The sequence below is a fragment of the Helianthus annuus genome, chromosome 4 (assembly GCF_002127325.2).
Source record: "Helianthus annuus cultivar XRQ/B chromosome 4, HanXRQr2.0-SUNRISE, whole genome shotgun sequence".
Lineage (NCBI taxonomy): Eukaryota > Viridiplantae > Streptophyta > Magnoliopsida > Asterales > Asteraceae > Helianthus > Helianthus annuus.
Genome location: NC_035436.2, coordinates 88,811,961 through 88,884,049, shown reverse-complemented (window position 1 = coordinate 88,884,049; position 72,089 = coordinate 88,811,961). Strand labels below are relative to the sequence as shown.

General features: G+C 39.3%; 4 protein-coding genes across 14 annotated transcripts; 2 read left to right on the top strand and 2 right to left on the bottom strand.

Annotated features, from left to right (window-relative positions):
- The first annotated feature begins 9,886 nt into the window (after positions 1 to 9,886).
- LOC110912684 (AT-rich interactive domain-containing protein 1) lies at positions 9,887 to 13,521 on the top strand. 3 transcript variants are annotated; one of them, XM_022157469.2, is made up of 3 exons: positions 9,887 to 9,911; positions 10,571 to 10,624; positions 12,382 to 13,521. In XM_022157469.2, the coding sequence occupies exon 3, from the start codon at positions 12,521 to 12,523 to the stop codon at positions 13,232 to 13,234; it is 714 nt and encodes a 237-aa protein (XP_022013161.1). In that variant the 5' UTR covers positions 9,887 to 9,911; positions 10,571 to 10,624; positions 12,382 to 12,520; the 3' UTR covers positions 13,235 to 13,521. The 3 variants fall into 3 exon arrangements, with proteins under 3 accessions (XP_022013161.1, XP_022013159.1, XP_022013158.1); XM_022157467.2 differs by lacking the exon at positions 9,887 to 9,911 and adding an exon at positions 10,263 to 10,477; XM_022157466.2 differs by lacking the exon at positions 9,887 to 9,911 and having other exon boundaries at positions 10,263 to 10,624.
- Positions 13,522 to 19,630: 6,109 nt separating this feature from the next.
- On the bottom strand, positions 19,631 to 55,396 carry LOC110912681. Of its 8 annotated transcripts, XR_004890312.1 has the most exons (4): positions 54,988 to 55,396; positions 52,711 to 52,879; positions 34,480 to 34,539; positions 19,966 to 20,073 (listed from the first exon to the last, which is right to left on the bottom strand). XR_004890312.1 is itself a non-coding variant. In XM_035988544.1 (3 exons), exons 2-3 carry the CDS (start codon positions 22,525 to 22,527, stop codon positions 19,981 to 19,983), a joined length of 693 nt encoding a protein of 230 aa, XP_035844437.1. In that variant the 5' UTR covers positions 22,528 to 22,818; positions 52,711 to 52,822; the 3' UTR covers positions 19,631 to 19,980. The 8 variants fall into 8 exon arrangements, 2 of the variants coding, with proteins under 2 accessions (XP_035844437.1, XP_035844436.1); XM_035988544.1 differs by lacking the exons at positions 34,480 to 34,539; positions 54,988 to 55,396 and adding an exon at positions 21,928 to 22,818 and having other exon boundaries at positions 19,631 to 20,073; positions 52,711 to 52,822; XR_002578109.2 differs by lacking the exon at positions 34,480 to 34,539 and having other exon boundaries at positions 19,968 to 20,073; positions 54,988 to 55,395.
- Positions 52,606 to 60,667, top strand: LOC110912682 (acyl-coenzyme A thioesterase 13). Of its 2 annotated transcripts, none has more exons than XM_022157465.2 (3): positions 52,606 to 52,881; positions 52,986 to 53,126; positions 60,615 to 60,667. In XM_022157465.2, the coding sequence occupies exons 1-3, from the start codon at positions 52,687 to 52,689 to the stop codon at positions 60,636 to 60,638; spliced, it is 360 nt and encodes a 119-aa protein (XP_022013157.1). In that variant the 5' UTR covers positions 52,606 to 52,686; the 3' UTR covers positions 60,639 to 60,667. The 2 variants fall into 2 exon arrangements, with proteins under 2 accessions (XP_022013157.1, XP_022013155.1); XM_022157463.2 differs by lacking the exon at positions 60,615 to 60,667 and adding an exon at positions 56,211 to 56,523 and having other exon boundaries at positions 52,609 to 52,881.
- A 6,119-nt stretch (positions 60,668 to 66,786) lies between these two features.
- Positions 66,787 to 68,442, bottom strand: LOC110914358 (DNA ligase 1-like). The gene is made up of 3 exons (XM_022159154.1): positions 68,374 to 68,442; positions 68,022 to 68,307; positions 66,787 to 67,931 (listed from the first exon to the last, which is right to left on the bottom strand). Exons 1-3 carry the CDS (start codon positions 68,440 to 68,442, stop codon positions 66,787 to 66,789), a joined length of 1,500 nt encoding a protein of 499 aa, XP_022014846.1.
- Between the last annotated feature and the right edge of the window lie 3,647 nt (positions 68,443 to 72,089).

The window sequence follows — 72,089 nt, the reverse complement described above, 5'->3', positions numbered from 1 at the left end:
TTGCTTCGTTGTGAAGATCATGAACGGACGCGGAGGACGTATCTACCTAACTCAAGCCCAGTTGATGGCTCTGATCAATGAACGAGTTGCTGAGGCACTCGCAGCAGCTCCAGCAGGAGGTCAACCTGCACAGCCTCTTGTGTGCACGTTCAAAACATTCATGGATTGCCGACCTAGGACTTTCAGCGGCACAGAAGGAGCTGTAGGTCTTCTTCACTGGTTCGAGAAGCTTGAGTCTGTTTTTGAGATGTGTGAATGCCCTGAAGATCGTAGGGTGAAATTTGCTACTGGAACACTCAAAGGTGTTGCGTTAACTTGGTGGAAAGCACAAGTTCAATTGCTAGGGCTGGCGGTTGCTAATGCCACCCCATGGAACGACTTCAAAGAATTGATCAAAGAGGAGTACTGTAGCCGTGACGACATCCACAAGCTATAGGTGGAATTTTTCAATTTGAAGATGACGGGGTCTGAGATCGAGGCATACACAAAGAGGTCGAACGAACTGGCTATCTTGTGTCCCACCATGGTGGATCCTCCTATCAAGCGTATCGAGCTGTACCTTAAGGGCTTGGTGCCAGAAATTCAGAGCCACGTAACCTCAGCTAATCTTGGCACCATTCAGCAAATCATCCGGTTGGCTCATCGTCTCACTGATCAGGCAGTTGAGCAGAACAGGCTGCCCAAGCGTATTAGCGCTACTACTACCTCTAATGCTCCCAGTGATAACAAGCGCAAGTGGGATGGAAATTCGGGCAAGGGTTCTACTTCAGTTCAATCTCAGTCGAGCAGTGAAAGATTGATGACCACCAGAGTCCTGGTCAGCAATCTTCTGGTAGTTAAGGACAGGGTGGATATCGAGGGAACCACCCCAAGTGCAACCGGTGCAACAAGCATCATAGCGGGCAGTGCCACAAGGGTCGTTGTCTGAGGTGTAACAAGCTGGGTCATGAAGCCAAGGATTGCAGGAGCCCACGTCCTGTGAATCAGAATCGCCAACAACAACAACCAGCTCCACAAAACCAGCAGCAACAGCAGGGCAATAAAGGATGCTTTTAGTGTGGCGCTGAAGGCCACTTTAAGAGGAACTCCCCCCAGCTGAACCAGAATCAGAACAACAGCAACCAGGGAAACGGGAACAACAATGGAGGCAACAATGGAGGCAACAACGGGGGTAACAATAATGGTAATGGCGCCCGAGGTCGTGCCTTCGTGATTGCTCAGGGTGATGCAAGGAACGATCCCAACGTTGTGATGGGTAAGTTTCTTCTGGATGACTTCTTTGTTACTGTTTTATTTGATTCGGGTGCCGATACTAGTTATGTGTCCTTAAAAGTTAGCCAAATGCTTAAGCACACACCAACACTCCTGAACACCAAACACATAGTAGAACTAGCAAACGGTAAGAGTCTCGAGGCCACACACATAGTTAAGGGTTATAACCTCGTCCTAGCTGGTCAGACCTTCACTATCGATCTTATTCCTATCGTTCTGGGTAGTTTCGACATTGTTATTGGGATGGATTGGTTATCTCATCAGCAAGCGGAAATTCTCTCCAACGAGAAGATTGTCCGCATCCCTCGTTCTGGTAAAGAACCCCTCATAATTCGTGGCGACGAGAGTGGTGCTGTTGTGGGCATCATCTCTTTCCTTAAGGCCCAGAAGTGTTTGCGAAAGGGCCACACTGCTATTCTAGCCCTCGTTTCTGATACATCCTCGGAAGAAAGGAAGATAGAAGACATTCCTATTGTGCGTGACTTTCCTGAGGTATCTCCTGAGGAATTACCTGGTCTTCTACCTCATCGTCAAGTTGAATTTCAAATCGAGCTAGCTCCTAGGGCAGCGCCCATAGCTCGAGCACCTTATCGTCTAGCTCCATCAGAACTTGAAGAACTGTCCACGCAACTACAAGAACTCTTGGAAAAGGGTTTCATACGTCCTAGCTCTTCGCCTTGGGGAGCTCCAGTGTTATTCGTAAGGAAGACGGTACCTTCAGAATGTGTTTTGACTATCGCGAACTCAACAAGGTGACCATGAAGAATCGTTATCCTCTCCCACGCATTGATGACTTGTTCGACCAGTTGCAAGGGTCGAGCTTCTATTCCAAGATTGACCTAAGGTCAGGCTACCATCAACTGAGAGTCCGAGAAGAGGATGTCCCTAAAACAGCATTCAGGACTCGGTATGGACATTACGAGTTTCGAGTTATGCCTTTTGGATTAACGAATGCACCTGCGGTCTTCATTGATCTCATGAACCGAGTGTGCAAACCTTACCTGGATAAGTTTGTCATAGTTTTCATCGATGATATTCTGATCTATTCTAAGAGTCAGAAGGAACACGAGCAGCATCTACGACTTATTCTGGAACTTCTTCGAGCAGAGCAGTTGTATGCCAAATTCTCGAAATGTGACTTCTGGCTTCGCGAAGTCCACTTTCCAGGACATGTGGTAAACAAGGATGGAATTCATGTGGATCCATCTAAGGTTGAATCGATCAAGAACTGGCCTGCACCCCGTACACCAACAAAAATCCGCCAATTCTTGGGCTTGGCAGGATATTACATAAGATTTATCAAGGATTTCTCAAAGATTGTGCAACCTCTCACTTCACTGACTCAGAAGGGTGTCACCTACCGTTGGGGTGATGCACAGGAATCTGCTTTTCAGCACTTAAAAGATAGACTTTGTAGCGCACCTATCCTTTCATTGCCTGAAGGCATAGATGATTTTGTGGTTTATTGCGACGCTTCCATCCAAGGACTTGGTTGCGTGTTGATGCAACGTGACAAGGTCATTGCCTATGCATCGCGCCAACTTAAGGTTCACGAAAGGAACTACACTACACACGACCTGGAATTGGGAGTAGTAGCTTTCGCACTTAAGATATGGAGACATTACCTGTACGGTACCAAGTGCACCATTTACACCGATCACAGGAGTCTCGAGCATATCTTCAAGCAAAAGGAGTTAAACATGCGACAACGCCGATGGGTCGAGCTCTTGAACGATTACGAATGCGCTATCAAATACCATCCGGGCAAAGCCAATGTTGTGGCCGACGCCCTCAGTCGAAAGGATACTATACCTAAGCATGTACGTGCGTTACAGCTTACCATTCACTCTAGCCTTCCCGCTCAGATACGAGATGCTCAGGTTGAAGCGTTGAAAGCAGAGAACATCAGGGCTGAGTCCTTACGAGGATCGAGGCAGCGGCTAGAACAAAAGGAACACGGCGCTTACTACGTAACAGGTCGCATCTGGGTTCCACTCTATGGAAGCTTACGCGAGCTTGTGATGGATGAAGCACATAAGTCTCGTTACTCAGTACATCCGAGTTCAGATAAGATATACCACAACCTAAAGATTACATACTGGTGGCCTGGTATGAAAGCCCATATAGCAACCTACGTCAGTAAATGTTTGACTTGTGCGAGAGTCAAGCCCGAATATCAGAAACCATCAGGCCTACTTCAACAACCAGAGATACCTAAATGGAAATGGGAGCAAATTTCCATGGATTTCGTTACTGGCCTGCCTAGATCTCAATGCGGAAATGATACCATCTGGGTGATCGTGGATCGACTGACCAAGTCTGCACATTTTCTGGCTATCAAAGAAACGGATAAGTTTTCGAGTCTAGCAGACATCTACCTAAAGGAAGTGGTATCAAGGCATGGAGTGCCAACCTCCATCATTTCTGATCGTGGCTCGCGTTTTACATTTGATTTGTGGCAAGCTATGCACAAGTCCTTTGGTTCTCGATTAGACATGAGCACGGCATATCATCCACAGACGGATGGGCAATCTAAACGCACCATCCAAACCCTTGAAGACATGCTTAGGGCATGTGTAATTGATTTTGGCAATGGCTGGGAAAAACACCTCCCGTTAGTGGAGTTTTCGTATAACAACAGTTACCACACCAGTATCCAGGCCGCTCCGTTCGAGGCATTGTATGGACGGAAGAGCCGATCACCTCTCTGTTGGGCAGAAGTTGGTGACAGCCAAATCACTGGCCCAGAACTTGTAGTAGATACGACCGAGAGAATTGCCCAGATACGACAGCGAATGGCGGCAGCTCGCAACCGTCAGAAAAGCTATGCGGATAAGCGAAGGAAACCACTTGAGTTCCAGGTTGGGGATCGGGTGCTACTCAAAGTCTCACCTTGGAAAAGTGCAGTTCGTTTTGGCAAATGAGGCAAGCTCAATCCACGTTATGTCGGACCATTCGAAATCATTGAGAAAATTGGCAAAGTCGCTTACAAGTTGAATCTACCTGAAGAACTCAGCGGGGTTCACAACATATTCCACGTGTCAAATCTGAAAAAGTGTCTGTCGGATGAGACACTCATAGTCCCCTTAAAGGAGCTCACTATCGACGACCAGCGGCGATTCGTCGAGGAACCAGTAGAGATTACTGATCGAGTTGTTAAGATTCTCAAGCGTACCAGAATACCTCTTGTCCGAGTTCGTTGGAATTCCCGTCGTGGCCCGGAACATACCTGGGAACGAGAAGACCAAAGAAAACTCAAGTATCCCCAGTTGTTTAAGAAAAGTGCAACCACTACTGAGGCTGAAGATACTGCAAAATTTCGCGACGAAATTCCAAACCAACGGGGGGATGATGTGACACCCCAGGAAAACCAGGAAACCACGCAACTTAACTAGCTTCCTTAGTAACCACGTGCTAAATTTCGGGACGAAATTTTCTTAACAGGGGAAGGATGTGACAACCCTCATAATTTTATGTATCTGTACGATTCATGTTAATTAAAGTGCTTGATGACTGTGCTGAATTACTTAACTGTTCTATGATTACTGCATCATACTTACATGTGCTTGTTAACGTACTAGTCTTGTGCAGAAAATTGACTAAATGGTCATGTATGCTTTCCGAAATGTTGGGAATTAAAAGTGTTACAAAAATATATATAAAAGACACTTTACGGAATAATTAAACACTTTAACGGAACGTATCCAACCAAACAACCGGGCATTACCCGGGACACCAAAATTTTTGCCAAACACACTGTTTTATTATTTCTTGGCTAGTTATGACTTATGATCCCCGTTCACCCTAACACCCACTAAATATCAAGTAACTAATATATGTAAACCTATACTTGGTCACAAGGACCACCCCACCATACTTCACAATCTTGTTCCTAGATTATATCCTAATTTTATATTGGATTGGTTGCTTGCTAGCTTGAACAAAATATTAGAAACATCTTATAAGTATGGTCTTAAAGATCACCATCATCACACCAAATATTCACACCATTCCCTCACTCTCTTCTCCCTCCTCTCGGCCCACCCTTAACCGCCACCATCACCACCATAACTCAACCTCATTCTTCCATTTTAAAGCTTCATCTAAGTGCTAGAAGGTGAATCAAAGGTGCTTGAAGTTGTGGATCATTAAGGAGCTTCATGCATTGCTTTTTTCACCATCATTTTCTTCATCTTTTCACGAAAGATTCACCCCTAGCCTTTGTGCTAGTAGTAAGTTCTTGTTTAATTCTTGTTCACCTTACTTTTATGGTTAAATGTTGTAGTAAGACTAGTATGTCAAAACACTAAAGAACAAGAACACTAAAAGGGTTAAACAAGGAACATGAACATAAAAGTTTACATGAAGATGAAATGTTGTAGTAGGGTGTTGATATGAATATGTTATTGATTGCATGATGATTCTTGGATTGTGTGATGTTAATCACCATATGGATCTTGTTAAATAATGTTTAGAAATATGATTTAACAAGATTAGAAAGTGGTTATGTGCTACATAAAATAACCACCTTCTAGTTAAATATGAACTTGCTGAAAATAATTTTTCTTGAAATAGAAGTAAACAAAATAAGTTGGTGATCATGTAGATCTGGGTTCTACGAAAGACTTTTCTAAATAAACAAAGTTCAAGAATCGACTTTTGGAAAAATCATGACTTGTACATACACTTACACCATTTTTGGAAATGAAATAAGTGTAGGAACATTTTATTTACAAGAAGAGTTCAAAAGATAATTTTTTGTAAAAATTGTTTACAAGTTGTAAACACTAAACACTTTCAAGAAAATGATTTTTAAAGAAATAAATAAGCTTTGGAAGGTAACTAAGTCCATTAAGAGCTTTACCAAGTTACTACGCGTTTTCGGGATATATCAAGTTCATGATTGGTGTGTAACGTATATATTTTTGCTCTTGGTAACGCAAAAATTGTGTAAAGATTAATTGTTGATGATTGTTGATTGATTTTTAAAAGAAAATGATATGCTTAATAGCATGGACGCCTCCGTTTTTAGGGGAAACTCTGGCGAAATTTCCTAAAAATCCCAAGTCTTAGAAATTATTTTTCTAACAAGTGTTCACATATACGTTTTAACCTTGCTTTTCAAAATAAACTTCTCCATGAGTTTTGTTACAAAAATACAAAGTATCGGAGGTTGATTTTTTTACAAGTAAAATGGATAAATATATACGTTTAGAATATATATCTTATACTAGAACACTTGTGTGGATACTTGTTTATTTTGTGAGATAGTTATATTATTTTAGGGTAAAATAATATAACCTAGCAAAGTACCGTGACACTAGAATTATGTGGTATGTGATAGAAGTAGTGAGTAGATAAACCGTACGTAGGATACGTGTTATGCATGAGAAACTGATTGTTATCTGTACCTTATTAGGACGTGCTTGATTTCCTGATTATTTGAGTAATTAATCTAACCGAGCAAACCGAGGTGAGTTCACACTTTCTACAAGGCATGGGATTCCTGGTGGTTTGGGAATGAGTTAAAGAATTAAAATGGAACCTACATATCCTCCTTGGGTAGGATATGTACCGCCATCCTCCATAGGTAGGATGCCGATAATAATCCTGCGTATTCTCCTTGGGTAGAATACGTACGTTCGTCCTCCTTGGGTAGGACAACAACCTTAAAACTTACTAGACAAAAACTCTATCATGAAGTCCCTCATTTTATATCGACTTAATCGCTGAGGCCAATGGTGAGCGGGTCATTAGTTAATAACGCTATTAGGTTTAACAAACCTCACACCGTGCCAGTCGGACGGGCGTGTACTAATGGACTATGGCAAACTGTCAATGATGATAGACATTGGCGTAGGGCACAACTGTTGTTCATCAGTTGTCGATATGGTAACGGTCTAGTAGTTCACATGGGGAAGCCCCCACTGATTATGGATATGGCTTGAGTAATAAAGAAGGAACTGGTTAATCATATACTTTCAACATTGGGGTAACCCCCACGGCAAATAAGCCAACGAAAGACAAACCACATTTTCGAAAACAACTTAAAACTAAACAACCAACCATGAACTCACTCAACTTTGTTGTTGACTCGTTGTTACATGCCTTACAGGTCGTTAGGCGCTTATGGAGCTTGCACAAGGTGGAGGTCGTTGTGGGATATGGACCATTATGTCCCGTGTTTAATAAATAAACTTCATGAACTTATGAAACTCATGTTTTGGTCTTTAAACTTATGAATTATGAACTGATGTTTTGGACTCACGTTTTATGCTTCCGCTGTTAACTTAAAGTCGGTTACCTTCTATAGGTCACCAATTATATTGTGGTTGGTTTTATTTACTTAATTACGTTGTTCAATATGATTGTGGCTCGATCCTGGTCACGTCACGCCTCCAAGCGGTGGTACTCCGCGTGTGGATTTTGGGGGTGTGACAGATTTCATTTGTAACTTTGGATTCTGGTAGCGAAGCTCTGCCGAAGTGTCTCCAAGTTTGTAAAACGTTGGGAAATCAATACTAGAGACATTTAAAGTGAATCTACATGCAAATCAAGCTGATTCAACATCAAAATGTCTGTTTCCGCCTCTCGTTTTGATCAAAAACTCTTCTGATTGACTCGTTCAGGTCTAACAACGATCCTACAGTTTACTTACATCATATGCAATGAAATTACACCTTGCGCTTCCGCCTATGAGCGGGCGTGACACTTTTATGGTTATATTTGAAGATTTTTAAAACATTTTCTTATGTTTTTCAATTTTAGAAAATATCAAAAAAGATTTTCAGTGTATTTTAACATACATTTTCAAAAATTCAAAAAGATTTTATTTTTCAATTTGTATTTGATAGTCTTTCATATTGAGCTGATAAATTTTAATTTTACAAATGCGCAAATGCATTATCCGATAAACACAGGCTTGTAGGTGTTGTGAACAAGTCTAACGAGACTTTCAACACATTTTTTTGTGATAGTGAATAGATTGTTGTTAATGAATGCATGAGGTGCATAATTCAAGAAACTCGCCGGAGTGAAGAATTCACGAAGATCACGGGACACTTTAAAACCTCACAACAACTTACAACATGCAAAGGAAACTTGTTCCTCAATGTTCATGAGATACTGAGTTAGGATCCTCCTCCTAAATCTTCTAAAGCACTCAAAATAGAGAGATTTGAAAAATGAATTTTGGAAGCATCAACCTAGGGGGAGTCTGTCAATACAACTTAAGGGCAACGTTCCAAAATGATGAAATAATGTTTGGGATTAAAAAAGACTGGTCATCAAAGATATCCAGTTAATGCAAAGAGGGAGTCTGTTGGTGCAAAATTGGTGTCAATAGATGAGATATTGTTTAAATGTCATTTGATTAAGTTTCGGTCTTGTTTAGATTATGTCAGTTATGATAGTTTGTTTAGTTAACTCAGTTAGTGAAGCCCACTTCGCTACATGTAAAGTAGTGTACACGCGTAACCTATAAATATGGTTTCAGTTTAGACAATTCACAATAACTTGTTCACATTCCCTTGTTTTGTAATAGAATTCTTGTAGTTTGGAATCGTAAACAAGATTAATTACATTGTGTTCATCGGTTGAATTGATTAGAGGTTCCGCATCTAATCAATTTGTGTGTGCTTGAATCCTCTATTCTTCATAATCTTGAAGAACATGATTAGAACTAGAATTACACGGAGTACACGCACAAGGTAAGCAATCAGTGTGTTTGCAAACACGTGAAGTGTTCAGACAATATTGATGTTTACGTGTAATGCTTTTCAAGGTGGTGGCTTATGAAGAACATAACCTCTGACTATAAATAAGCAATTAGTTTATCATTTGTAGTATGTGTTTATAAGGTCACCAGCTCTAGGAGAGCTAACCTAGGGTTGACATGAGCTTAATTGAGTGTATGTATGAATCATAAATCTGTGATGATAGATTATCAACGAGTTCATACTTCGACAACTATCTTGTTATCAATTTGTTTGATGGTTGATTTCACAGACATCCGTCTCTACATGTATGATTGTTTAAGGGCGATGCATGGGATTCAAGGACTTGCAATATTAATGCTTGATAGAATACTCTCGACATGTAATTGAAGGCTACCTTATCTAAGACTGACATCTTATCGACCTTAAATGACAAGTTATGTTTATTGATTGTTTTGTTTGAGTTTGATGACTTGACTATTGATATTTCCGCAACTATTTTATGACAACTCATAGTTTAAGAACTATGTTTGATGCTTGAACCTAGCTGTGTAGCCTCCCGGGTTTGGGGCTTACACACACATACATATATAAATAAATGGTTTGATTTATCTATTAACTTAACTAAATATATTGGATAAATATAACTTGGTGAGGAGGTTATTTAAATCTTTAATAAAAGGAGTTTTAATGGGTTTAGAATAACTTGGGCCCAAAGTTATAGGATTAGGGTTGTTACAACAAGGGTTATAAATGTAAGGCCTAGGGAACAATTTTGAGACAATTAACAAACCAGTTAAAAAAGAAACCCTAGCCACCACTTTGTAGCCGCCACCCTTCTTCCCTCTCTCCCTCTAGAAAACTCTCCGCAAAGGAAGATAACTAACGTTTGGATAATCTGATCGACATACAAAACCGAACGAGGTACGAATTTTGGTGTTTTTCGCATGTGGACTAACATTCTTTAATCGCTTAACCACTATGGATTATCATTAGTCGAGAACTGACATCATAACTCTTAAGGTATCAAGTTCTTAACTTTACTTGTGTGTTGTTTTCGGGTTCAAAATTTTGGAAGTAAACTCACAACGAGCGTTGTTGATGCAAATCAAGAATAGTTCGTTTATCTATTTCATCGTTACAAACACACAAAACCCAACACTTTTAACAAATAAAAGGATAAAATAGTCATTTCGTACCTTACTCCAATGAATCTATATGTAGTTACATTTACATTTTCTTGAAATCTCTCATTTACATACCAATAAAAAAAAAAAAAAATTTGTAACCCTAACATTTGTCATCCTCCTCCTCCCCAAATTTTCATTCCAACCCTTGAAGAAAACAAAAAAGTTGACTCCGTCGCTAATAGTTCCCACCGTCGCTACCACCGGGCGGAATTCCCCATCCTCTTCATCGATTGCTGTTCCTCAAATTTTCTGCAATCATCCACAGATAAATCAAATCCAAACTTAAATAATCCAAAATCTGTATCAAATACCTAAAATTTACTTTCTAGATCTGCGATAAATAACATTTTTGAAGATGAAAGTGTAATCGCAATCTATACAATCAATTTGCAGGCGAACAGAGTTGACTGAGTTGGAGATTTCGCGGCGAATTTGGTTGTCATTAAGGTGATTTAGATCTGTTATATTAATTAAATTTATCATTTGCGAAATGTTCGGTGCTAATTATAATTTGATTATTATTTTTCATGTTAATTGGTTTTGTACTTGTAAATGCTAAGGTGATAGTTTATAGTTTAGATGGTTGTGATTTTTTATATACTTTAAGTTAATTTATTGACCTTTGTTTGAAAGTACATGTTCTCACACATAACATGCTGCTTCTTTTTTTTGTTTAGGGGAATAAGCTGATTTACATAGCTCAGAATCAATTTTAATTAGAGAACTGCGAGAATAGCATAAATTGGTTATGTACCTAATATATTAATGTACTATATTTAGGTTAGTTGTCCTGTCGCCTAGGCGCTTAAAAAGCGCACGCTTAAGACAAGCAAGGCGCACATCCGGTCCAAGCCATTTTTAGCTGTTTTAGACTGGTTTATGGGTTGGTCAGACCGTTTGAAACGACCTTTGGCCGGTTTAGATGTGTTTTTTTTTGCCGATTCAGACTGTTTTTTTTTTTTTTTTTTTTTTTTCTGTTCAGTGTGCTTTTGGACGTTGCTGCACAAAACTGCGCCTCGCCTTGCTAGGCGCACGCACCTTTAACTACATCGGGTTAGGTTAAAGGGTGGTTTTTAATATATTTTGGCTAAATTGTATTTATCAGTATGATATTTTTTTGTCTTTAGCTTATTGTCTAGTTTATAGGTTCCTGCTGGCTTAAACCACCATCTGTTTTTTCAGTTAATGTATGTCTGTAAATGTATCTACAGCTAGAAAGGCATTTTGCCTTCCTCTGCACTGTTGATTTTAATCGGATCCTTTGCGATCACCATTGAACTGCAAGTTGGTTTTTCACTAAAAACAGCAAAAAAAAAAAAAAAAAAAAAATACTATGGCATGAGTTAAATTATCTGAAAAAATGAACCCCTAAACGTATTGAAGGAAAATCAGTGAATTAATTTATTATGTGAAAAGAGAAAACAAATATATAGCAAGTTCTTATTCGGGGTCAACTTCTTTGTTAGACTCTCTTTAAAATGGCAATTCCAAATGCTTATTGCAATTCCACGCTTTTGGTCCCTCATTAGGATATTCTCAATGAAATATAGTCATTGTAGCTAAACATCCCAAAATTAGTTTACATGTTTAGTGCAGTTTATAGTTTTCTTGTGCAGAAGCATCTAAGACAGTTGAACCTTCCGGTTACACTTGATATTTCTTAATTTGATCTTGTTGTGAGGTATCTGCTTATGTCATTGCTTGCTTGATGCCACACATCACAAACTATTGCATACGTTTACGCTTCCTGCAATTAAGGATAAAATAGGGGTTCTGCCTTTCCATGCATGTATGATACGATATTGTTATAACTGTAAGACAATCTGTATGCCAGCTTTGTTCAATAAACGAGCTCGAGCCCGATACATGCCGAGTTTGAGTAGGCTTGCAGACTTAAATTTATATTAATATAATAAATTTTCATTTATATAATTACATGATAATCGTTATTATGATAAATGTTGATAATAACTAAATAGTATATATTTTCTTATACATAACATTATAATTATAAATAGTTAGTATGAATATGAATAAACTAGTTGAATATCTATTCATAATTAACGAGCTGAACCTGAGTCGAGCTCGAGCTCATTAACACCTCTTGATTTGGTTAAATGATTGTATAAAGATGTATTTATGCATGGTGTTTAACCGAAATATATTGCATGCATTCTGATATCATTCATTATTTATTCTCATAGGTGGAGCTGCTAAGTAGTGGGGAAAATACTTGTCAACCTTTTATATAGAACCAAGTTCACGTAATTAAAGGGAGATATCATCATTCACTGATCCAAGATTATCGCGCTCTTTTATGCCAAATTTCTGAACTTCTCAACCATGAAGAAACAAAAGCAGGTTAAGAAGACAGACTGGTTCAATGACATGCTTAATGACGATAAAAAATACGCAATCCCTGTCGGACCGCGGTTTCAGGCTGAAGTGCCAGAGTGGAAAGGGCCACCTCAACGAAAATACCCTCACAAATCTGTCGACCCGTCAAAATGGTTAGGCACTGTAATTTGGTCAAACAAAGATACGACAACCAGAGAAACCGAAAAGGATTTAATTGGTAAAGGGAGACCTTCCCGTTGTGATTGTCACAACCCGGGGTCTATACTGTGCGTTAAGCGCCACATCACTGAGAAAACAGCCTGTCTTCAGAAAGAACTGGGGCCCGCTTTTCAAATTTGGAAGTTTGATGAGATGGGAGAAGTTGTCGCAAAGCGATGGAAACAGTCCGAGCAGCAGAAGTTTATGCGCATTGTCAAAACGGATATGATTTCAGGAGGTAACAACTTGATAAGACTTGCATTGGAATCTTTTCCAGCAAAGTCATATAATATGATAGTCAACTATTACTTCAATGTATACGTTCCTAGAAATATAAGCATCAAAATGAGGTCAGGCTGTAAATCCGTAGACACAGACGATGAAGAAGAAGAAGAGAAAACGACTCCTTGTTCCAAAGGGTCACGAAAGAAGGCTCGTGTTGATGGTGGCGGGCCCACTTGTAGAAAATCGAAGGTCGGTTACTTAACTGGACGAAGATAACTTTTAGTTCAGCTCTCATGGCCAGTAATGTTTTTCTTCCTTCTGTTTCTTTTATATATTTCCCTACCAAAATCATATTTGGGAATTCATATAGAAGCAGTTTTCCCTAAGGTTCACAAATTCCGCTTCATAGTCTTGCTTGTTACAAACCCGATGATTATGGTAATAGATGTGTTTCTCAGCTCGTAGGTAAGATTGGTCATGAATCGGCCGCGAACTATGCCTCATAATGCGAGATGTAGGGTGTGTGCCATGGATATATTATGATTTTATGCCTTTTTCAACTATGCAAATTGAGTTCATGACACTCTTGGCTAGATGAGTCAAATGACCAGAAGTCATGGTTCAAACATAAGTGCTAAAATAGGCGATCAAGAAAAGATGTGATCGGGTAAGACTTGTTGTCTTTGGGCAACTATGACTTGTTTTCAATGATCTTTGTTAGATGTAGAGCTAACTTAGGTTTTGCATCAAGAGCTACTCCTCATAGGTTTCTTGAGAAAAGTGCCATTGATTAAGGAGAGACGACGTCGTGGGTCGCGAAATAGATGTTTGAAACCTAGTGACTACTTTAGCTCTATTTCTAGCAATTTTGGTGAGAGATGCTAAACTTACTTGTGTAGGACTTGTTAGGGCTCAGGGCAGTCGTTTATGATTGACCTTTACATCAACTTGAAATAGCAAGTCATCTGTACGTACTGTGTATGATGTGTATGCACGTCAACCTCTCACTTTCGTGTTTAAGGGGGTCATTAATAAGGATTTTACTATCTTAGGTGTTTAGTTCTCTTACTTCCCTTGGGCACAAGAAACTTATGGCATTATTGGATGCTGCTAGCTTGTTTAGTATTTCTTTAAAAGCAAACCAAGAGAAGCATGCTAGTCTTTTTATGTGAATGAAGTTAGTGCCAAAGATGATGTTAAGATTGCAACATTGATTTCTCCCCTTTATTTTTATTTTTTTGAACGGCCGACAGAAATAGTTTTATTAATTGTAGCAAGACGCCACACACCATAATTACAAAAGTCATTCACCAAATCAGATACAAAATTACATAACTATTAGCCAAAAAAACTAAACCGACACCAATCTTCCCATGTTAATGTCATCTCCTTTGACCGATTTTTGACCCACAAGTATGCCATTAATTTCACCTCATCCAGAACTTTTGTGGTGCTTGGTAAGCCTTGCCCAAATGTGACTTCATTTCTCATCCTCCAAATACACCAAAATACAACCAATACTATAGCGTATATTGTTTTTTTCTTTTTACTCGAACCCAGGCGAAATCCATGCAAGACTACCAAAATGTGACTTCTTTTCACTTTCGGTACCGGAATTGTAATTTTTCGCGACCTTTGATTCTCAGGTTGGCCATAGTTTTCGACTCCAACCATGTTTGGCCCGAATTCTCCCTCAGTTTCATCCACCATATCTTCCATCTCTTCATCCGATTCAGATCCCACCGATTCAGACGACTTATCGATATCAAAATTCGGTGACCATAATCCCGGAGTTTCTGAGGCCCAGGCCACAAAGCTTTTATTTTTCCAATAGATCACCACTGCTTCGTCAATTCAGGACTTCTAAGATGTTAGTATCTTAACCGATCCCATCGAATTATCTTCAACTTGCCACAAGAAGGTCGACGGTTGGTCAATTTCCCCAAATAAACCCCTATCTGGTCGTACAGAGTATTTTCCCGGATTAGAAACGACACACCAAAAATATTTAGAGTTGCTATCCGGTTGAATGGGATATCTTCCCCATTCCATAACCTGAAATTAGAAAACAACGTAGAGAAACTTTCCGAATGAGATTCCATAGAGGCCATAGCAACTTCCTTATTACTTAAGGTAATAATGGAAGTCAGTCCGCCTACGTAAGACAAGCCAAAATCATTCAACCCATTTTCTTCCATCACCTGTTTGATGTTACATAAGGACCAAACATCTTTAACTTGTCCAATTATGGATCTGCCGATGCAATGTAGGGGATATAAAGAACCTTTTCCTTCCACTCTAACTGTTTTGGTTCCTTGACTGTTATCTTCCTTCCTACCATTAAGCTTATCAGCATAGCTCACCCCATCCCGGACATGAGATGAATCCGCCGGAGCCGATCCAGGTAGCTGATTCATCATAGGTGATTTCCCATTGTTATTCTTCGGACCGGCATTGCTATTCCAGTTTAACAGATTAACTTCCTTTGGTCTCCATTCATTTCTGCCTAAGCCTTCCGATGTATAGTTAAGTCTCCTATGATTTTTATCATATTTAGCCACGGATACACTGTATTCATGACCACCAATGTTGCTTTCATATCTTCCACCCCAACATATCGAACGAAGCCAAAACACCTTCCCCTTGCATCACTTTTTCCGAGCTACATAAGCGTCTGAAATAAAACCATATGGTTGAAAAGCCCGCCATAGTATGTTTCTTGTTACTCTGTCAGGCATGTTCTGCACTAGAAACGTCCGTTCCACTCCATCACCTTTTCTTTTTTGATTTTTACGGTTCTGTACATCCGTCCACGGACCTCCGTTGTCTCCCTCACACTCCTTTTCGTTCATTCTTTGTTCAGATGACCAACCAAGAAACCCAAGAGGCGAATGGATGAAGCAAAGATCTAGATAGAATGAAAGGTCAAGTCAAGATTTACTACCAATAAGCAAATCGATATAACCTCGCACGCTAAACAGATTTAAGCTGTCATTGTCGAGCACACTTAGCGTCTTTGATCAGTCCATGGATGTTCGACGGAAAGATCACCTCTGAAAATGAAGAAGAAAAGGTTGTAACGTATGGTCACTCACTTGAGTTGAGAATCTTTTTCTCCCTTTATGAAGAGGGAGTTCCAAACAAAGGTTTGGTATGTCTCAAGAATTTGGTATGTGTGTATTGAGAACTTCAAAGGGGTGGATAGGTTGATTTGAGCACTTATTGAGCAAATTGATGTGCTAACACAAAAAAGCCTATGTAAGCATAAATAAGTGGGAAAAGAAGTACAAACACATTGGATTAGACTAGGGGTGATAATTTCTGACACTATTTGATATGATTGTCATGCAAAAGAAACAAGTTTTGGTTTTCTTGTTCACCTTGTTTAAAAAAGATGTTTAACAAATTCAATATTTGATTAATTGGCTATTGGTGGATCACTGGATTGTATTGGGTATGGTTGATTGAATTAATTGGGACATGTTTGGGTTGATATGTTCTCGTTTAAGTAAAAAGCTCATCAGTGTGTTTAATAGTTGAATAAAAAAAATCCAAGGAAAATAGCTGGACCCCATTATTACAGCCCACCAACCCGTTTTGTAGTTCGTTAACCCATTTGACTTGTTTAGATTAGTTGATTACATTGATTATCTTTAGGTTTTAATCATCAGGATATTGGTTTCTTAGTGAATTCCATGGATGATGTCATCATGAACATAGCAACTCCTTATAATAAATAATTCCAAAAAATGTCACGTAACTCTACTAGAATTAGGGGTTATTTGGCAACTTCTGAATGGTTAAGTGTTGAACCAGTAAGAGGTCTGAATAATTAAGTGCTGAACCAGTAAGATGTCTGAACCATTAAGAGCCAGTATAATGCATAACCGTTCAAAGGCAAATATCTGACCAATTCAGATTAGAGGTCTTAACCATTCAGACTCTGTATAAATCTTAACCATTCAGAGGCAAATGTCTGAACCATTCAGACATTTGCTCGCGAAACAAACAGTCTGAACCATTAAGTGCTGAACCAGTAAGAGGTCTGAACCATTAAGAGCCTCATTAAGAGGTAAACAAACAGCCCCTTACTCTCCCACATTTAGCTTTTACACTAATTTTAATTTAAATTTACATATTAAATTCCTACAATATAGAATTATACATGTTAAATCTTTGTATAATCTTTATCTCTCTATCGCATATTTACCCAATTTCATTATTACATTTAATACATGCCTTATTTGGTTTTCATCGGCCTCACATGTTTTTCATTATTTAAACTTTACAATTTTTATAATAAATTTTTAATTCACCTTTATTTTATTTTTAGTTTTCTAAATTTAATAGTTGTGATTCAGATTTTCCTCTTTTGCCTTTTATGATCCCACATGTTTAAAATTACACAAATAAAACCAGGTTTACTATTTGAAGCCGTCTATACATGAAACTCTAACCTAGTAAATATGTAACACCTCAATCGCGAAATACAACAACACGCGACGGAAATAACGGGGAGTCACGTTACAAATTGCTCACAACTACTGGTACTAAATTGTTTAAATATTATTAACATCGTTTTACAAACAAAGAATACATGTAATTGTCTTTTGATTAAAGAAGTCTAAGGTCCGGATGCAGTCCTATGCGTTGCATGCTTGAACAGTCAAAAGTGAAGGACCGGTTTTGACTCCGAAACGATTGCGTAACCGAACGTGTGACGTGCGGAATCCGTACATGTACGCGACCGAACACACGAGACGTAATATAATCTGTGATTCTATTGATCAAATCTGCAAAAACGTACAAGAACCTGAATCACGATGTCACTTTCTCTCTCTAGTTTCTCTCTATAGCTCTAGAAAGCTCCAAATAACAAAATGTAGCAAAAGTCCTAATCTAAACATAAAGTCTCCTATTTATAGGCCTTAGCTTTTAATGAGATTTCTAATTAATTACAATTATGCCACCTTGCCTTTTTGACTAAGTATTACTAATATAACAATATAAATCTCGTTTTCTTCGGTTTCTGCTACGGACTAGATTGACGGAGGCAATAGACAGATAATGCACTAACAGACTCCCCCTTGGATATTGCCGCAGTCAATCCATAGTGTCTCGTCTTTCTCTCTCTCTTTGAGTCTTCTTGAAGCTTAACACGTCTTCATCAACGTAGACTCTCTTTTGTTTGAACAGAATCCCCGTGGATCTGTTTTCAGCTTCAGCTCCCCCTTTCGGTAAACTCTTCTCTTCATCAGGCTCCCCCTTTCGTCAAGCTTTCGTGCTTTTGGGATCGACACCTAGCTTTCTGGTTAGAAGCTCTTCCAGGAACGATACCTGGCTGTTTGCACGATTTCGTTTGCGTTGAGCTCGTCTTTAGACTCCCCCTTAGACTCGGCTTTCGGGATCGTAGTCTGGAATAACATCTGCAATTCTCAAACATTTATAAGTAACAACGTTTTGAAATTATCAATCAAATTCTCTAATCCACTCCCCCTATCAACAAACTTTACAGATTTGGCAGTGTTAAAGAATCCAACACCCTCACAGTTAATCGTCCAAGTCCAAACTAATGACCTTGGAGATATCACAAACTGTTTTTGAAATTTTTGATTTTAATTCAAGTATCAAATTAATGAACTTGTTTTATTTTCAGAAACACAATCAGCTTACTTAGATTTTGAAACTCAGCAACTCAGACATCGGTTTATCGAAAATAAAGCAGAAATCAAAATCTTTTTGTATTTTCTGAAAATATAAAGCAGTAAAGAAATATATACAAACATATTTACAGACAATATTTTTGTTTGAGTACGCGTCAGAGGATCATATCAGTTTTTGACAAGTCACAAGTACCGTTGAGCTTAATTACACATTAAGAATTAAACAATTCACTTAGATTGTCGATATACTGACCCACTTAAATTTTCATACAAATTTCAACTGATTCAGGATACTAATTAGATGTTTTAAGAACTTAAACTCATTCATGTGTCCCACCTCTTGAATATACTCCCGTATCAAGAATCCCAATATTCAGTCTTACAGGTGAGAATACTACAATGATATCTGTACATAAATTAGGAAATGCGAGAACTGAGGGATCTCAAGTCGATACTTCCATATGCGCAGAGAGATATCAGTTTCGACTTTTTGGTATGTCCCCTTTAGAGGATCTTTTAGTTACAACAACAGTGACTATCAATTTTATTGTTTCATCAGCTTGCTGAGGGCGATGCTATGTTTCAAGCAATTGCAGAAAGTATTATTCGGGGACTAGGTCAGAACTTCCATTCAGCAGAAGTCCCGGAATAATACCCCAGATATCACTGAGCATAAAGACCTAGTATCTCAGAATAAGGGACCTTTCAAACGAGATTTCAGGGGTTACCTATATATCCAAGTAGTGTTCCCCACGAAAGAAGCAAGTGTTTGAATTTAGGTTTATATCCCGAAAAAGTTTACTAAGTGTATAAAAACCTATCGACATATCATCAGTGAGACTGTTTAACGCTATTTAATCATTACATTTCTTTAGCATACCGTAACTGTCTACTGATGTACTATCATTTCCTCTTTTTACACAACAACTCAAATTTTTGAATTTTATCATGTTTTTGGATTTTTCAAATTTTCTAATGTTTTTTGTATTTTCTGACAATTTTTCTCCCCCTAAAATGCAAAACCATTAAAAGAAATTTGACAAACCGATACTGATAGCTTTGTCTCGCCATCCATGTTCTACTAACTGTGCACTGAATTACACTAAAAATCAGTAATTACCCCCATGATTTACAACACATTGATTTTTACAGTTTGAAAACCGTTTTTCAGTCTGGTGAAAGTAATCATGTTTGTTCAGCCGTGAGGGTTTCGGCGTATTCAATCAACACATATTTTTGAAATTTTCTATTTTTGACAAAAATTAAAAACAAACATATTTTTGGTTTTTAATTTTTCAAATTTTTAGGGTTTTAAAAATATTGTTTATTTATGTACAAAAAACACATAAACTCCATGTTTCAACCAACACAAGGTCCAGCAGCCTTTGCTTCCTCTTCATGTGCCAGACTGTTCCAACTTTCAATCTCACAATCTTCAGTATTCTTGAGCACCTGCACATTCAACTAATTGAATTACTTGAACAATTTAGCCCAGGTCTGTTGAACCTTAGGCATTTCAACACAATAATTTTCATTCAATGCTGGAAATTCATTGTCATTTTTCACAAAAACTTTCTCAATTTTAACTTCAGCTTTCTCATCTTTTACCGAATCAACATGTTTCTTAACACTCCATGTTTGACCTTTCGATGTACCACGTTTGTAAAAATGTGAATCTTTTTGAACACTTTGGTTTTGAACAACATTTTTTGGTTTCCAAAACTCTTGGGGTTTTGTCATATCAACTGATGTTTTCCATCTTTGTGTTGTTCTGAATCTGGGTGTGTGAGAATTCCAGGTCTGTCTTGAATCGAACCTGTTCTGGTTTGATTTCCAATTTTGATTCGAAGCAAACTTGTTTGTGTTGTACCTCCATGTTTGTTTTGAATCAAATCTGGTTGACCTTTGTCTCACATACTCAGATTTTTGTTTCTCAGAATCAATCTTCTTGTGGTCAACATCCACAGGTTTTAGATTTGGACACTTGCGTGCAAGATGTCCTTTTTGATCACATTTGAAACATGTTCTCATGGACACATCTTTAACCTGTGGTTGTTGCTTTCTCTTTTGTGCCTCAAACTCAGCATTAGACTGTCTCATTTTGAGTTCTTTTTCTTCAGCTAAACTGTTTCCTTGAACAAAACTCATTTTAGCCTGATAATTTGGCGTTTCATTTTTGCTTCGATTCTGTTTCTTCTTATAACCCAACCCAGCCTTCATGTTTTTCTTCTTGAAACCAGGTTTGTTATACAAACCTTTATGAATCTTACCAACAAACTTTGAAATCTCAGACTTCTCAATCTCAACCATTTTGAAAACTTTGTCAACTTTTTCTGAAATCACATTCTGAATCGGGAATACAACATCTAAGAACAATTTGTCTGATCCAATCATGGTATAAACCAATCCCTTTGAATCATCATTCAAATTTTTCTCGGATTTGATGTTCTTCAGATAACCATCATGAAGATTTCCTTCATCTTCATCCTGTGATTCAGATTTACCTGTATCAACCGACTCTTCTTTCAACACACTTTCAACGACTTTACCTACCACCTCTGAATCATGAGAATCATCAGATTTGGAATAGGTTATGTCAATGTTGTCTGGCAATTGGTCTACCATGTTGAAAGCTTTTTCGACCTTTTCCTCATCATAAAATGTAAACTTTTCCGGTGGTGGAACTTGATGAAACTCCTGCTCAGATTCACCATCTCCCGGTTTTATATTGAAAATTCGTTCAAGCACATATGACGGCACGTGGTAACTTTTTAACTTGTTGTTATCCTGTTCTAAATCAGCAATCCGTCGCTTTAACTTAGCAACATCTTCGATATAGGAATTAACAACATCTTGTTTTATAGCATACATTCGTTTAAGCTCTTTGGTTGTTTCAGAAAGATAATTCATTCTAGATTGAGCAGATTTCATTTCATCTTTTACTTTATCATATGACTCTTTTGTAACATGATATGATAATTTCATTGAGTCATATTCCTTTTTCATTTCTTGACAAGCAATTTCTTTTTGTTCGCATTCATTTTTCATTTTCAAAACATCTTCTTTCAAAACTTCATTTTCTTTTTCTAACTTTGTACATTTTCCTGAAAGTTTTTCATCATTTTCGTTAAAAACCTTTTCTTTTTCTAACATCTCTTTGCATTTTTTTTTGAAAATGTTTTCGATTTTTGTGAATTCAAGTTCTCTTGTTCTGAATTGCTCATCTTTTTCAGTACAAGCTCTGCACGGTTCCATGCATTTCTTGCACTGTTCAATTGGTTTTAAGACTTCAGAATCAGAATGTACCTCAGTGATTGGCACTTCGGTGTCTTCAGCTGCTTTTGTCTGCATCTGATCAGCATCATCTTGCTTCTCTTCAATACTGACTTCCTCACCATCATTACCAGCATCCAAATTCTCATTCTTTTCTTCTTTCTTCACCTCTTCTTCAAACTGCTGTTCTTCAGTAACAGCTTCTTTCACAACTTCAACTTTAACAGTTTCTGTTTCAACCTCTTCAGCAACCTTCTTCAAATTATCCACCATCTCTTCAACATTTTTCTTCATTCTTTCCTCATCCCTTTTTCTCAAACATGACAGCATAGCATATCTGATATCTTTTTCATACTGTTTAACATATGCATCATCTTTCATCACCCTTCTGTAGTATTCGGCTCTCAACGGGACAACAAGAAGAACATCATCAAAGATTATGTCTTTCTTTGGAACAACCGGTTCACCTTCTTTGTTGTAGTAACATTCTCTCTTTTTATCCCATCTTCTGTTGCTGACAGCACTCTCATATTCTTCCTGCATGTCATCCATTCTGTTGTGGATCACGTTCCATTCTTTGTAAGTCTTCTCGTTCAAAATCTCTTCTCGAGTTTTCTCTTTAATTTCAGCCATGATGTTTTCTTGAATCACTGGTGAATTTTCTGTGCGGACAGAACTTGATGCGAACTGAGATTTAATTTGTCAAACCGTACTAAGTGCTATGACCCGGATCAAATTTAAACAACTTTGACAAAACCACACGACCTGAGACTGAACCACCTCTTGTAAACTGGGATCAAATTCAAACCGTGTGACACAGAATTCACTTTCAAACTAGCTTGAACCTTTCAAATGACTTCACATTCTGAAACTTGAATCATATCAAATGGGCCTCAAACTTCGATATCCCGTCAACACTTTGAGCTTTAAAAAAGATGAAATAACATGGGCTGTGACTTGAGCTGCCTATTTCCACTAACAACCGACAAACTGATCTATTGGGCCACCAATTTATGTTGTAAAAATATGATAGGGCCGTTCACTTTTTCACATGCAACTAAAAATTGTGGCCGACAACAGTTTAAATGTCCAACATATGATTGGGCCGCTAATTTTGATTTTAATGAAATGGTTGGGCTTCACAATGTTATTTTTGTTGCTTTAGTATGATTGGACCTTCATTAAATGTGTGGCACGTTTATATCATTTATACAATCTCATTGATTGGACCGATGTATACTTAATTGGGCGGCACACTCTTAATATTCAACTCAAACCATTTTTAACCTATTTACAAATGGGCGGCACACTTAAGTGGCTGTCTATTAAATGGTCTTTTAAACGTGTCAACTCTAATTGGACCGTTATACTATTTAACACATGGGCTGGCAAAAGTATATCTTAACAAATCATTCATTGGGCCGCAAAACAAGTAGTTTTATTAAAAGTCAAACGTAACCGACAATTAATTGATTAACAATATGTTCAGATTGGGCCGCACATTTTACTTGATCTGACAACTTTAGATTATTTGTAATTGGGCCGCAACTGTTACTATGTGACCGTTAAAAAGTGCCGACAACTCTTAAGGATAACAGTTGATTGGGCCATTCAACTTAATGGATCAATACTCGGCACATGACACAAGTTTATTGGGCCGTTGTTTTTTTTTTAATCACATGAGTTCTGTCAGATTTGATTCACTGAAATCACAATGATGACGATGACTTATAAGCGAATCTAACGTGCTTTGTCACTAAAAGCGGACCACAGTGATGACTAAAAAGCGAACCTGATGAGCGGACCCATGTTGTGACCAATATGAGCAAACCTGTTTGACAATATAAGCGAACCTACTGAACTGACTAATAAGCGAACCTCATACTATCACATAAGCGGACCTCATAAAATGTTCGAATAAACGGACCTTTGGAGCGAACCTCAAATTAATGTCACTATGAGCGGACCTGATTGATCACATAAGCGGATCTAGCTTGTTCGTAAAAGCGAACCTGCAAATTTGACACGAATTCGAACAGAAAAACTTAGATTTCTCCTAAACGGTTACGAATTTGGATCTGAAACTTGGTAGGGTTATAGATCAGGTGTTTACGCCCAACATATCAAAAAATCAGACGATTTGGACCGTGAAAACCTGTTCAATTTGACGATTTTCAGTCAAAAACGTGAAAAATATGAAAAAGATGAAGAAGTAGATGAAATCCGGATCTGAAATCGATGAAATCACGAGCGGAAATGTGTGTTGGATCAGTGCAATCGAGCTCCTGCTCTGATACCACTTGTAGGACCGGTTTTGACTCCGAAACGATTGCGTAACCGAACGTGTGACGTGCGGAATCCGTACACGTACGCGACCGAACACACGAGACGTAATATAATCTGTGATTCTATTGATCAAATCCGAAAACGTACAAGAACCTGAATCACGATGTCACTTTCTCTCTCTAGTTTCTCTCTCTAGCTCTAGAAAGCTCCAAATAACAAAATGTAGCAAAAGTCCTAATCTAAACATAAAATCTCCTATTTATAGGCCTTGGCTTTTAATGAGATTTCGTAGGACCGGTTTTGACTCCGAAACGATTGCGTAACCGAACGTGTGACGTGCGGAATCCGTACACGTACGCGACCGAACACACGAGACGTAATATAATCTGTGATTCTATTGATCAAATCCGAAAACGTACAAGAACCTGAATCACGATGTCACTTTCTCTCTCTAGCTCTAGAAAGCTCCAAATAACAAAATGTAGCAAAAGTCCTAATCTAAACATAAAATCTCCTATTTATAGGCCTTGGCTTTTAATGAGATTTCTCATTAATTACAATTATGCCACCTTGCCTTTTTGACTAAGTATCACTAATATAACAATATAAATCTCGTTTTCTTCGGTTTCTGCTACGGACTAGATTGACGGAGGCGATAGACAGATAATGCACTAACAAAAAGTCCTGAAACATATGTGAAAATAAAGTCAGCATAAAAATGCCGGCGAATACATAGGTTTTGTTAGCCAAATAAATGGCAAAAGTTGATATTGTAATACTTTGACAACTACAAGAGTTGTCGATTGAAAATGAATCTTGAAGCCAAAGAATGGCAAAAGTTTAGTATTGCAATACGTAATCTTTATTATGAAAACTCGTGGCAAAAAGTATTGTATATGGCAATATGATTATTGCTAAGTAATTTTCATGCCATTTGAAATTGTATATTGTAACATCGTTGAAATCATTGTAAAACTCGTTAATGTATTATTAGAAAACCAATCAAGGATTAATAATAACAGTTTTAAAATTAATCAAAACTTGTGTGAGTATTATATAAATCAAGTCAATGATTTATAATAATACTTTAGACATCCTTCAAAGAATTTAACATATAAAGATATGGGAGATTCTTCAAGGATTTGGATAATCGAATATTAGATCAATTGTACACAAAATCCTAAAGTGATTCGGATAACGCTACAAGAGTAATAAAATAAGAACACTTATATATAGGAAATACCAGCGGCGTATCCACCATGTTCTTATTTTATTATACTTGTTTCGTTATCTAAATCACAACTATCACATAAACACATAAGTCATTCCCTTATGACTTATTTGCTTTTCAAATAAGCAAATAAGTAAATAAGTCATTCCAATAAGCTTAGCCAAACAGCCCCCTAGTTTCATTATCTAAATCACCAACAATCTACACGTAAACCAACCTTCGTCTGTAAAGTACTTCTTAAAAATCTCACTATTAAGATAGGAAGATCTAAGATTGTACTTCAATATCCTATAATATGAAGATAGGTAGATCTTTTAAGGATTTGGATAAACATTGTATTTGAATAATCGGAATAATACACATAAAAGCACTTAGTAAACACATATATGTCATACATTTGGCAAATAAATCGGTTACACATATGAATCACCCCAAAACATTTGAAAACGGCAAAAGAGGGGAACTATGTACTCTCCTGGGATTGCGTGTAGGTCTTGTTCAATTGATATAACAAAGCTCAAAGGATCAAATGGTCAAGTGTCGAAGTGGTTCCTAGTGTAACAAATACTATGTTAGTGAATCGACACCTAAATCGGAAGATCGGGTAGAATGAGGTATCGTAAACCAAATGAGTATTGGAACTCATGTGATATGGTTCAACAAAGCCTACATTCTAAATCGGAACCTATCCTAAGTGCTTACGACCCATTACGACCCGTTATGATAGTCTACGCTACTTTAAAGCGTCGTTCGCGCAAATGCGCGTTCGAACCGCCTAACTAGTCCTATGACAAGTATTATATGCCTTAACATATTAATTATGTTATATAATCAGTTTAGATGTCAAAATATCGGTTACATATGCTTAAAATGAAATTATGTGCATAAAGGACATTTTGGTCATTTTCCTAAGGCATATAAACTACTTATCATACAACTAACTAAACGATGTGACCATAAGGTATAACCTCGGAAGTTTATTCCCTATACAACTATGGTTACAAAATATGTTTGGTCGGATCCTAACGATCGACCAAACAGGTCGAGTTCGAAAGTCTAAGTGGTTGTTTAGACCGCTTATCTTACGACCCTATATAAGCACTAAACTAAAAGTGACGAGTTAAACATGTTAAAACATGTTTAACTTAGTTAGAAAACAAGTTTGATATCAAAACAAAGTGTTTTGATACCCAAAAATAGCTTCGTTGCAAAATACGCATAAACACGTATTTTGACCGAAACTATGACTCGTCACTACGCCTAACCAACGTGGTAATCAGTAGGTATAGTCACAGGGGACTATAACCATCGTGGTTACGCTCACGTTGCAAAGTTCAAACGAACTTTGTGTTGACCAAGACTGGTCAAAGCAGAAAGTCAAACACTGTTTGACTTTAATGCTTGAAATGTATAAAAGCATGAAAGAAGCTTACAAAAGGTCAAAGCTAGGAAGATTTGATCCAAAACAACTCAGGTATGAAGCCTTCATAAGTGAGAGCTTCAACTTAGAGCTGAATTTGAATCAAATGTGTGAGGAAGCAAATGAATCAAGTGGGTTTATATAGATATTTCAAAACCGTTAGGATCGTTTCTTAGGTTTTGAGCTTTGATCTGGACCGTACAAGTAAGGCACACTGATTTGGGATACTAGGGGTGTCCAAAACCAGCATACAGTATTGAGAAAGTTACACAAAAGACCGTGGAAATCAAGCTGGTAGTCAAAAATTGAGTTTCTGCTCGTCGCGTGCCGCCACAGCACAACCCTTAGGCTATGGCGCGACGCCACACCTTCGCAGTTCTAGAAACTTTCAATTGTTGGCAATTTTGGTCCCTGCAGCATGTTTAAGCCGTTTTCGACGCGTTTAAACCCCGTAACCCATTTTCAAGGCTCAATAATGAATTTTAAGTATAGGGAACTTGAAATATGCTTGAAAGCATCTCGGATGTGTGTTCGTTTGGTCGTACAGTTGCGTTGTTCGGTTAATTACGACGAAACTCGAACGGACGCGAAAAACGATCCAAATTACATGAAGAATGGAATTTTAGCATTCCATACACTAAAATAAAATATTTTAATGATTACAAAAATTTTCGGATGTACGGATATGTTCAAAACGTGAGATATGAGCGAAAATGCAAACTTATGCATTTTTTGACGCTTTTAGTCCCTGTTTGATCAAAAAGTTTATTTTCGCATACCGAACCCCTCAAAGCCTATTTCTAAGCTATGTAAAGGATATTTAGGGTATGTTTAGCTTACGATGAAGTTCCGGAATGTTCGTTGCTATACGGATCAGTAGACTTTCGCAGTTTGACGCAAATAGTCCCTGTGATCAAATAAACTCGTTTTTGACACACCAAAGCCTTCAAAACTTATTTCTAAGGTATATAAAAGTTATTTAAGGTATGTTAAGCCTATGTCACTGTTCCGGATTGTTTGTCGTATTAAACTGATTACGTTTACGTATAAGTTCGCGTATAACTTTGTAGAAAGCGATTTAAAGCTTGCAAGTGAATTTAAAATCAAAACGTGAAATTATCAAACGCAAATAAACAAATTTTGAGACCAAAACGCATTGTTTCTTTGATAAAATATATTGTCCTACATCGTGCGGTGTTTACGGAGCATAAGTGTCACAGTCTCCCCTACTTTAGGAAATTTCGTCCCGAAATTTATTTGAAGGAGACCGTAGAGTGTAATTGAAACAACGGATGGATAAGCAAATTGCTAGATCCCAAAGATGCGGAGCATCATTTGGTGTTGGAAATTTTAGGGGATTCAAAATGTGATTTGGGATATTCAAAGTATCTCAAGGTATTCAACCCTTCGAAACTTGTGAATTTAAAGAAAAAGTCGACCAATGTTCAAAAATCGTTCGAGTATGGCACTATGTTATACAAAGCTCTTAGTGTAATTCCTAGCAAACAAAGGGGTGTACATTCAAGCCTTACACGTACACGGTTTCTAACGTCCCACGAGGTACATCCAATGCACCATGAGCATCTCATGCATAGGAGACGGGTCAACATACCTTATGGCATCAAGATCGTCATCTTTAACACCATAATATACTCCCGGTCGGCTCGATTTGAGTTAATGAATGTACTTGTTTTTGTTTATTGTAAATAACCACACAAATAACAAATAAGCACATAATCACATAATGGTCCAAGATAACATAAAATCACCAAGTGATCTCAGCAACGTTCTGAAGGATAACACAATAAGAACACTTATATATAGGAAGTACCATCGGCGTATCCACCATGTTCTTATCGCATCATACTCCTCCCGTTACCTTAATCACTCTAGATCTTATGCCACCATACTTAACAAGGCTTACTATGATTCTCATGCGTCGAATCTCATAATTAAGTGTGCACCCATAATTACTCGTTTCATCGCATGGTCCACATAGCTCCTCTTGTTAAGCGAGGGTAAACAAATAATAAGGTCGAACTATCGTCTAAATCAAATAAACATCGTCACAACATAACATATGTCAAATCGAATCATGTTTCATACTAGCAATGATAGCACTACTTGTTTTGCATACAACAAATTTAGTAGTAGGTATTTTATTCTAGTACAAATGTTTATATATGCTTCATACTAACCAAACAGGTAGAAAGCAACATATACTAATCGTGCATTGTCATTATAATGTAAGCATATCAAGAAAATGTTTTCAAGTCAAATGCTAGGTATGCTAAGTTAACACACTAAGCAGAATGTATTTGAAAATTAGTGTACTAAGTACGTTAAGCCAACATACGAAGAAAATTGTATTTGTAATCACGCATTATACATATTAAATAAACAAATCATGTATGTAATGCTATGATCACAAAATAGTATTAACTTGTTCATAGTGTTTGTATCGATCGTGTTGCCAAGTTCGTATGAATGCATTAGAATGCAATCATGGTATGCTAATTTACAAGATTTAGTTCCTAAAGAACGGAATCCTCAAAGTCAGCATGTAGTTGTAATCACACATAGTGTAATCACATTAGAGTTTGTAATTGGAAAATGAATAAAAAGGATAAAGATAAACTTCTTGAAATTTATATTGTCATTACAAACATAGTTGAAATATGTACATTGTTTTCGAAAATAAACAGAAAATATAGAGGTTCAAATGATCATAAGTGCTTGATCATTAGCTTGAGCCTCATGGACATTGAACACTCGTCCATTAGCATTAGCAAGCTTGGGGCAGTTTCGTTTGAAATGATTTAGATCACCACAATTGAAACATGTTCGAGGGCGAGTCTGAGTAGGGGCTGCTCGGTTCTGGATACGACAGGTCACAACTAGATGTCCAAATAGACCACTGATTGTACACTGGCGACAAGGAGAATTTGTTGCGTGATGATAGTTGCAATGATTGCATCGAGGTTGCTTTCCACGATAAAATCCTTTAAAGGGTATTGAGTTTAGTGGAACTGGTGCAGGAATTGCAAAACTCTTTGAAGTCTTGCGCTTCCTAGAATTTTTAGAAGATTCAGCCTTTGTTCGTTTCGAATTTTCATTAATAGTTTCAGCTTTTCGAAATAGTTTACCTTTTCTAACATGGGAGTCGGTTAAGATAGCGGCTAATTCCTTAGCCTCCCTAAGCGTTGCAGGTTGGCTGCCAGTGACAATGTCTTGGACAAGATCAGGTAGGCCATCAATATATTTCTCAATGTCCCGATCCAAAGGTGTGACCACAGTGGGGCAAAGTAGGCTTAACTGTTCAAATCGGTCAGTGTAGGCACAGTTTTCCCCACTATCTGGTTTTAGATAATAGAACTCGTTTTCAAGCGCCCTTATTTCGCTTCGTGGGCATAATTCTTTCTTCATAAGATCCTTAAATTCTTCCCACGTCAGTGCCATTGCCATATCGGCACCTCGGTCTCTCATAATACCATTCCACCAAGTGAGTGCTCTCCTTTGAAAGACACTCGAGGCGAAATCTACCTTGCGCTCATTGGGACACTGAACATGGCGGAATGTGCTTTCTATACTTTCAAACCATTGTAGGACTTCAGACCCAGAAAATTTCGATGGCTTAGCTGAATTGAACATTTTGAAGTCACACTGAGCATTGTTATTATTGTTATTGTTATTTGCCTGGTTTATCTGAGTAATGAGGTTCGGAATCACAGCAATCATCTGCTAAACGATTGTGGCTGCGAGAGCAACATTCTCAGTTTGATCGCGTCTAGCAGGAATCTTGAAAGTATACGATGAAACGCAGGTTAACATTGGGGTTAATCTGTGGGATTGTCTCTTCTATGGGTTCAATCTCCTTCTCTGCTCGTGAAATGACTAAGATCCTGCAAAACAGCAACACCGTTAGTCTCGTTAAGTGGGGAATATGGGGGTTTCCCTCTTAACCAGGCTCCGGCGTGAGAATAAGTACTGTTCTGAGGGGGATAAACAGTGTGTGTTGAGGGTGAGAGAATAGAGGGTAGAATAATCCTAACCTGAATGATGAAGGGTCCTATTTATAGCCGGAGAGTGAAAGAGTGAGGAGCAACCTTGCAAGCTGCTATAGGGCGTCAGCTGTCCGACCAAGGGGAATATCCTGTTGGTCTCCTCTGCTGTGGTCAGGGTAGTGGTACACGTGGCGCGCCTATATTTGCTCATGCTGAAGACGTCGTACCACTGATGTCGGTCTGCTCCTTGATTAGCTACAGGCCTACATGGCGCTTGATGAATGGCGACAGGTGTTGTCCTTTTTGTCAGAATGAGCATCTTTGGTGCCACCTTGTCATATTCCAGAAGCTTCTAGAAGCTTCTGGATTCGCTTGCTGATGTATACACCATGTAGCATGGAAAGGTGGTGTGGTCCTTGTCATGTAGGCAAGGAATTGGGACCATACCTCTTCAAGTCCCCTCAGTCCAGTGTGCCTTCTAGTTGAGTTGATCGTCTAGGAGGGATTCTGGACTTTTAAGTAAGTGGTTTCTGTTTAATGCATTTTGCTTATCTTGCTCTGCTGATCTTAGTGGATGTGTGGCGCATGACGTGTTGGTAATTTGAAAAAGTTGAGCCAACTGGACGCATGGCGCAAGGTGTGTTGGTAACTTTTCATAGTTGAGCCAACTGGACGCATGGCGCATGGTGAATTGGTGACTTTTCAAAGTTGAGCCAACTGGACGCATGGCGCATGGTGAGTTGGTGACTTTTCAAAGTTGAGCCAACTGGACGTATGGCGCATGGCGTGTTGGTGACTTTTCAAAGTTTAGCCAACTGGACACATGACGCATGGTGAGTTGGTGACTTTTCAAAGTTGAGCCAACTGGACGCATGGCGCATGGCGTGTTGGTAACTTTTCAAAGTTGAGCCAACTGGACGCATGGCGCATGGCGTGTTGGTAACTTTTCAAAGTTGAGCCAACTGGACGCATGACGCATGGTGAGTTGGTGACTTTTCAAAGTTGAGCCAACTGAACGCATGGCGCATGGCGTGTTGGTAACTTTTCAAAGTTGAGCCAACTGAATGCATGGCGCATGGTGAGTTGGTGACTTTTCAAAGTTGAGCCAACTGGACGCATGGCGCATGGCATGATGGTAGGCTTTGGTTGTGTTTATGCGGGCACAAAGTTTTGGCGTTTTGTAGGCTTTGGTTGTGTTTTTGGCCCGGCTGTGCACTTGATTGTGACGAGCCTTGGAGGCCTACAACGTTTCCTAAGGTCGAGCCATTGATGTTTTCGTGTATGCCCAGAGTAATATATGCAGTTGTGACAAAAAATTCACATGAGGGGTATGTTTGGCAAAAGTAGCTGGTGGCTGGTAGCTGAAAGCTGGAAGCTGGTAGCTGGTGGCTGGAAGCTGGTAGCTGTAGCTGGTAACTAGTAGCTGTAGCTTTTTAGATATATTTGGTGTTTGGTAGAGTAGCTGCAGCTTTTAATAAAATGTATAAAATTACCAAAATGGGCATAACTAAAAATTTAGAAAGTTGGTGCATTAAAAAATTTCTTATTTTTAGAGGTTAAAATAGTCATTTTTCCCTAAAAGCTTGTAGCTCCTTCTAAACGCTACTAGTAGTAGCGTTCAACCAAAAGCTTCAAGCTCCTAACCTAAAAGCTTAAAGCTCCTTCAACCAAACAAGACTTTTTATTGAATATGAGCTTTTTCTTAAAAGGTTAAAGCTAGAAGCTCCTAAAAGCTCCTAAAAGCTTCATGCCAAACATACCCGAGATAAAGATAGCCAAACACTTCTTGTATTACTATTAAATGTGTTGGCAATGCGGTCATTGCAAGTACATGTGGGACTTCGATTGTTTACATATAGCACTTCCTTAATTGCTGGTCGTTCCAGGTTCGTGGAACCTCCTTGTTTTCCAACGTGCGTAGCTTATACGCTCCTTTTACCAAAACCTCGTCTACAACATAGGGTCCTTCCCACTTGGGGGCTAATTTGCCCGGTTTCTCGGCGTTAGACGCTTCATTGTCCCTTAGGACATAATCGCCGGGGTAAAACATGCAGATGCGGACCTTGCTGTTGTAATATTTTTCCAGCTTTGTCTTGTACTTCGCTTCATTGATTGCTGCCATTTCTCTCCTTTCTTCTAGGAGGTCAAGGTCTAACCTCCTTTCTTCTTCATTGTTGATCATGTTCATGGAGAGCATTCTTGGTGATGGTAGTCCGATCTTCGCTGGTATCATGGCCTCGGACCCATAGACTAAGCTGAACGGTGTCTCCCCGTTGCTTGTTTTGGGCATCGTCCTATGGGCCCATAATATGCTTGGCAATTCGTCAACCCAGCCTCTTCTTTGCTCTCCCAGTCGTGCCTTGATGCCGTCGACAATGCTTTTTTAATGGCTTCTACTTAACCATTCCCCTGCGGATGCGCAACCGAGGAGAACGTATGCTCTATGTGTAACTCTTTGAACCATCGTTGGAGATCTTCTGCAGCAAAATTCGTCCCGTTATTGGTGATGATTCTCAGGGGGAGCCCGAATCTGCAGATTATCTTTTCCCAGATGAAACGTCGTACCACGGTAGATGTGGTTGACGCCAGTGCCTTTGCCTCTACCCATTTTGTGAAATAGTCCACCGCGACTATGATGAATTTCACTGCACCTGGGGCATCTGGAAAGGGGCCAACCATATCTGTCACACCCCCAAAATCCACCATGCGGAGTATCACCGCTTGGAGGGGTGACATGACCAGGATCGAGCCACCAATCATACTAAACAACGTATTTAAGTAAATAAAGCCAACCACAATACGATTGGTGACCAAAAGCTAGTTAACCGAGTTTTAAATTAAACAGCGGAAGCATAAACGTAAAGTCCAAAACATAAGTCCATAGTTTATAAGTTAAAGTTCAAACGCAAGTTTTATAAGTTCATAAGGATTTAAATATTAAGCACGGAACATAATAGTCCGTATCCCACAACGACTCCTTCCTAGTGCAAGCTCCAAGCATTTAACGATCTGTAAGGCATGTAACAACGAGTCAACAACAAAGTTGAGTGAGTTCACGTTTAGTTGTTTAGTTTTGAGTTGTTTCTGAAAACGTGGTTTGTCTTTCGTTGGCGTAATTGCCGTGGGGGTTACCCCGTAGTTGAAAGTAAGATTAACCAGTTCATTCTTTATTACCCAAACCATTTCCATGATTAGTGGGGGCTTCCCTATGTGAACTACTAGACCGTATGGTATCGACTACTACGCAAGTAAGTTGTGCCCTACATCAGTGTCTATCATCACTGATGGTTTGCCATAGTCCATTAGTACACGCCCGTCCGACTGGCACGGTGTGAGGTTTGTTAAACCTAATAGCGCTATTAACTAATGACCCGCTCGCCATTGGCCTCGGCGATTAAGTCGATATAAAATGAGGGACTTATGATAGAGTTTTGTCTAGTAAGTTTAAGGTTGTTGTCCTACACAAGGAGGACGAACGTACGTAGTTCTCCTAAAGAGAATACGCAGGATTAATACTGGCATCCTACCCGAGGAGGATGGCCGTACATATGCTACCTAAGTAGGATATGTAGATCCCGTTTTAATTCTTTAACCCATTCCCAAACCACCGGGAATCCCATGCCTTAGAAAGTGTGTGAACTCACCTTGGTTTGCTCGGTTAGATTCTCAAGTATAGCTAACAGTCGAGGTCGGTCAATCACGTCCTAATATAATTACCAGTTAGTCATTTAGTGGCTTTCAAATAGAACACAAAGTTCCTACACGTATCTATCACACAACATGCATCGTTTTAACGGTTTATGCCCATCTAAGTTTCCCATCCATTCCCCACTCAAAATCAAACATACGATAATGCACATAACATATATACATGTTAGATCATTCACGGATAGCATACTCGACATTTAGACACGCAAGTCACAACTTATCTCAATTCAGCATTTATATTCAAAACCGGCTGTTTTCGGACATTTTAATAAAATAGTTAAATTATTCAAAAATTCCCATATTTTTACAGGATGTCTTAAACGTTCCATATTTTATTGTGTAAAAATATCGGGGTCCGGTTAATTACCAATATTTTATAAAAATTCATGTTCCGGACTGAATTCAGATTTGTGTATTTCTGACCACAGTCCATGGAACAATTTATTAAAAATTCATCGAGTGTCCGATTTACGAAATTCCAGTGGGGTAATTACATATGCATCGGTTTTCATCTACTGTACAAATTTCATGGTCCGATTCATCACAAAACTCAGGTTATGACTGAAAGTATGAAACCCATTTATTGCTGTCAAAATTCAGCTTAAGTTGCTGTTACAAATTAACACTTTAAAAATAGTAAACGGAGTCCAAAAATTACGATTCCGGTGCCATTAGAACCGTATTTCATAATAACATATTTTAGATTCAAAATATCGGTTTTTCGTTAAGTTTATGACCTGTTTACAGCCAACTGAAGTTGGCTGTAAAGTATGGACAGATTGCTGTTTTTAGTCTCTAGCTTACTAGTTTGTGTTCCGTTGATCCCGTTAATCATATTTAGTGATTGTAACAACATCCCACATCAATATCAACAAGTAAATCAGCAAATACTCAGTACATATCAAAACAACTTCATACTAACACAAGTACATCATGTTTCATCTTCTTGGTTAAACCCTTTTTAGTGTTCTTGTGAAATAAACATCATTCTACAAATATTAGCCATAAAAGTAAGATAATCAAGGGTTAAACGAGAGCTTACTACTAGCTTATAGCTAGGGTAGAATCTATTGAGAATATGATGGTGAAAAAGACTAGAACAAGCTCCTTAGAACGTCCTTCAAGTTGCCACCTCCATAGATTCACCTTGTAAGCTTTGAATGGATTTGTAATGGAAGAAGATGAAGATGAAAAGGGTGGGGAGTGGATTCGGTTGTGGTGGAACCGAAATGAGAGAGAGAGAGAGAGTGAGGTGAGGGTTGAGTGTTGTAAGAGATGAAATGAATGATCTTGTAAATATAATCCTCTTTCAAATAATATGCCTAGTTCAACAAGTAACCAATCCCACAATATCTATCCAAATAATATGCCCAGTTCAACAAGTAACCAATCCCACAATATCTATCCAAATAATATGCCTAGTTCAACAAGTAATCAATCCCACAATATCTATCCAAAATATATGAGGTAATGGTGGATGATTGTGTGGGTCCATGGAGACCAACAAAATTCGGTTAAATGGGGGGGGGGGTGTTTATTTGCAAAATTTGTGACTAGAATGCAATGATAAGTTAGAAGTATGTAACTTGATGTAATATATTAATTATAAGGTTTTAGTGGGTGTTATGACCAACGGGGATCATGACTAGCCAACAATAATTAAATAATGTGTTTGACAAATATTTTGTGTCCCGGGTAATGTCCAGTAGTTCGGTTGGATACTGTTCCGTTAAGTGTTTAATTATTTCGTAAGGCGTCTTATACATATATTTTTGTAACCCAATTAATTCCTAACACATAGGAAAATATTCAGGACCATTTAGTCAGGTTTTCTGCATACTACTAGTATGTTAACATGCACATGTGAATATAACACAGAAATCAGAGAGCAGTTAAATGTTTCCACACAGTCGTCAAGCACTTTAATTATCATTAATGAATTGTACGGAATACATGTAAATTGAGGGTTGTCACATTCTCCCCCTGTTAAGAGAATTTCGTCCCGAAATTTAGCGTGTGGTTACTGAGGAAGCTAGTTAAGTTGCGGTGTTTACTGGCTTTTCCTGGGGTGTCACATCATCCCCCCGTTGATTTGGAATTTCGTCCCGAAATTCTGCAGTAGCTTCAGCCTCAGTAGTGGTTGCGTTTTTCTTAAACAGTTGGGGATACTTAAGTTTCATTTGGTCTTCTCGTTCCCAGGTATACTCTGGGCCACGACGGGCATTCCAACGAACTCGGGCGAGGGGTATTCTGGTGTGCTTGAGAATCTTAACGTCTTGATCTGTAATCTCTACTGGTTCCTCAACGAATCGCAGCTTGTCGTCGATTGTGAGCTCTTTGAGAGGAACTACGAGGGTCTCATCTGACAGACACTTCTTCAGATTCGACACATGGAATACGTTGTGAACTCCACTGAGTTCTTCAGGTAGGTTCAGCCTATAAGTGACTTTGCCAATTCTCTCAATGATCTGGAACGGTCCGACATAACGCGGGTTGAGCTTGCCCCGCTTGCCAAATCGGACTACACCTTTCCAAGGTGAGACTTTGAGCAGCACTCGATCCCTAACCTAGAACTCGAGTGGTTTTCTTCGCTTATCGGCATAGCTTTTCTGACGGTCACGAGCTGCCGCCATTCGCTGTCGTATCTGAGCAATCTTCTCGGTTGTATCTACTACAAGTTCTGGACCAGTGATTTGACTGTCACCAACTTCTGCCCAACAAAGAGGTGATCGGCACTTACGTCCGTACAATGCCTCAAACGGAGCGGCCTGGATGCTGGTGTGGTAGCTGTTGTTATATGAAAATTCCACTAACGGGAGATGCTTTTCCCAGCCGTTGCCGAAGTCGATCACGCATGCCCTAAGCATGTCTTCGAGAGTCTGAATGGTGCGTTCAGATTGCCCATCCGTTTGTGGATGATAAGAGGAGCTCATATCTAAACGTGAGCCAAAAGACTTATGCATAGCTTGCCATAGTTCAGAGGTAAAACGAGCGTCACGATCAGAAATGATGGAGGTTGGCACTCCGTGCCTTGATACCACTTCTTTTAGGTAGATGTCTGCTAGAGTAGAAAACTTATCCGTTTCTTTGATAGGCAGAAAATGTGCAGACTTGGTCAGTCGATCCACGATCACCCAAATGGTATCAATTCCGCGTTGAGATCTGGGCAGGCCAGTAACGAAATCCATGGATATTTGCTCCCATTTCCATTTCGGGATCTTTGGTTGTTGAAGTGGGCCTGATGGTTTCTGGTATTCGACCTTGACTCTAGCACAAGTCAAGCATTTACTGACGTAGGTCGCTATGCTGGCTTTCATACCAGGCCACCAGTATGTAGTTTTTAGGTCGTGGTACATCTTATCCGAACCAGGATGTACTGAATAACGAGACTTATGTGCTTCATCCATCAGAAGCTCGCGTAAGTCTCCATACAGCGGAACCCAGATGCGTCCGTTAACATAGTAGGCACCGTTTTCCTTTTGTTCTAGCCGTTGCCTCGATCCTCGTAGGGACTCGGCCCTGATGTTCTCTACTTTCAATGCTTCAACCTGAGCATCACGAATCTGAGTGGGAAGGTTAGATTGGATGGTAAGCTGTAACGCACGTACCCGCCTAGGTATAGTATCCTTTCGACTGAGGGCGTCGGCCACAACATTGGGTTTGCCCGGATGATACTTGATCGCGCATTCATAATCATTCAAGAGTTCTACCCATCAGCGTTGACGCATGTTTAACCCCTTTTGCTTGAAGATATGCTCGAGACTCCTGTGATTGGTGTAAATGGTGCACTTGGTACCGTACAGGTAATGTCTCCATATCTTAAGCGCAAAAACAACTGCTCCCAGCTCCAGATCATGAGTAGTGTAATTTCTTTCGTGAACCTTGAGTTGGCGTGATGCGTAGGCAATGACCTTGTCACATTGCCTAAACACGCAACCAAGTCCTTAGATGGAAGCGTCGCAATAAACCACAAAATCGTTTGTGCCTTCAGGCAATGAGAGGATAGGCGCGCTACAAAGTCTATCCTTCAAGTGCTGAAATGCGGACTCCTATGCATCACCCCAACGATAGGTGACAACCTTCTGAGTCAGTGAAGTGAGAGGTTGCGCAATCTTGGAGAAATCTTTGATAAACCTTCTGTAATATCCTGCCACACCCAAGAATTGCCGGATTTCTGTTGGTGTACGGGGTGCAGGCCAGTTCTTGATCGATTCAACCTTAGATGGATCCACATGAATTCCATCCTTGTTTACCACATGGCCCAGAAAATGGACTTCGCGAAGCCAGAAGTCACATTTCGAAAACTTGGCATACAGCTGCTCTTAACGAAGTAGTTCCAGAATAAGCCTCAGGTGTTGCTCGTGTTCCTCCTGACTCTTAGAATAGATTAGGATGTCGTCGATGAAGACTATGACAAATTTATCCAGGTAAGGCTTGCACACTCGGTTCATGAGGTCCAGGAAGACTACAGGTGCATTGGTTAATCCGAAAGGCATAACCAGAAACTCATAATGGCCGTAACGAGTTCTGAATGCTGTTTTGGGGACATCCTCCTCCCGGACTCTCAGTTGATGGTAGCCTGTCCTCAGGTCAATCTTGGAGTAGAAACTCGACCCTTGCAACTGGTCGAATAGGTCATCAATGCGTGGGAGAGGATAACGGTTCTTCATGGTCAACTTGTTAAGTTCGCGATAGTCAATACACATTCTGAAGGTACCGTCTTTCTTCTTCATGAATAACACTGGAGCTCCCCAAGGCGAAGAGCTAGGATGTATGAATCCCTTTTCCAAGAGTTCTTGTAGTTGCGTAAATAGTTCTTCGAGTTCTGATGGAGCTAGATGATGTGGTGCTCGAGCTACTGGTGCTGCTCTAGGAGCTAGCTCAATTTGAAACTCGACTTGGTGATGAGGCGGAAGACCAGGTAATTCATCAGGAAATACCTCTGGAAAGTCGCGTACAATAGGAATGTCTTCAATCTTCTTTTCTCCCACGGATGTATCAGAGACGAGGGTTAAAATAGCGGTGTGCCCCTTTTGCAAACACTTCTGGGCCTGAAGGAAAGAGATGATGCCTACAACAGCACCACTCTTGTCGCCACAAATCACGAGGGGTTCTTTATCAGAACGAGGGATACGGACGGTTTTCTCCTTGCAAATAATCTCCGCTTGGTGTCGAGATAACCAATCCATCCCAATGACAACGTCAAAACTACCCAGAACCATAGGAATGAGGTCGATAAAGAGGGTCTGACCAGCTAAGACGGGGTTACACCCCTTAACTACGTGTGTGCCCTTAAGACTTTCACCATTAGCTAGTTCTATAACATGTTTGATGTTTTAAGGGTAATGGGGTACGCTTAAGCACCTGACTAACTCTTAGGGACACATATCTGTACCCGAATTAACTAAAATAGAACTTACCCGCCACAACGTTGAGGTTGTTTCCTTCTTCCTCTTGTCCATTCAGAAGCTCATGCCTACCAGTCCTGCGGTTATCCTTATTGTCTCCTGTTATTGTTCCCGTTGCCCTGGTTGCCGCTGTTGTCACGATTCTGTCTCATCTGCGGACAGTTCCTCTTGAAGTGACTCTCAGCACCGCACTGGTAACATCTCTCATTACCCTGCTGGTGTTGCCGTTGGTTCCGGTTTGCAGGATATGGGCTCCTACAGTCTCTAGCCATATGTCCCAACTTCTTGCACCGATGACAACACGATTCCGCACATGACCCGCTGTGGTGCCGTTGGCACTTGCGGCATCCCGGTTTATTCCCTAGGTATCCCCCCTGATTTTGGTAGTTCAGCCTGAGTTTCCTGTGCGGTTCCCGTCGTATAGAGCTACCTTGGTGCTCACCCCAAATATACTTGTTACTAATAAGAGTATTTGCATTGAAGAGCTACGCTTGGGCAACTTGCCCTCTTCCACCGCCTGATCGGTGTGTTGGTGCGCCAAACGAACGACTTGCTGGATTGTGGGAAGGTTGGCCGCAGTCACAGACCCTTGGATTTCTGGGACTAAGCCTCTGAGGTATAGCTTGATTCGCCTAGATATGGGTTGCGACATGTTAGGACATAAGGCAGCCAAGTCGTTGGACCTCTTTGTGTACGCCTCAATCTCTGATCCTTCCATCTTCAAACCATAATACTCTATTTCAAGTTTCAGAATGTCGTCCAGGTGGCAGAATTCTTCCTTAATCAAATCCTTGAAGTCGCTCCAGAGGGTGGCATTCGCGTCTGCCAAACCGAGCATCTGAACTTGTGCGTTCCACCAAGAATACGCTTTCCCTTGCAACATGACAGTAGCGTACTCTACTCGTTTGCCAGCAGGACTTTCACTTTCTTCGAACGTATATTCGATTCTTCGGATCCAGTGTAGAAGGTCGATTGTCCCTCCAGTGCCATCGAAAGTGGTAGGTTTACACTCCAAGAACGCCCTGAAGGTGACCATGCGGGATTGGGTGTGCATGGGTTGACTCCCTGATTGGGTTGCTAAGGCTTCAGCAATCCGTTCGTTAATCAAGGTCGTCAGTTGACCCTGGGTCATGTTGAGATGGCCACTCATGATCTTCACATCGAGGGGAACACAGGTAAGAAAGGTATCGCAATGTGCGTAAGTGTGGGGCGACAGAAGAGAGTAAGCACACAAGGTTCAAATAACAATTATCACGTTAACTAATGCACAGTGTAAACTATCTAACCGACAATATAACATAAATCATACCACCTATGGTGTCGAGTCTTGCACGTGGAGCGAAGCGTCGTTGTGGATCGTTGAGCACTGTACCGGTTATAGTCTGGTTTTATCAAAAACTTTTCCCTTTTTAAAACCAAGTTCACTATAACCAATGGCTCTGATACCAATCTGTCACACCCCCAAAATCCACCATGCGAAGTATCACCGCTTGGAGGGGTGACATGACCAGGATCGAGCCACCAATCATACTGAACAACGTATTTAAGTAAATAAAGCCAACCACAATACGATTGGTGACCAAAAGCTAGTTAACCGAGTTTTAAATTAAACAGCGGAAGCATAAACGTAAAGTCCAAAACATAAGTCCATAGTTTATAAGTTAAAGTTCAAACGCAAGTTTTATAAGTTCATAAGGATTTAAATATTAAGCACGGAACATAAAAGTCCGTGTCCCACAACGACTCCTTCCTCGTGCAAGCTCCAAGCATTTAACGACCTGTAAGGCATGTAACAACGAGTCAACAACAAAGTTGAGTGAGTTCACGTTTAGTTGTTTAGTTTTGAGTTGTTTCTGAAAACGTGGTTTGTCTTTCGTTGGCGTAATTGCCGTGGGGTTACCCCGTAGTTGAAAGTAAAATTAACCAGTTCATTCTTTATTACCCAAACCATTTCCATGATTAGTGGGGGCTTCCCCATGTAAACTACTAGACCGTATGGTATCGACTACTACGCAAGTAAGTTGTGCCCTACATCAGTGTCTATCATCACTGATGGTTTGCCATAGTCCATTAGTACACGCCCGTCCGACTGGCACGGTGTGAGGTTTGTTAAACCTAATAGCGCTATTAACTAATGACCCGCTCGCCATTGGCCTCGGCGATTAAGTCGATATAAAATGAGGGACTTATGATAGAGTTTTGTCTAGTAAGTTTAAGCTTGTTGTCCTACACAAGGAGGACGAACGTACGTAGTTCTCCCAAAGAGAATACGCAGGATTAATACTGGCATCCTACCCGAGGAGGATGGCCGTACATATGCTACCTAAGTAAGATATGTAGATTCCGTTTTAATTCTTTAACCCATTCCCAAACCACCGGGAATCCCATGCCTTAGAAAGTGTGTGAACTCACCTTGTTTTGCTCGGTTAAATTCTCAAATATAGCTAACAGTCGAGGTCGGTCAATCACGTCCTAATATAATTACAGGTTAGTCATTTAGTGGCTTTCAAATAGAACACAAAGTTCCTACACGTATCTATCACACAACATGCATCGTTTTAACGGTTTATGCCCATCTAAGTTTCCTATCCATTCCCCACTCAAAATCAAACATACGGTAATGCACATAACATATATAACATGTTAGATCATTCACGGATAGCATACTCGACATTTAGACACGCAAGTCACAACTTATCTCAATTCAGCATTTATATTCAAAACCGGCTGTTTTCGGACATTTTAATAAAATAGTTAAATTATTCCAAAAATTCCCATATTTTTACAGGATGTCTTAAACGTTCCATATTTTATTGTGTAAAAATATCGGGGTCCGGTTAATTACCAGTATTTTATAAAAATTCATGTTCCGGACTGAACTCAGATTTGTGTATTTCTGACCACAGTCCATGGAACAATTTATTAAAAATTCATCGAGTGTCCGATTTACGAAATTCCAGTGGGGTAATTACATATGCATCGGTTGTCATCTACTGTACAAATTTCATGGTCCGATTCATCACAAAACTCAGGTTATGACTGAAAGTATGACACCCATTTATTGCTGTCAAAATTCAGCTTAAGTTGCTGTTACAAATTAACACTTTAAAAATAGTAAACGGAGTCCAAAAATTACGATTCCGGTGCCATTAGAACCGTATTTCATAATAACATATTTTAGATTCAAAATCTAAGCAGTCAATAGCGGTGCTATAGCGGTGTTATAGCGGTGCTATAGCGGTTAGCGGACCTCAGGGTGTGTAGCGGTCCAAATAGCGGTGGCCTATAGCGGTTCCGCTATTAGCGGCGCTAAATACCGCTATAGCGGTGCTATAGCGGTACTATAGTGGTGCTATAGCGGTGGCCTATAGCGGTTATAGCAGTAACGGTGTTTAATTGTGTTAATTCTTAAATTAAATACTTCAAAGTTACTATTAGTATTTGATTTGCGACAGATTTTTGATAATGGAATAATATTACTATGAATTTTGATATTACTATTAATATTTTTCAAAGATATATTTATATTTATATATAAATACATAAATTATGCATGGTATAAAAATTACCGCTATATCACCGCTATACCACCGCTGTAACCTATATATCATATAGCGGACCTTGACCGCTATTCGATTTTGGACCGCTTTAACTGCATAGTTCAAAATATCGGTTTTTCGTTAAGTTTATGACCTGTTTACAGCCAACTGAAGCTGGCTGTAAAGTTTGGACAGATTGCTGTTTTTAGTCTCTAGCTTACTAGTTTGTGTTCGGTTGATCCCGTTAATCATATTTAGTGATTGTAACAACATCCCACATCAATATCAACAAGTAAATCAGCAAATACTCAGTACATATCAAAACAACTTCATACTAACACAAGTACATCATGTTTCATCTTCTTGGTTAAACCCTTTTTAGTGTTCTTGTGAAATAAACATCATTCTACAAATATTAGCCATAAAAGTAAGATAATCAAGGGTTAAACGAGAGCTTACTACTAGCTTATAGCTAGGGTAGAATCTATTGAGAATATGATGGTGAAAAAGACTAGAACAAGCTCCTTAGAACGTCCTTCAAGTTGCCACCTCCATAGATTCACCTTGTAAGCTTTGAATGGATTTGTAATGGAAGAAGATGAAGATGAAAAGGGTGGGGGAGTGGATTCGGTTGTGGTGGAACCGAAATGAGAGAGAGAGAGAGAGTGAGGTGAGGGTTGAGTGTTGTAAGAGATGAAATGAATGATCTTGTAAATATAATCCTCTTTCAAATAATATCTATCCAAATAATATGCCTAGTTCAACAAGTAACCAATCCCACAATATCTATCCAAATAATATGCCTAGTTCAACAAGTAACCAATCCCACAATATCTATCCAAATAATATGCCTAGTTTAACAAGTAATCAATCCCACAATATCTATCCAAAATATATGAGGTAATGGTGGATGATTGTGTGGGTCCATGGAGACCAACAAAATTCGGTTAAATGGGGGGGGGGGGGGGGGGTTTATTTGCAAAATTTGTGACTAGAATGCAATGATAAGTTAGAAGTAAGTAACTTGATGTAATATATTAGTTATAAGGTTTTAGTGGGTGTTATGACCAACGGGGATCATGACTAGCCAACAATAATTAAATAATGTGTTTGACAAGTATTTGGTGTCCCGGGTAATGTCCAGTAGTTTGGTCGGATACTGTTCCGTTAAATGTTTAATTATTCCGTAAGGCGTCTTATACATATATTTTTGTAACCCAATTAATTCCTAACACATAGGAAAATATTCAGGACCATTTAGTCAGGTTTTCTGCATACTACTAGTATGTTAACACGCACATATGAATATAACACAGAAATCAGAGAGCAGTTAAATATTTCCACACAGTCGTCAAGCACTTTAATTATCATTAATGAATTGTACGGAATACATGTAAATTAAGGGTTGTTACATTCTCCCCCTGTTAAGAGAATTTCGTCCCGAAATTTAGCGCGTGGTTACTGAGGAAGCTAGTTAAGTTGCGGTGTTTACTGGCTTTTCCTGGGGTGTCACAATATCTATTCCCCATTGTTGGAACGGCCACGCCGTTGTTACAGAACTAGTTCGTTCTTGGGGCGCATCGTCTTCGGAGCATGTCTCTGGCACCCGCTGCATTTTCTTAAGATCTTCACTGCGTCTAGATACATTCCGGGCCAGTAATACCCGGCATTTATGACTTTGGCTACTACCATCCTTGGGCCGGCATGGATGCCGCAAATGCCCACGTGTACTTCCCGGATCAGGTAGTTTGCATCTTCTGGGTCAACGCATCTTAATAATGGTCCTAAATAGGATTTCCGATACAATATTCCGTCGACCATCTGGTAGTGTTCGGATTTGTATTGCACTTTTCTTGCCTCGGCTTTGTTCTCCATAAGTATACCCGATTGGGATACATAATTATCGGAGTCATCCACGACGTTGCTCCCACTTGAATAACACTTACTTCTCTTAGTGGTACCGACGGGTTGCTCAAAACTTCTATGTGCACATCCTTGGCTAGGTGTTGTAAACTTGTGGATGCGAGTTTACTTAACGCGTCTGCTGGTTTATTCTCGCTCCTGTTGATGTGGTGCACCTTGTAGGAATAGAAGTTTTGCAACAATGTCTTTGCTTGATTCAAGTATAGTGCCATCACGTCTCCTTTGGCGTCGTACTGGCCATTGATTTGCCTGGCTACTAACATGGAGTCTATGTGCGCCTCAATGTGTTTGACTCCCATCTTGATTGCCAATCTCAAACCGGCAAGAAAAGCTTCGTATTCGGCTTCGTTATTAGTGCTTTTGAAATCTAGCCTGATGGCGTACGTGAATTCGTGTTTATCTGGACTTATCAGCCTAAGTCCTGCGCCTGCGCCATCTTCATTGGACGCGCCGTCTGTGTACAGTAGCCATGGCTCTTCTGTATGTTGCCTTTCAGCTTTTTCCATTGCCTTGCACTCTCTCTCTTTGTCGTCGGGTACTTCTGTCATGAAATCGGCCAACACCTGGCCTTTGATTGCTGGTCTTGGTCTGAAAACCACGTTGTGGCCTCCCAGCTCTATGGCCCATTTTACTAACCTTCCAGATATCTCGGGCCTCGCGGGGATGTTGCCGATGTTGTAGTTTGTTAGCACATGAATGACGTGGTTAGCGAAGTATATGCGCAAACGCCTTGACGCATGGATCAGTGCCAGGACTAGTTTTTCCATTATGGCGTACCGTGTTTCTGGATCGTTTAGGGTGCGTGACACATAATAAACTGGTGTTTGAACACCTTGGCGGTCTACGAGCAGAACTGCTCCAACTGCCTTATCAGATGCTAACAGATATAATACTAGGGGTTCCCCTTTTACTGGCGCCGTTAGTGTTGGTAGTCTTATGAGACAATCTTTCATCTCTCGGAATGTGCTCTCGGCTTCCGGAGTCCACTGAAATTGACTTTTCTTCATGCAATTGCGGAGTGTTTTGATGAACGGAAATGACTTTGCTGTGTGATTGGCTAGGAAACGGTTTAGTGCTGCTAACCATCCAGCCAATTTTTGCATTTCCTTGATTGTTGATGGTGAAGGCATTCGCTCGATCGCTTGTACCTTATCAGGATTGACTTTGAACCCGTCTTTTGTTACGATGAACCCCAGAAACTTTCCTTCTTCCATGCCAAAAGAGCATTTTGCTGGGTTTAATTTGATACTTACTCCGCGCAGCGTGTCGAACGTCTTTTAGATGTTGACCAGCATCATACTTTCTTCCTTACTCATGATGACCAGGTCATCCATGTATACTTCGATGTATTTGCCAATAGCATTGCTGAAAGTTTCATTCATCAGCCTATGATATGTCGCGCCTGCGTTTTTTAAGCCAAATGGCATTTTCGTATAGCAGTATAGCCCTGTAGGTGTGCGAAACGCAGTCTTGTCTTCATCTTGAATGGCCATCTGCACATGGTGGTATCCTTTATAACAGTCAAGGAAACATTTCCATCTGAACGTTGCTAGCGAATCAATCTTTTCATCAATATCTGGTAAGGCGTAGCAATCGCGCGAGCATGCCTTGTTCAGATCCTTGTAATCTACACACATTCTCCAACTGCCATTTGGTTTTTGTACCATTACGGGGCTCGCCACCCAAGTTTGGTATCGGACTTCTCTAATAATACCAGCATTCAACAGTTCCATCACTTGTTCTTGCATAGCATCATGCTTTATATCTCCTAAGTGACGTTTGGCATGTACCACAGGTTTTGCGTTTTCTGAAACATTTAATCTGTTTCTGCTATGTGTCGTGGAACACCCACCATGTCGGCTGGTGTCCAGGCAAACACGTCCGTGTTTGCAAACAATAACTTTTTAAGTGCCGCGCGCGTGAGATCTGACATTACAGGGCCCAATGTAACTGTTTGTTCCGGGTATGCGCTGTTTAATACCCATTTTTCTGTTTCTGCGCGTGGTGCTGGTTTGCTTGCTTTCGCTAGTCGGATTTCATCTGTTGCTAAGACTTCTTTGCTTGCATAGATTATCGCTACCCCTGTTTCTGTTGCGAATCCGACAGCTGAATGTGGTCCAGAGCAAATCATGCTAAAATCCCCTTGGGATTCTCTTCCCAGGAGGATGTCGTGTCTTGAATGTGCTGGCAGCACCATGAACGTGACTTCTTCTGTTCTTGAATTTCTTCCGTCTGAGAGTAGCACCGGGAATGATATCTGGCCGAGAGGAAAGATGGCTTCGTTGCAGAAACCCGTTAGTGGGTAGTCAACTGGTTCCAAGCGCGCCTTGTCCTCTTGGTCGAATTGATTGAAACATTATTCGTATATGATGTCCGTGGTGCTCCCTGAGTCGATAAAAATGTAGTTGGTTTGATAATTACCGATCACCCCAGAGATAACTATGGGTCTTCTTTCTCTTGGGCCTCCTCTTACAACAGGGAAAATAACTTGTCTTTCGCGCCATGAGTCATCTTGTGTGCGCTTGTTGTAATTCTTTCTTGGCCTTCGTGAACTCGCTTGAACCATGTGGGTTTCTAATTTCCGGAGTTTTTTGTTGTCTGGCCCTTATTCTCTTCTTTGAACCTGGCAGTAGTCGCGCTTTCCACCTTTTACCAGATGAGTGAGATTTCCGTCTCTTAAGGCCCTTTCGATCTCCTGCTTCAGGCTGAAGCAGTCGTCAGTTAAGTGGCCTATGTCTTTATGAAATTCACAGAAAAGATTTGGGTCTTGACCCCTCTTGTTTCGCATCTGTAGAGGTGGTTTGAACTGGTGGTTCTCAGTTGACAAGACCTCTGAAGGGGTTTTTGTTAGGGGTGTCCACTTTTTTTCTCGGTTTTCTCTTTTGACCTCTTTTCGATGGGCGATCTGATTGATTGTATGGCGCTCGTCTTCTTTTACTGGGCTTTTTTCTCTGTAACCGGATGTTTTCCATGATTGGCCTTTGCCCTTCTTGTTGTGCCGGTCATTATGGTTGTACCCTCGGTGACGGTTGTCATCACCGGTCAACTGTTTGTCAGTTTGCGCAATGGTCTTTGCTGCCTCAATGAAGGTTTCCCAATCTTTGGGTCCTCCGTCCCTTCCTTTTAATTGCTTGATTAGATCATCACATTTTACTGCCCTCATGAAATGCGCGCACATCATCTTCTCACCTACATCTCCAATTTCCAGACATTCTTTGTTGTATATGGTGATGAAGTCTTCCACGCTTTCGTGGTCCTTTCTCCATATGTTCAAGCAATCAGTTGGATCTCTGGTGTGCCTGCGCTGCTGGGAGAAGTGTGCGAGGAACTTGTCTCGAAAGTCGATCCATGATTTGATCCTTCCTGCTGGTAGGCTGTCAAACCAAACGCGCGCTGCATTGAAGAAGGTTTGAGCGAAGAGATGACACCAAGTTGGTAAATTCCATCCACTCGTTGCTCCTGCGCCATTAAAAACTTGGAGGTGATCGTCGGGATCTGTCAAGCCGTTGTATTTGCCCATGTTATGTGGCAGTTTCGTTTTGTCGATAGCGGCTGTGGCAATCTCTTTGATGAATTTTGAATTTTCGGCCATGTCTTATGGACGATAGCTCAAGGTGTAATCATGCTCTGCTTTTGGGTTGTAACCTGCGCGCTTGTGAGGTTTGTATGCCTCATGCTCTGGTGGCAATCTGCTGAACACTATGCTTTCTTTGTATGTCTCGTCGTCTTCTTCTTTATAACTATCGAACTCGTCGTTTATGTTGCGCGTACCTAAACGACTTTGTACTGGTTTTCTCGGTGGATGGGAACACTGCACGTAGTTGCTTTCAGTTTTGCCGTATGTGTCGCGTGTGTCGTGCGCGCTTGGCCTTCGGATGCTTGGTACTGGTGCTTTATCTGGACGTAAATTCCATGCATTGGCCTGCTGCGGTATGTGAGTGCTCAGAGACCTTTGCGGTGGAGTAACAAATGTGGATTGGTTGGCTTGTGCTTGGAGCAAAGCCTGTTGCGCGCTGAGTTGTGTATAAACAAGGTTTATAGACGCCATTTGTTCAGCATACCAGGAAGCCAGAGTTTTTCCTTCGGGTAACCCCAAGAGTGCAGAGAAATTTAATTGTGTTTGTTCTGATGGAGCTGAAGGGCCGGCTCCATGGTTTGGTGTTTGCACTTGTGGGGGTGTTTGTTGAACTGCTCCGGACGGGGGTTGGAACGTGGCTCCATTAGTGACTTGGGTGATGAGCCTGGATGGTGGTTGGAAAGTGGCTCCAGTTGTGTTTTGACTGACAACTCTGGAGGCACTTCCAAAGATGTCCGGGAACTCATTATTCATCTGCCCTTCTTGGATTGTTTCGTTCCTTTGGCTTCTTTGGACATGTGCGGTGTCCGAAATGAGCTCAAAAGAAGAAACTTCTCCGTCCACCTGGTGGGAAGGGTTTGTTTCTGCCATTTCAAAGAGTTCTTCAAAGAGAAAAGAGATGAGGGTGGTTTTGCAAAAATGCGGATGGCGCCAATGATGAAACGCAGGTTAACACTGGGGTTAATCTGTGGGATTGTCTCTTCTGTGGGTTCAATCTCTTTCTCTGCTCGTGAAATGACTAAGATCCTACAAAACAGCAACACCGTTAGTCTCGTTAAGAGGGGAATATGGGGGTTTCCCTCTTAACCAGGCTCCGGCGTGAGAATAAGTACTGTTCTGAGGGGGATAAACAGTGTGTGTTGAGGGTGAGAGAATAGAGGGTAGAATAATCCTAACCTGAATGATGAAGGGTCCTATTTATAGCCGGAGAGTGAAAGAGCTGCTATAGGGCACCAGCTGTCCGACCAAGGGGAATATCCTGTTGGTCTCCTCTGCTGTGGTCAAGGTAGTGGTACACGTGGCGCGCCTATATTTGCTCATGCTGAAGACGTCGTACCACTGATGTCGGTCTGCTCCTTGATTTGCTACAGGCCTACATGGCGCTTGATGAATGGTGACAGGTGTTGTCCTTTTTGTCGGAAGGAGCATCTTTGGTGCCACCTTGTCATATTCCAGAAGCTTCTAGAAGCTTCTGGATTCGCTTGCTGATGTATACACCATGTAGGATGGAAAGGTGGTGTGGTCCTTGCCATGTAGGCAAGGAATTGGGACCATACCTCTTCAGTATAACTATAGTGAAAATCAAACAAGTTAGATTTACCAAATTGTTATGAGTTTGTAACATCATTGTATTGTGAAAACTTTGATCTAGTAAAATCTCGTTCATAGGTCCCGTTCTTGTACTTAGAACATATAGTGTTGTGAATCTTGTTTTGAGATAAGTGTTGTTTGAAAAAAAAAATAAACTTTTGTAATATTTTTGGATGAAAGAATACAAACCAAGTTAATGATTTGTGTTATAAATTCCTTTACTGTTTAAAAATTTATTGCTTTTAAGATAAAATGTTTAAGATTAAATTTTAAAAATAAAGAAACTTTGTGTCTGAAATTTTGAAAATTCTCATCCAAATGGTAAAAATTTGAAATTTTAAAAGACAAAGGTAGTGTTTCGAAAAATGAAAATCGGATCTCATAGCATGTGTCAGCTCTCTTTTAACTCAGGATTCTTTACAAACCATTCTTTGATTAAGACCCATTTCTCAAATCAAATGTGCTATCACATGAATTACTCCCATTTAAAATTGGTCATGATTATGCATCATTAACGTAAACTCAAAGCTATGAATAGTTTCTTACAATTAAAGCTAAGGAAGTCTTATGAATGCACTGATGCCTTTAAATATCCTAACTTATATAGATATTAAATGGATAATAATATGGAGATGGACTCTAGATTTACAAATGAAACACACAACTGATGCCTTCAAATAATCTCATCATCCATTCAAATAAAAAGACCAAACATTCATAAAACATCAATGTTCATTTGTTAAAAAATGTTCCAATCCAGGTGAATCAAGTAAATCTTCATTTCAATGTGCCTAATCATCATGCATTCAAATAAAAGCAACCATTCATGCATGATATTTATTCAATTAAATATCATCAAAACTGGAAATTCAAAATTCAGTCATTCTCCGCACTGACATAACTTATGAAATCCAAAGAATTCAAAACTTAAAACACACAAATAAATTTGCAAATAAGATGTAGCAAAATAAAAAACCCAAAGACAATAATAAACGAAAAAGAAACACTAGGTAATGAATTGTAATGAATTAAAAGGAAGGCGCTAAACAAGACTGACCCTTAACGACAAATTTGATATACCATTTAAAGCTCATGGCTCTCAAAATCGCTGCAACTTTAAATCCTTCTACACGATTTGGAATTTTGAGGTAAAATGGCGAAACCCATTAATCGAATTCTTTCTAGGTTTAGTGAAATTTGATGATTTCTTGTGCACTTTGATTTTGTGAATCTTGCATTTTTTGATTCCGACTATTGTAATTTACAAAAAGCTAGAAAAAATCCCTTAAAGATTAGAGCAAGACATGTTAACAAAGGAGAAAAACAACCTCGAGTATACATGTGATAGCTGTGAGGGAAAAATGGAGAGGGTCATTTCACAATATACGAAGGGCATTTTTGTAATTGTGTCGGTGCACTGTAGCACCGACTTTCTCTTTTAAGATGTTATAGAATTTATATATTCTACTTTTTTAGTTGTTTTAAATGCTTTTTGTTGTTTTTTAATCAACTATTTGCGTTTTTTTTTGTTTATTTATTTAAACTAGTCATAAACCTCTTCGTTGCGGGGCAGGGGGCGTAAAACCATTCTACCAGTACTACGGGGCGGGAGACATAAAGCCGTGCTAAGTACCAATTAAATGAAGACCAAAACCGAGAAAAATCATAAAATAAATCACGAATTTTTAACACCTAGTGACTCACGTGAAGTAAACCATCGACGGATGTGAATGTATACAGACACGTATTAAAAAATTAGGGGGGGGGGGTAAAAAACGGACCAAATATGACCAACAAACATAATGCTAAGTAGCAACTAAATAACAATCGAACATGAGAAAAAACGTAAAACAAAACTATTATAAAAACAAAACTAACTTAAATTTTGTAACAAAATTATAAGAAAGCGAAAGTTTTATTACATAAAAATAATGTTAAAGAAGTATGAGGTGTAGTGAAAAAAAATGGAAAAAAAAGTCTATTGTTAAAAAAACACACACACAAATGTAAGTAGCTAACAAAAATGAGGTAGTTGTCAGTATCACTTTATATATTCAAATTCATTATTGTTAGATCAAAACTGAATACACCAGTTCCGTCAAATTCATGGAGAAGAGGACGAGAGAATACCTGCAAGTAACCGACGAACATTCCGATCGAGTTGCCGGAATCAACACCTCTCCCCTGCGACCGGAACTCTCCTACTGCTTCTACGACGACTTGGCACTCAAAGGCATTCGAGTTGACCAATTACAACCTGGTTCCATCTCCTGCTCCTTCACGATCCCCCCTCGCCTCACTGTAATTCAATTTTACACTCGATTAGTTTCATATATAGCAGGATGGGGCCTGCCACTTGTTTGTAATTAGTTATATTTTAGTTGGTTGTTTCGGTTTGTTGACAGGATCGGAATGGAGATCTGGCGAATGGCGCGATTGCCACCTTTGTAGATCTGATTGGTGGAGCTTTGTTGCATGAGATGGATGTGCCTATGAAGGTTTCTGTGGATATGTCTATTTCGTATCTGTCTACAGCCAAGATTAATGTAAGTTTTTTTTTTTTTTTTTGCTTATGAAATGAAACAATATGTATGTTTTTGAATAACATGTTGGTTACTGACACCACCCTGAAACACGACACGAACCTAACACGAAGTTTGCGGGTTTGGGTTTAGTCTAATCGGGTTCGGGTCAGTTTCAGGTTGAACCCGCGAACCCGTTTAGCTAAACGGGCCGGGTTCGTGTCGAAAAAAAAATTATGTTAAATGGGTCGTGTTCGGGTCAACCTACCGACATGACTTAAAGTATGGGTTTTGTTCGAGTTCGTGTAAAATTTCCAGGTTCGGGTCGGGTTGAACCCACCAACCTGCGAACACGACCCGTTTAACACCCCTAATTAGGGTTTCATATTGATTGCTTTGTGTGTTTGCATTTACGTAACACTTATTATTGTTCACCTTGCACTCGGAATATAGTTTGCATCTCAACTGTGGGAGTTATAGAGAATTGTTTTGCAGTAAGCGTTTAATTTAGGGCCTTCTGCAATTACTGTGATCAAATAAAGAAGTGCTTAAATCGGTTGTCGAGGAGTGGTTGTGGATGTCACTTTTGTTAATCGAAATCATAAGCCAAGTGTTAGATTGGGCACAATTGTCACTAGTGTGTGCCAAAAAGTTACTACAATGTGGTTTCTTGTCAAGTTTACTTCACTCTGACCGAAAACGTCACCATGACGTGGTCAATAAAGCCATGCACATGATCCTAGGGATGGTTTTCGGTATGCGCGTTGAATCATTAAACCCAAGCACACTTATAAATCTGTGGGTCGTATTAGGGTTTAGGTTTAATGATTCACTCGTGAACCTGAAACCTGTCATCCCGACATGATTGCCTCATGCTCTTGTCAAGTAAAGCTTGTATTAAGAGTCTGTATATATACAGTTGTTAGCAGCTATTAGCCAGCTTTGTTAAACTAATTATTACAGTTATGGTAGTTAGGAGGCTTTGCTACAGTTATAGGGTTTTATATATTTCACTTAATGCTCTATAAATAGATGTATATATGAGGCTTTGCTATAATGTATGCTCTATAAATATAGGGTAAATTACATTTTTCGTCCTTTATGTTTGTATCGAATTGCAATGGATAACATTTAACTTCAATAATTGCAGTCACAATCCTTTATTTGGAAAACTCATTACACTCTACGTCCTTTATCACTAACCAAGTTAAAATTTTCAGTTAAGTATGACATGTGCCTTGCACATGAGGGTATGTTAGTAATTTTACTACTATATTTAAAATATATATCTCCTTTTTCCTTTTATTTTTACAGACACACAACCAAAAACCTTATATAATTTCTCTCTTCTCTCTCATGTCTATCTCTCTCTAGAAAACTTTTACGAGATTTAAGTTTTCGAAAATTCAACAGTCGGCTACCACCCTTGCTCACCACCTCCATCATCCAAAAACTTTACTCAAAACAAATGTATGCTTACGGACTGTCTCAATATTAAGGTAATCCAAAAAAGCCCACTTCCATCTGTTTGATCTAATAATTTTTTCTTGTTCATATACGAACCAAACAATAGTCAAGTCCCCGTTCAATTAATCCCCCAAATTAATCAACCTAAAACTAACATTAATCCCCAAATTAACCAAAACCCAAACTTCAATCCATTCCCAATGTTCATATCATCAACTACACCATTACAAATTAAACAAACAGCCACCAAAACCAAAACCCATTTTTTAAAAATCTAAACAAAAAAACTTGTTTCACCAGCATCACTATCTTTGAGATTTAGAATTTTCCAGTGAGAAAACTGAATAGCACTTTACCTAGCATTACTAATAAAACAAAACCCTGAATTCAAATGAAATAAACTCCGATTTGTGTATACCTGTCGTCAATTGTCACCGGAAATTACCATAGAATATCATCATCATCCTATCGAAACCCTAAGTCGAGATGGAGGGGTGTTCATATCCGACGTCTTCATTTTCCCCAAACTGAGATCGTAAATTGAACAATCATTTTGTCGACGATCTTTGGGGTTTGTTTAGCAACGAATTTTTGGCAGTTGTGATGTTAAAGAAAATGGTGTAGGGTGTTTGTGTAGAGACGGTGAAGATAATGGTATTGGGTGAATGGTTCGTATGAGAAAACCACCACTTAGATGGCGGTGGTGGATGAAATCTTGCAGCGGAGGTTGATGGGGAGGGCGGTGATGGATCTGGCCTGAAAAGTGCCTGGTGGTGGTGGTGGTGGTGGTGGTGACAAAGGGAAAGAGAAGAGAGTTGTGAGGGAGAGAAGAGACTTAAAAGGGGGAAGAATTAAGTGGGAAAGGACATAAATGCCCTCATATGAGATCCATGTGACAATATTTAAGGTTTAAAATTAACCTTGTTAATGGTAAAGGACGAAAGGTGTAATGAGTTTTCCAAATAAAGGATTGTGACTGTAATTATTGAAGTTAAAGGTTATCCATTGCAATTCGACACAAACATAAAGGACGAAAAGTGTAATTTATCCATAAATATATGTAATGCCAATATTCAAATGAAGGATTAAAAAGTTTTAATGGTCAGCAAGTTGGGGGGGATATGGCCAATCCCACAAATGATATTTTCCTTCCACGGGACACCCGTAAAAAAGTTGCGTAGGAGGCCGCAGATTTGACTTCCTATTGGCCAGTAGAGGTGGCCCAAAGGGGTGTGCACTAGAACAGGCCGGGGTTAGGGTGGGGGTATGGTTAATCACTCTAGGGTGTTTGAGTGATTCTCTACCCAATAATATTATGCCATGTCAACTACCCATTCCACTCCCCATTTTACACTCAATCAGTAGGTATGATTAATCACTCTAGGGTGTTTGAGTTATATATTTTTAACGGTCAAATTTCATTAATCTTTGCACTCAATCACATCGGTGACTATACCCCGATTTCCCTCACCGAACACCCACTCACCGATGGTCTTCATCATGATGGTGTGGTCACCGATCGGTGTGACACCCACTCACCGAATGACTCCCCACAAATCATACTGCCCACCCTTAGACCATAAGCATGATGGGGTTTTGTTTGTTTATATGCTTATGTTGGACAATGTACCTTGTTGGCAGGATGAACTGGAGATTAGTGCAAAGCTTCTGGGTGGAAAAGGAGCCTATAATGGAACTCTTGTTCATGTAAAGAACAAAGCTTCGGGTGTGTTAATTGCTGAAGGACGGCATTCATTGTTTAGTAAACCAGTTAGCAAAATTTGATTTGATTTGATTTTATTTGTGATAGTAATGAATTATTATATGAGGAAAGTGAATACGGTCCTGGACGTGTCTAACCTTAGATGCTAAACCCATCGATACTAAACAATTTTAAGTCTCTAACCGACCCAACTCGACTAGAAATCTGAATTCGAGTCCCAACTTCTTGAAATTTCAATCAGCGGAAAATTAATTCACATTGGATAATCTAGAACTCAATGACCTTTCATTCTCAGAATTATTTTAATATTCTTAGAAACCAAACATTAAAAAGGCAAGATATAGAGATATGTAAAAGTAATGTAAATATGCAATTTGTTTTGTGTAATTTGTTTTGTGTTTTGAGTTGGTTGTTCTTCTACATCTACTTTATCACCAAATGAATGTATTTGGTTACTACATGTAGGGATGAGCAAATTGGACCCGGTACTGGTACCGAATTTACCGAACCGGATACATTTTTGGTACCGATTTTTGATATTTTCGGTACCGGTTCGGTACCGGTCTGGTACGGTACCAGTATTTACCGGTTTTTACCCTCAAATACCGGTACCGTACCGGTACCCATTTTTGGGGATTTTTGGTACCGGTACTTTCGGTTCCGGTACCGGTCGGTACCGAGTTCATCCCTAACTACATGTATTAGTTTAAACCAATGGTGGAACGATTAGCCCGAATCTACACCGACGAGATCATTTGTAATCATGGGACGCCTCGTGATATCATCTCTGACCGTGATGCTCGGTTTACTTCGCGATTGTGGGAAACGTTTCAAGCTTCTCTTTGTCTATGCTTAATCTGAGTACCGCATTCCACCTCAAACCGACGGTCAAACTGAAAGAACGATTCGTACTCTTGAAGACATGCTCCGTTCGTGTGTCATAGACTTTGGTGGTAATTGGGACAAATACCTGCCGTTAGTCGAATTCTCGTATAACAACAGTTATCATACCAGCATCCAAATGGCACCATTCGAGGCTTTATATGGAAGAAGATGTCGATCGCCTATTGTATGGCACGTGATCGGTCACTCGCAATTAACCGGTCCTGAGCTATTGCAAGAAACGACTGACAAAGTCCTCCAAATTCGAGACAACTTGTTGAAAGCTCGAAGTAGACAGAAAAGTTACACCGATAAACGACGCAAGCCCTTTGAATTTGACGTTGGCGACTACGTACTCCTAAAGGTATCACCTTGGAAGGGTGTGGTCAGATTCGGCAAGAAAGGGAAACAAGCGCCTCGATATGTTGGACCTTTTAAGATTCTGGAAAGGATCGGAAAAGTCTCCTACAGACTCGAACTACCGGAGGAACTTAGTAATGTCCACCCGACTTTCCATGTGTCGAACCTCCGAAAGTGCCTGGCTGACCATGATTTAATTGTACCTCTCGACGACCTCCAAATAAACGAAACACTACACTTTGTGGAAAAGCCTGTTGAAATCATGGATCGCCAAACCAAGCAGCTCAGACGCTCGCGCATTCCTATTGTGAAGGTTCGATGGGAAGGCAAACGAGGCGCAGAGTTCACTTGGGAACTCGAAAGCGACATGAAGACGAAGTACCCACAGTTGTTTGAAAGAACTTGTTCTAGAGAGTGAAAGTCTAGAAAGAGAAAGTTCTCCAAAGTGATTCACGGTGTTGTGCAACCTTCAGCTTAATTTCGGGACGAAATTCCCTAAACAAGGGGAGGCTGTAACACCCCGTGTTTCGAAAGTCAAAGTCAAAGTCAAGATTGAAGTCAAAGGAAGAAAAGATCGCTAATTGCGATCTGTCACTCCTTGCTCAATTACTGTTTCGACTTCTTTGACTATGGCTAGCCTATTTTATGATTTTACATTAGGTGTATTATGTGGAGTAATTAGTTAAAATCAAAGTAATCGAATTGTTTATCGCTACGAACCGCTTTACGACTGTGAATAATAGGAAGTAATAATGCGATAAAGTTAATTAAACGCAAATCAATCTAATCTAATCAACATCGCGCTCGCAAACCCGAATTACGCAATTTTGGTGTTATTATACGTGTGTGTGTGCCTTATGTGTTACTTGTGCATGTTTATTTATGTTATATGTGGTAATCAATCGAATCGCAATCGAAACGCAATCAAACTCAATCGCAATCGAATCGAACTCGCAAACCAAATACGAAACAAGGATGACGGTACGTAGATATAGTATGATAATTAGTGGAGAAGAGACAGCGCGCGATATGAGTGGTTGGGATTAAAAGTAATTTGAATAGGAAACTCTACCGCATTCGCATTGCTCACAATCGAAATCGAAATATCAAAAAAAATCGTCGCACCGAACACTCGAATCAGGCAACTGATCGATCAGGCTACCAGCCGATCGACCAGCCGGCCGATTGGACTGCTGTCCGATCGGACAGGCTGACCGATCGAGCTGCCTGACCGATCGGCCAACACTTTCCTCATTTGGAAACCAATAAATACCCCTGTCATTGTCATCATTTCCACTTTTGGAAATCCTCTGACCGACCAGCTCGTGTTCTTCACCTTTTCTTAGATTTCTCGCGATTCCGGTAAGATCTCGTCCTAAATCTTGTACTTTCTTGTTCTACACGCACTCCTACACCTTTCTATCTTTTAAATCTTAACTTCTAACCGTGAAATCATCAAGATTCAAGTGTTCTAGGATGTTGTCATCATGGTGTTCTTGGAGAAGTTCATGTTTTGGCCTCAATCCACCAAGAACAACTTAGATCTAACCGATTTCTACATAAACAACAAAGATCTTTCATAGATCTAAACACATTCACGGTGGAAAAGGATTGAAAGAATGTTTTTCTAACTTTCTTTCAACTCTTTTACACTCAATACCCTCAAAACCGATAGAAACGGAACTTGTGCTGACTTACTAATCATTCCGGTGACTGTGTGGCCAAGATCCGGATTCTATCCACGAGGTTCACCGATTTCGGGCTAAACATGAAACACCGTCCCGAACCGTTCACTAATCAAATTTGTGTGATTCCTGTCCGATTAGGGGAACCAAGTAATGACGAGGTTCCTGTTGCTTGACTCGTATCAAAACACCTCGATAAAACAACAAACATCAAAACAACCAAGTGTTAGACGAACAGGCCGACCAGGACAAGGCACTGTCCAATCGGACTGCTGTCCGAACGGACAGCCAGCCGCACGGACAGACAGCCAAACGACTGGCCAGCCGATCGGCTAGCACATAGGTCCCACACTTAATTAACCTATTTAAAGTTTGAGTATTGAACGAACTGCTGTCCTATCGGACTGCCATCCGATCAGATTACTCTTCGGATCATGAGATACTTGACTTTAAATACTTAATCGATTTTTCAACATGTTCAATGCACGACAAATGCCACCCGATCGAACAACTTTCCGATCGAGTGACCTTTTGCTGAGGACATGTTCATCACTGAAGTATCAACCGATCGGGTTGCCGGCCGGTCAAACGACCGTCCGATCGACCGACCTAAAACGTAAAGATACTTCAATGTTTTCAAATACTACAACGAAAACTTCAAAAGTCAACCATCATACACAAACACATCCTACTCAAAGGAAGAAACAATCCACTCGAATAGCCATCCGATCGGACTCCTGTCCGACCGAACAACTGTCCGAACGGACTGTCAACCGCACGGTCAGCCGTCCGATCGGACTACCGTCCGATCGACCAGCTGTCCGATCCATCAACACCTGTTTCCGTTTTACGCGTTGCTTACCGTTATACTTTCGAACTGTTCAGGCTAACCTTACTCTCAAGCGCTCCCTTCAATCCATCAACCGCTGTGAGTATACTCGATCCCTTTTTGCTTTAAGCACTTTTGGGTGTTGCATACGTTACTTATACGAAATCACATCGAACACACTACGCAATATTTAAAACGCTAACCGTTACCGCATGTTATACGTGACTTAATAAATGCTTATTTGTTATGTTTACACATGGAATGCTGTCTACCTGCCTTAACGACGATAGTACTATAGTTTGGACTCAGCACCCGTTCACACGGGGGTTGTTAAGGACACTTATTTGCATGGATTACAGTGGTGATCCTGTATTACGAACTGCCTTGGGCAATCAACCCGCAGTCATTGGTATCGATAGATTCATGTCGATAATTAACATGCTTCGTTTTCCTCCGTGTACGTGCTGGTTATGCGTAAACTATTTCGAACTCTATATGCTATTATCAAACTTGTATACTCGCCTTTACACTATGTGTATTGACTTTTATTTTAACGTATGTGACAGGTATTTTGGATAGTTAGCTGCTAGGAAAGCGAGGATAATAAGTTTCTAGAGGCCAACAAATAGTTGTCTGTACTAATGTAATCAGGCGTCTCTAGAAGCAGATAAACAATTGCTCTATTTAAATCTGAGTTGTCGGAATAGAACTATTTGCCTAGATTTTGTCTGTCATAATTTGTTTACTGTTTGAGACATGGTATGGGACATGTTATTTTAAATTGAATAGTAATGATAATTGTTATGGAAACTTCTGGACAATCTGTTTCGCTCAGTGCCGCGCCCCGATGATTCCGCCATCAGTTGGGTGTGACAGGTACAACCATTTAAGCACAATTTACAATCATACATGCATACAGAATAAATTGAATTTGGTAAGGTAATGAAACCATTATTATTTGATTAAGGTACAACCATTTAAGCACAACTTACAACCTAAGATACACACAAATGTTTCAAATTAATAGTATATAAATTTGCAAGTTGTTTGTGTATGATTGGGTTGCACCTTATGTATGGAAAGTGTTATGTGCATGAGGGGTTATACTCATATTTTTTGTACGTTCTACCCACTTTTGGGTTTTTTTCTTTCTTCTTCTTTTATCTTTAACTAGATTTATCATTCGTCCCAATGCGGCAACGACGTAACATAATGCCAAGTAGCACGTTGCGACGGTAAGATATGACAAATCAAATTAGACAAACCATTCTAAAAAAGGTTAACCAAATCGTCAATAAAATGTTGCAACATAAATACATAATGCATTTAACAACAAATAAAAATTCAAAGTCAAGAGTTTGTAGTCATTGTTTTCAGACAAAATTGCATAAATCAACCTTTATGTTATACCCATACTGCACTTTATACCTTTTACTATGAAATCGGCAAAACCCAACCTTTATGTTCATGTTTTGTTACATGATCAACCTTTACCATTAACCTCATTTGTTTTTTTTTTTTTTGGTTAAATTAACTCACATGCTTTGCATATAAGAGCTTTTTGATCTTTTCAAAATCATATTTAACACATATATATAAAAAAACCACAAAACCCATCAACAACCACCCTACCTTTATAGCTGAAGACCACCAACAATTACTCACCAGCATCATCAGCTAACCCAGATTATCAACAACCAACTTTTCTTTTGTTCTGCACATTTCCACACACAAAATTTAATGAAGATAAATAAAATATAAAAGAAACCCATTGGTGTTCTACTTTCTCTGTTTCCAATTTCATCCTAAAACACATTATTTTTAGGGATGTGATAGATAAACCCAAGATATGAATTAATATACCAATTAGCCTTTCCTTGTAGTCGTTTAACCAAATTTCGTTTACTTATGCTAAAACACCTGAACATCAAAATAAAGGGTTGGGCTATATAGAAAACCCTAAATATTTAAGAAACCCGGAAAACTCAAAGCTCCCGACTTTTTTTTTTTTTTTTTGAAAAAAATAACACATGTAATATATATGTTTTTAAGAGTTTTGGGCCAAAAAAATCAAAAAAGCGCCGAAGGGTTTTTTTAAAAAAAAAAAAAAACAAATTTCAGCAACTTTCAGCATTTTTGTCTAACACATGTTAGGCAACCGGACATTGCTGAAATTTGTTTATTTTTTTTTAAAAATCCATTCGGCGCTTTTTTGCTTTTTTTGGCCCAAAACACTTTACAACATGTATATTAGATGTGTCATTTTTTTTCAAAAAAAAAAATGTCCGGAGGTTGGGTAAAAATGGGGGGAGATTTGAGTTTTCAGAGTTTCCTAAGAATTTAAGGGTTTTCTGTCTAGCATTCCCCTATATGTATATATATATATATATATATATATATATATATATATATATACACTTTTGTGTGATTATGGAAGACATACGTGGATGTTTGATCAATAATGTCTCAAGCTGCCTGTAATTTTCTGTGTAAGATTCCAATGTTGTAGAATTTTCTAGTGACTTCCATAACAAAAGAAATTCTTCCCAAACCTTTAATGACCTAAAAGATTGCCTACATCTTCTAAAGATGTTCTGCTCAATGTGCCACCTACAAAGCAAATGAGCAGCATCCGGAAAAACTTCTTTGCATGCATTCATTAGTGCCATCTCCCTGTCTGTAAGTATAACACGTGGAAGCATGCACTTGTCTAGTGTCAACTTTAGACAGTTTAAGACCCATGTATAGTTAATTGTCTTCTCATTATGCATAAAGGCGAAAGCTATGGAAAATGTTTTGCTGGTTGAAGTTACACCAACAACCTCAAGGAAAGGAATATTATAGTGGTTTGTTTTGTACGTGACATCTATAATCAACACATGTGGAAATGCACGCCAAATATCAAATGATGTCGGATGAATGAAGAATAAATTTTTAAATTCATTTAACCCGGTTGTAGTAATTTCATAAACATAACCATTAGAATGCAAAAGGGACAATAGAACCTGCATTGGAGATTTGCCTACTTGATCGACCATGCGAATTTTGTTGCGTGCGTTGTAAATATTCCTAAGTGTAGACACGTTAATTAAATTCCTCTCTTTAAGCATTGCTAGAATATCACGTGGCACCACATTCATCCTTGTCAATTCTACAACCAAGTTAAATTCATCCTCGGAAAGCCGCTTTGCATATGAATGACCCTCCATAAATAGTATAGGTTGATGGTTATGTCGATCACATGTCACCTTTAAGGTCCAACAATCATAGTCATCTAAATATGTTCCTTCTAATTCAAAAGGACAATTAGTTTTTTTGTGCCGGTAACTTTACTTGAATCCTTTACGTTATATTCGCCGCCACGATCACATTGGAGCACAACCCTATATGCGAAACCACAAGGTCTTTTATTCGACCTTCTTTTAATGACGACAACACTGAGTGAGTATGCCGACTTTTGTACCCAATTCATCAATTCTTCACAAGACCTGAATACCTATAAATGAAATTTAATTTTAAAAAAAAAATTATAAATTATTAATAACTAACAAATGCAATATAAAGAACAAAAATATATAAACAAATCAATAAAACTAATTGTTAATAACTAAAATGAAATATGTAAACAAAATATATAAACAAATCAATAAACAAATAAAAAATAAAGCAATATAAGGAGCACGTGAGATATACAGAACAATTACGCTTAGTTGCCGAGTTTCACTAAATGAGAGAAAAGAAAAGATTTAAAAGGAAATAATATTTAGTTGTGTTCCAGAGTTTCATTAAAGGAGAGAAAAGAAGAGAAAATGAGAGTTTTTTTTGCCTAAAATTAATCTTTCGAATTTGGAAAGAAACAGAGAGAAAGAAAAGAAGATGCGAGAATTCTTTCTTTTCTCTTCTTAACTTAACTCTGGAACACAGTGTTAGAGAGAGAGAGAGAGCCTAGATGACAGATAGAGAGAGAGAGAGAGCCTTCCGGTGAACCTTCCGGCGAACATGAACGGCTCCGATCAAAGAGGACGATGGCTCCGATCTAATGGCGGTTCCGGTGAACCTTACGGCGAACATGAATGGTTCTAATCGACGGCTCCAACGATGATGATTCAAGAAAACAAAGCAAGAAAGAACTCCGGTAAAAAGCTTGTTTTTTTATAGATCTGGTGGTAAAAAGCTTGTTTTTTTTAAAGATCTAGTTATAAAAAACTTGTTCTAATGTGTTTTTTACCTGATTAGTGACAAATTGAGGTGTTCTGATGAAAAAATCATCTTCTTTCATTGACTGGAGGTGTGCGATGGGTGGTGGTGGCCGGAGGTGTGCGGTGGGTGGTGGTGGCCGGAGCCGTACGGCGGGTGGTGTAATATGGGGTGTAAAGCTTGTTCCATTGACTGGGTTAAAAGATTGTCCAAGTAAAAGTTAGTTTATGGAAACTTGTTCCATTGACTATAAAGTTGGTTTATGGAAACTTGAAAGAAACTTGAAAAGTTGACTGAAATGGCTGGGAAAAGGTAAAAAAAAAATGACTTTCGGGTGTATTTAACAATACCCTATTTTTATACCAGACAAACACTCTCCTATAGAAAATTGAAAATTATAATATAAAAAAAGAAAACCCATAACCATAAATCCAAAAACAAAACTCCAAAACACTATATTTTTGTTAGGCGCACAATCAGGAACGGTTCTAGTAGAAGAACATGGCAGAATCGATCAATGACGAGGTGCAAAATCCCTCAGCATCGTCTGAGAATCACATACAACAATCTCAACGCTTAACATGTCCAACTTCATTGATAGAATGTGAAAATACAAGAGTTCCAGATGAAAGTCAGACAGAGCTTCGCTATGACAATCAAGTGAAAAGGGTTCTAAACTAATGGCCCTAATCCACTATTTATAGGCAACATAGGGAAGTGAGGAGTGTCACCCGATCGGATGGTCATCCGATCGGATGGCCATCTGTACGTATGACACATGTCATCCGTTCGGATCACATCTGACAGTTACTGTTCCGTTCCCTGTTTTATCTAGACACAAAATACATACATATACATACATACAAACACACATACATGACAAAAAACATAAGACTCAATACAGACGGAAGCTACTGACATAATGCACTAACAGACTCCCCCTTGGATGTAGATGTAGTCTTCCTTCCTGCATACTCTTTAAGTCATCTTCCTGCTGCGTCTCCTAGCTTTAGATTTCTGTCTTCTTTGTTCATCTCTTTCAGCAAGCATCTTTCGCCTCAGAGGCCTACCAACTTCATTCCAACACTTTCTATACACAAGATCACCATCACGCTTTCTATCCCACCTAGGGATCTTGTTCTCCTCCTTTTCGATTAGCGTTTGGTCAGTTGGTAGAGGTCTCATAAGCTTTCTTCTACCAACAACGGCCGCTCTCTCAGCAATCTCTCTTAATCTTTGACTACGCTTCTCTTTCTTCAGGAATTCTTCCAACTCTAAGTCTCTGAACTTTGACTTCCAATACCTACCAGAGTTGATATCTTTTTCGAAGCATAAGTCGGCCATCTTCTGATATTGCTGTGCTTCTACTTTGTCTGGAGCATCATAAACTATCTTGTTGAAAAACAAGCACTCAATATCCTTCTTTGAACAGTTTACTAGCCACATTGGATCCAACACACAGATCCTCCTTGATTCTCCAGTCTTCTTGTTAAACAAAGAGATAACCGCTTCTGCTGTGCTCTGATTGTACATCCAACCTTGGAAGTCTTCATAGAAATCCTGTTCCATCGCACGCAGTGGCATATTTTTCAAACATCTTGGTGGCTTTATTATCAACGTAATATCTTTCTCTTTCGTCACTAGATCAATCTTTATGTCTTGTTTAGGAAAATGTGGCTTCCAATCAGGAAATCTATGCTTTGCTTGATGCTTTATGTATTTCCATAACTTCTGGTCGTGAACTTTCACATCAAGAGCATGATAGAACTGCTTGATATTCTTGGTATGCACCAACTCTTCAACATCCCACCAAGGGAGTGTTTTGATATCTGACAAAAATTCAAAGTACTGAACACCTTGTTCCCTTCTGATGGCATATACCTGCAAGTCTTCAAGATAACCCCACGAAAGAATGTCACCCAGAGACTCATCTGGATGATCTGTGAAGTACTGCAGTGGCCTCTTGAACTTCCTCTTCTTTAGCATAACCTTAAACCTGTTCTTTCTGCCTTCTAACAATGTATCTTCCGGAACTGTCTTAGGAATACCTTCTGTAGCTATCTTTTCAACCACTTTCCTTCGTAGTTCATCTTCATTTTGTGTCTTGAACATCTCAGCAAACGTAGGAAAAGTTTCATCAACCCCAACGTAGTGATAGGGCGTATCTTCTTCAGATGTATCAGACCCCTCTTCAGTCTCAACATGATCAAAGTTATCAGCTTCATTTGCAAGCTTAAACTCATACTCTTTCTTTGGCGACGATGGAATTTCATCTTCTATACCAAACTTAAGATTACCGTCATCCATCCCTAACTCTTCCAACATCTCTTCTCTGGTTCTCGGTACCTCTAACTCCCCCTCAAATGTAGAATGTAAATAAATGACTTTGGGTTGTGTGAGGAATACCTGATTAGCGTGTTGTTTTCCAGAAGAAGAAGACTCCTGATGCTGATCCTCCTGTTGTTCATTGATTTCATCATTCAGAAAATCATCCCGCGATTGTTGAACTGAAGGCTTCACAATTAGCAACCCTGTTGCTCCTTAATCATCATCATCATCATCATTTTCTGGAACGTAGTTGTCGATGTCATCAAATATATCCTTCAACTCTTGATCATCCAGCTTCTCTTCTTCCTCTTCTTCTTTCTCTTCTTCTTTATAACGTAGTAACTTCATTTCAGGTTCTCTCACCTTCCGTTTATGTTGTTCAACTTGCACTAAACGGATTATATCATGAAAACTATAAGGTAGAGAGACTGAATCAGCAACAAGTACAAATCTTGGATCTTGATCAACATCCATATGTTCCTCTTCTGCATTTACCCCTGCATCAACCATCTCAACATCACCTTTAGGCTGACTCGAAGAACCTCCAACTTCTTGAGTCCCAACAATCAACTCTTTCTTCCTCTGAGTTGCTTCTTTCGCCAACTCTTTCTCCCTAGCAATTCTTCTTTGTTCAACCCTCTGAATCTCTAAATCATTGTACACATCTTGGACGTCGATTCCAAGCTTGTGTTCCACAACAACATATAACATATTCAACTGCTCATCTTTCACAGCCTTGTCTGCCCTTAGAGCTTCTATCTCTAGCTTTAAAACTTTGTTTTCATTGGAAGACGCTTCATGAAGATCATCGAGCATTTGATGCAACGTCTGGTTTGTTTCATTCATGTTCTCGTATCTTGCATTCACTTTTGAAAGCTCATTAGTGAGTTGATCAATGAGTTTAGCATTATCAGCCAGATCCTCTGTCAATGCATCAATTCTTTCAGCATGATCATTCACTACTGACTTCATCTCTTCATTTATTTTCTCAGCCTTAGCAAGTTTCTTTTTCAACTCATCACGATCAGCTTCTGCTTTGGCCTTTCCTTTCTCCAAAAGACTTACTTTCTTTGTTAGATCCTTGATCGTTGCATCATGAAACATGTCATAGTCTTCATCAGGAAGAATATTATCCTTAAATTCACCATGAATGTTAGGAAAACCTTCAAATAAGCCCGGAGTAGTATCTTTCTTTGGCGGTGATTGCTTTGGATCATCAGGAATATGAATGGTTGGATTTTCTGGTGATAGTGGTGGTGTAGATACTCTTTCACCTGTAATTACTACCCCATCTTCATCATCACCTTTCTTTTCAACCTCAGGCTTATCAACCTTTTCAACCTCAACCTCTGGAGCACCTTGAACTTATTGAACTTCAGGAACTTCAACATTTTGATCTTTATCAGCTTCAGAACTTTTTGATGTTACAACATGCTTCTCACTTTTACCACTCTGAATCTCAGGAACTGATGCAGATCCCTTTCTTACTCTGGCTCTCCTAGGAATAACACCTTGAGGATTTGCTTTTCGTTTTAGAACGCCTTTCTTTTTCTCTGCTTGTGGTGTAGGAATATATGTTTCTACCTCTTCATCAGAACCCTTTTTCTTCTTCCGAGGCTTCTTTTTCAAGGTAATCTTTCCAACACCAATCTTCGACTTATCAATCTCAGACTCTATATCACTTGATTCACCATCAGCATCACTTGAATCCGTATGAGCAACGCCTTCAGGTTCCTTTTATTTGACACTTTCTGCTTGAACATTCTTTGAAGATTCAGCAATCTTTTCAACACTTTCAACTTGTGCAGCAGCTTTAGCAGCTTTAGCTTCCTCATTTCTCTTTATAAAATCATCTAGTGTCTCCTTCATCAAGTCAACACCTTGCTACACTAATTATGTAGGATCTATCACTGGTTCATCCACAAGTGTTGGTGTAGGCTTCTTCTTAGGTGGCTCTGCAAAACAAACATTGATCATTCATTAGCATAATTAATATTTAATAATCTAACTTTTTTTGTGACTCCCCCTTTCAACTATACCCTTAACAATAATCTTCGGAGCAGTCACTATAGGTGATGCTTGAGTAGTCCTTTTTCTCTTTCCATCCTTCACGAACCAATACCTCAACTTCTTCTCATGCATGCCACTTAATCTATCAGTCTCATCCTCTGAGTTGCTATTCTCGTGCCTCCAAGCATCATTTTCCGGTGCCACGTATTTTGGATTCGCAATATTACAGATCATTTTCTTAACTCCGATTCATCTTTCTTCAGTTTATATTGATTTAATCTACTCAAAGTCTCAGCTGTCAAATGATGTAGATTTAACTCATCTTCAGAATCCTTCACAAGATCTTTCACTTGGTCATCAATCAGCATCTGTATAAACCTCAGATAAATAATATACTTCTCCCCCTTGATATTATCCACCATGTGGTCAAATATTACCTGTGAAATATTGTAAGGCCTGTTGAGTACCAAACAAGTAATAATATTCATGATGTAATCTGATGGTTCGTCGTAAGCGCCCTTTCATTGAGACAAAGCATGTATCACGCAATGAACCAAGAATTTGTATGGACGAAAAAACTTAGACTTGAGATATTTATCATTCACGTGCGTAGAAAATCCCATTCTAAACCATAAACCCTTGCATAATCTTTCTGGAACGATAGTAGGGTCATCATCACTATCTCTTAAGTCTAATACTCTTCTAACTTCTCCCACGTTGAACTTAACCTCAACATCAATATCTTCGTCATTCTCGTCCTTCTTCCGTACAGCTGAGTATATCATCTTTTCACTTTCTTCATACCTTGCAGATTTCCAAAACATCCTAACATGAGATTCATAAACCTTCGTCCTATCAATCAATGCCTTGGCAATCTTACTCTCCCTTAAAAACTTCGCCATATCTTTAAACGGTGTCATGTTTGCAAAGTTCTCATCCAATATACAATAAATGTTGTGAGCTTAATGCCAATCTGCTGCTCTTGCCTACAAAAATGATCAATGTTAGAGTCTGCACAAAGTTCGAGACACAAAGTGACAAATGACAAAAATTTTCAAAAATCTCAAAATTTTCTAACTCTGGGAATCTCCTCTCTATGCAGTACTGATGGATCGGATGGCCATCTGCTCGGATGGTCATCCGATCGGATTGACACAAACATAAAGATCAACATCAGTTCATGACATGTGCAAATGGATAGGATGGCCCTCCGATCGGATTGTCATCCGATCGAATTGTCATTCGTTCCAAGTGAATAACAATTCAGCACCTTAGACAAGTCAACCAAGTGAATGTGTGATTTTGGATCGAATGGCCTTCCGATCGGATTGCCATTCATTCCAGGACAGGTAAGCTCAATGAAAAACATTCATGTCATAATGTTCATTGGATCGGATGGCCCTACGATCGCATTGCCATTCGATCAGAATGATAAACAGATATGCACATAAATCAGACAAACATATGAGAGTGCTTTGGATCGGATGGCACTTCGATCGGATTGACATCCGATCGGATTGCCATTCTATCCAAACCAATGTTAACAGATAAAGCATCCAACACTTAGAAAAATTTTCAAACATGAAGGTGTGCATTGGATCGGATGGCCATCTGATCGGATTTGCCATCCGATCGGATTGCACTTCGATCCAAGTGACATGAAGAACAGTTTGAATATCATATGAACATCAAAAAATTTTCTCACAATTTTCAAAATTGAACACATTTTCACGTAGAGAATTCGCCGATTAACAAAACCCTATGTTCAGATTTCTCTAAAACAGCCTAGATTTTGTTTAATTTGACAAAATATGTACCGACTGCCGAACACCCTCTATGATTCAATCATCAAATCTAACATGTTTTGGTACAAATTAAGATGGTAAACCTATATATCTAAGGCCGATCTACAAAACCCTATGTTTGGTTTGAATTAAAACAGTCTAAATAAGCCTAGATCTAGGTTTTTATACTAACAACCGCCGACACCCACTAAAACTATCAAAATCTTTGAATTTGAACGATGAAAGTTAATAATCTTACCTTTCCCATTGTGAAGGTTGAGTGTGCCAACAATCTAATGAATATTGGAAAGCAAGAGTGTGAAAATCAAGCAAGAAAAGTTGAGAGTGTTTGAATGTGGGACGAAAGGCAGTTCGATCGAAAGTGTTTGACCAACTGACCATTGACCCTCTATTTATACCACTGACCACCAATCGGATGGCCATCCGATCGGATTGTCATTCGATCTAAACACCCCTTTGTCTTTTTGATGTTTTGACTTTTTGACTTTTTATCAGGTTTGATCAATTTTAGAAATCCACTTAAGTATCTAGGTCCAAATTAATGACCCTAGGCACTTAATTTGTCTACCAAGTCCAAGTTAATGACCTTGGTTAACCCGAAATGAAGCAACTAACATTTTGTTCAAACTTTTCAAACATTTTTTTCTAAAAATTGTACAAGTATCAACGTAATGAACTTGTTTTGACTTTGAATTTCTCAAACTTTTCAAGATTAGCTCCCAATCCTATTGTCCAGTTCAGAAACTTCCTGCTTTGCCTCATAACTGAGAGTGTGAAGATCAGCTTTCTACCTTGATTTATCGAAAAACTAAAGCAGAAGTGTAAAATCTTTTTGAGATTTTTAAGAAAGTTTAAACTAGAACACTATGAATTTTTTTTTGGATTTTTGGCTAATGCTAAAATGAAAAGCTGTAATGTAAAGTAAACTATTTACAAACATATTTTTGGTGGGCGTGTTAGAGGATCATATCAGCTACCGACAAGTTACAAGTACCGTTGAGCTTGATTACACACTTAGTATTAAACAATTCACTTAGATTGCCAATATACCGATCCATTTAAATTTTCACACGAATTTCAACTTATTCAGGATATGATTTAGTGTTTTAAGACCTTAACTTATATGTGCGTCCCACCTTAGAATATACTCTCGTATCCAGACTTCTATATTCAATCTTACAGGTGAATGTACAATGATGATATTTGTAAAGGGTAATGCGAGGCCATGAGAGCTCAGGTTAGAACTTCCGTTCAGACAAAGAGATGATGGCTCGACTTTCGGTGTGTCCCTCTTGGGGATCTTTTCTTCAACAGGACATGATTTACATTTTGCAATGTTTATTATTTTTTATGCTGAGGGGAGGCTTTAAAGATTAAAGCAGTGCAGAGTATTATACGAGGACTAGGCTATTGCTTCTGCAAACTCAGAAGTCCTGGTATAATACCCCAGATATCATCAAGCACATAGACCTAGTATGTCAGAAATAGAAAATCTTTCAAACAAGATTTCAGGGGTTACCTATATATCCCAGAGATGTTCCCCACGAAATAAGCAAGAAATGATTTTATGTTTATATCCCGAACAAATCTACTAAATGTGTAAAATCTATCGGCATATCATCAGTGAGACCGTCTAATGCTTTTAATCATTACATTTCTTTAGCATACCGTAACTGTCTAGCTGATGTACTATCATTTCCC

Bases quoted from the DNA above. Each gene is read 5' to 3' on its own strand.
- LOC110912684 (XM_022157469.2), top strand. From the start codon at position 12,521: ATGAAGAAACAAAAGCAGGTTAAGAAGACAGACTGGTTCAATGACATG.
- LOC110912681 (XM_035988543.1), bottom strand. From the start codon at position 46,627: ATGGAAGAAGGAAAGTTTCTGGGGTTCATCGTAACAAAAGACGGGTTC.
- LOC110912682 (XM_022157463.2), top strand. From the start codon at position 52,687: ATGGAGAAGAGGACGAGAGAATACCTGCAAGTAACCGACGAACATTCC. The intron at 52,882-52,985 runs GTAATTCAATTT...GTTTGTTGACAG, and splicing joins CGATCCCCCCTCGCCTCACT to GATCGGAATGGAGATCTGGC. The intron at 53,127-56,210 runs GTAAGTTTTTTT...CCTTGTTGGCAG, and splicing joins TGTCTACAGCCAAGATTAAT to GATGAACTGGAGATTAGTGC.
- LOC110914358 (XM_022159154.1), bottom strand. From the start codon at position 68,442: ATGAAGGAGACACTAGATGATTTTATAAAGAGAAATGAGGAAGCTAAA. The intron at 68,308-68,373 runs GTTGAAAGTGTT...GTCAAATAAAAG, and splicing joins CTGCTAAAGCTGCTGCACAA to GAACCTGAAGGCGTTGCTCA. The intron at 67,932-68,021 runs GTAAAAGTGAGA...AATAAGTTCAAG, and splicing joins AGTTCCTGAGATTCAGAGTG to GTGCTCCAGAGGTTGAGGTT.